The following is a 72,089-nucleotide window of genomic DNA, read 5'->3' on the forward strand; positions in this document are numbered from 1 at the left end:
AAAGCAAGTGCAAATACCTCCTGATCCTCGCTAGGTTGCGCATCGGGGGTATCGGGATGGACTGCGCTGCTCGATGCCGTTACCTTCTGCAGCGCTGAGGCGGAGCCCGCCACCTCCTTCTCCACATCCGCAGCGGTTGCGAGTATCCCCGCACCACCGTGGATGCCGCCGACATCTGCGGTCACCGCGCCCTGCAGCTCGACCACATCTCCGGCCGCTGCGCCGACATCGCCACGAGCTTCGGCCATCATACAGATGGAGGCGATGAAGGTGAGGAAGAGGATGCGGTGGGGGAGAGCGAGACGGTGCGGTGGAGGCAGTGGAGGAGAGCAAGACGATGCCGGTGGGGGAGAGAAAGACGATGCGGCAGGGAGTGGATTTGGGGGGAAACCCTGGGGGAAATGGTAGGGGCGATGCGCCACGAGGTGGTTCCCCCTCATTTATACGATGGGACGTTTCGGGCATGTCCCATGGGCACATGCTACCCCATGACCGCGGTCAGTTGCATGCACCCACGTATACGAATACCACTGTACGATCATCATATGAAACAACAATACAGGTAACGGACAAAGGTGTACTCGGCCCTACGCAGCCCCACTCATCGGAGTTAACGGTCAAAGGCATTGACCCTACGACAACGTCCCTTGTAACCTGTTTTGAGGGTTTCGGGCAAGGTAGTGGGGAAAAGTGAGCAAACGTTAACAGAGTAGGGATGAATGAGTACAACTAACGAACTAGGGGCACAGAAATAAAAATCCCTAAAGAAAATTACAAGTGGTAAAATTTGAATAGCATCGGTCAATGATGCAATTCATGAAAGAATTAATAAGGGAAGAGAAGATTCACATGCGAATACACTATCTTGGACATATTTTATGATTGTGAGCCCCCATCAAAATATTATATGCCAAAATTGTTGATGTTGGACAAGGAAGACAACGTAATGATTTATGTTTGTTCATATCCACATAGAAGTTATATTGTCATAGATCCTTTAACATGTGGTGCTTGCCCCATATCATTGCCAGCCAAAAATTCCGCACTAAGTAGAGATACTATTTGTGCATCCAAAAACTCTTAAACCCAAAATCTTATTTTGAGAGTCCACCATACCTACCTATAGATAGAGTAAGATCCTTCATGTAAGTTGTCATCGGTGCAATAAGGCAATAAAAATTGCTTCTAAATGTGTTGGACCATTTAATGTAAGAGAAAATCAAGCGTTGTACGAACTTGTGATGTCAAAGTAATAAAGGAGACAAACTGCATAACAGAGGTTGCTACCATAAGGGGCAATATAACGTGACGTTCTTTTGCACTAAGAGATCGAGCATACAAACCAAAAAGTGCATGGCAACCTCTGCTTCCCTCTGCGAAGGGCCTATCTTTTATTTTTATGCAAGAGTCAAAGTATTTTTCTCTATTCCTTTTTATTTTCTCTTTTTGCAAGCATCATGTGGTGAGGAAAGATCTAGGCACATATATCCAGTTGGATATGAGCGAGCATGAATTATTATTGTTGACATCACCCTTGAGGTGAATACGTTGGGAGGCGAAACTATAAGCCCCTATCTTTCTATGTGTCCAGTTGAAACTTTTTGCTCATGTGTATGCGGTGAGTGTTAGCAATCATAGAAGATTATATGATGGTTGAGTATGTGGACTTGCCAAAAGGCTACGATACAAGACCCTTCCTGAAAAGACGATGAATTGTACTTGCAAAGTTGACTGAGAACATAGTTTGTTGGTTTTCAATAGAGTTTATGCTTTTACTTCGATGATGTGATGAATTGTTCTATGATAAAGTTTGTTGCTGTTATAATAATAAGCATGATGCTTCGATGTCCGTATTTTGTTTTTATCGACACCTCTTTCTCTAAGCATGTGGGCATGTTTTTCGATATCAGTTTTTCGCTTGACGACAAGCGAGGTCTAAGCTTGGGGAGTTTATACGTCCATTTTACATCATGTTTTCCTACTGTTATTTATAATGTTTTTATGCATAATAATGCTTTATGGAGTAATTCTAATGCCTTTTCTCTCATAATATGCAAGGTTTACACAAAGAGGGAGAATGTTGGCAACTGAAATTCTAGACCTAAAAAAGCTATGTCAGAGTTACCTATACTACACATCTCGAAAATTTACGGAGAATTGTTTTGGAATATATAAAAAATACTGAAGAAAATAACTACCGGAGGGGGGGCACCTGGTGAGCACAAGACACCAGGGCGCGCCAGGGCTCCTAGGCGCACCCTGGTGGGTTGTGCTCAGCCCAGCCCACCTCCAATGCCCATCTTCTGGTATATAAGTCATTTTAACCTAGAAAAAAATAAGGGGAGGACTTTCGGGATGGAGCGCCACCGTCTCGAGGCGGAACTTGGGCAGGAGCACTTTTGCCCTCCGGCGGAGCGATTTCGCGGGGAGAACTTCCCTCCTTGAGGGGGGAATCGAAGCCATCGTCATCACCAACAACCCTCTCATCTTTGGGAGGCCAATCTCCATCAACATCTTCAACAGCACCATCTCCTCTCAAACCCTAGCTCATCCCTTGTGTTCAATCTTTGTACCGGAACCTCAGATTGGTACTATGGGTGACTAGTAGTTTTGATTACATCTTGTAGTTGATTACTATATGGTTTATTTTGTGGAAGATTATATGTTCAGATCCATTATGCTATTTAATACCCCTCTAATCTTGAGCATGATTATCATTTGTGAGTAGTTACTTTTGTTCTTGAGGTCACATGAGAAATCTTGTTGCAAGTAAACATGTGAACTTGATATGTGTTCGATATTTCAATGATATGTATGTTGTGATTCCCTTAGTGCTGTCATGTGAACGTCGACTACATGGCACTTCGCCATATTTGGTCCTAAGGGAATACATTGTGGAGTAGTTATTAGATGATGGGTTGCTAGAGTGATAGAAGCTTAAACCCTAGTTTATGCGCTACTTCGTAAGGGACCGATTAGGATCCAAATGTTTAATGCTATGGTTAGATTTTATCTTAATACTTTTCTCATAGTTGCGGATGCTTGCGAGGGGGTTAATCATAAGTGGGAGGTTTGTTCAAGTAAGAACAGCACCCAAGCACCGATTCACCCACATATCAAATTATCAAAGTAGCGAACACGAATCAAACCAACATGATGAAGGTGACTAGATGAAATTCCCGTGTACCCTCAAGAACGCTTTACTTATTATAAGAGACCGTTTTGGCCTGCCCTTTGCCACAAAAGGATTGGGCTACCTTGCTGCACTTTATTTACCGTTACCGTTACTTGCTTGTTACAAATTACCTTGCTATCAAACTACTCGTTACTGACAATTTCAGTGCCTGCATAAATTACCTTGTTGAAAACCACTTGTCATTTCCTTCTGCTCCTCATTGGGTTCGACACTCTTACTTATTGAAGGGACTACGATTGATCCCCTATACTTGTGGGTCATCAAGAAGCAACTTCACAGGCACCCTTAAAAGCAACAAATTCTTCAATTTGTTCGATATCATAGTAACTATAAAAACCTTTGGCATAAAAAGATAAGATTTCATTGTCATTAAACTCACATTGGTAGGGAAGGTGTTTTTAAGGTCCTTTGTAGAGCAACAAGTAAAATCATATATTTCGCATAGAGTCCAAGCATAGCATAGCAAACAATTTACTTGATCCCATAAGAGTCTCCCTTTTTGAGACAAACGGTGATGCACAAAATAAGCATGCTCATCTAATGATTTTCCCTCAACTAAGCAAGTCGGGTTTTCAGCATGAGCACAAATGGTTTGCAGATGATCCAAATAGAAAACTTTAGGTGGATCCATATGTCTTTACTTTTCCTTTTTATTTTTGTTTTGGTGTGATGACAATAAGGATAACATAACTAAGAAAATAAAAAGTAGAACAAGTAAATGCTAATGTGTATGTAGGAACCTGTAGGTATTTGATGATGTCTCCACGGCAACAGCGCCAGAAATTCTTTCTGTTACTTTGAGCTGCGTTGGGATTTTCCCCGAAGAGGAAGGGTGAAGCAATATAGTAGCGGTCAGTATTTTCCTCAGTGAGAACCAAGGTTATCGAACCAGTAGGAGAACCAAGCAAATTCTAGTGAGCAGTACCTACACACACAAGAGCAAATACTTGCACCCAACTAGGGCAAGAGGGTTGTCAATCCCTTTGAACTTGTTACTTGCAAGGATTGAGTCTAATAATGGTAGATAGATAAATCGAAAAGTAAAATAAAAGATAGTAAATTGCAGCAAGGTATTTTTGGTTTTTGTAATATGATAAAAGTAGACCTGGGGGCCATAGTTTTCACTAGAGGCTTTTCTCTCGAAAAGATAGCGTACGGTGGGTAGACTAATTATTGTTGAGCAATTGATAGAAAAGTGCAAAGTTATGATGTTATTCATGGCAATGATCATGGCATTGTGTCCGTGACAAGTAGACGGAAATGATTTTTGATATACTACTATTAATCCACCATCGACCTCTATCCATCTTGCATATAGGGTATTAAGTTCATAACAAACAGAGTAACGCTTTAAGCAAGATGACATAATGTAGATAGAATAAAACCAAACAATATGATTAAACCCCGTCGTTTCACCCTTAATGGAAACAATACAAATACGTGCCGCGCTACCCCTTCTGTCACCAGGTGAGGACACCGCAAGATTGGACCCACTACAAAGTACCTCTCCCGCTGAAGATAAATCAATATAGTTGGCCAAACCAAACAGATAGATCAGAGAGAAATACAAAGCTATCACAATAATGCATAATAAAGTCTAGGAAAGACTCAATTACTTTCAATGAATAATCTTATCATAAACCCACAATTCATCGGATCCCGACAAACACACTACGAAAGAAGATTACATCAAATAGAACTCCGAGGAGAACATTCTATTGAAGATCGGAGAGAGAGAGAGAGAGAGAGAGAGAGAGAGAGGAGCCACCTAGCTAATCACTATAGATCCGTAGGTTTGTGGTAAACTACTCATACATGATTAGTGGTGCAGCAAGGATGATGGAGAAGCCCTCCATGATCAATCCCCCGCCCGGCAGAGTGCCGAAAAGGCTTCCAGATGGGATCACAGAAGAACATAAGCTTGTGGCAGTGGAAAATTGTTTCAGGTGGCTCTCTGTTGGTTTGGGGATTTATGGGAATTTATGGAGTTGGAATTAGGTTAAACGGAGCTGGGTGGGACCCACAAGCTCAAGTGGCGCCCCCTAGGGGCACACCATGTGAGCTTGTCGCTCTCTCCTAGATCTTCTAGCCTCCTCCAGAACCTTGTAGGGTCCCTTCTGTTCCAGAAAAAATCACCATAAAATTTCATCGTGTTTGGACTTCGTTTGGTACTGATTTTCAAAAAAGCCAAAAAACAAGCAAAAACAACAACTGACATTGGGAACTAAGTTAATAGGTTAGTCACCAAAAATGATATAAAATTGCATATAGAGTATCTAAGATTGATAATATAATAGCATGAAACAATAAAAATTATAGATACATTGGAGACGTATCAGGCGTCATGTCTCCCCCCGAAGCTTCTAGGGTCCCTTCTGGTCCAGAAAAATCATCATATAGTTTCATCGTATTTGAACTTCATTTGGTACTGTTTTCTGCAAAACAATAAAATAGGCAAAAACAGGAACTGGCACTAGGAACTAGGTTAATAGGTTAGTTCCCAAAAATGATATACAATTGCATATAAAGCATACAACATTGACAATATAATAGCATGAACAATAAAAAATTATAGATAGATTGGAGACGTATCATACCCTGAGAGGAAATCAATTGTGATGGATTCTATCACAGAAAATGATCTTAGGTGGCATTTTTTGTGCCGTCACAAGGACTTTTGTCATAGAATAGCACACATTTTGTAGTGGTTGTCTAGCTCATTTTATCTAAGTAGCTATTCTTGTTATTAGAGATATCGTCAATGTGTCCTTCATCTTGGCGTTGGGTTCCCATATATAGGGGTATAGTCTGATGGCCCGTCCGTACATATCGATATGCATGCGTTGTACAACATGACCTCCATGTTTGGCAGATATTAGAACCCCTTTAAAGAAACTAGGGATGATACGTCTAGGTAAGTTTGTCCCTAGAGTTGGGCCTTATGGTCCGCACACACACAACAAATGCGACTGAATATATAGTTTGTGGGCCACAAATATACGAGGAGAGTACTTCCCCCCTCAACTCCCTTCCTAGCAGCGCCTCTCCCCACGGTCCGCCAATTACGCACGTGACACATGTTGTAGGACCGAGAGTATATTGGCTAGAGGGGGATGCATCGGAGATTAAATTTTCTTTCAAAACATTAATTCTCTTAGCACAACACAGCGGATAAAGAACTTAAGTAGGCATACTAAAATAGAACACAATTCGATAACCGAAGATAAGATAGGTGAACCGAGACAAACTATGCGAAACTTTCAATGAAAGCAATGATAATCTTTCTAGAGTAGTGACCCAAAACCTTCAGTAAGACTATGGTGAGACTGAATGGAAATATGACAAACAACATGGATGAAAATGAGAAAACAATACACTACACCAAAGATAAAGAAGCAAGTCACTAAGAGATATTCATTAAAGTAAGACTCGGTTGAATAACGAGATAGCACCACATGAACAATAAGCGAACATACATGAAAACTACCATAAGCACACCAACATGGATATACTAACCAACATGGTCACTTTAATGATAAGAAACAGAGGTACAAATATAATTAGAGAGCAATCTATCAGGGCAAAGAGCATAGATGATAAACAATTGAAAGAATTGCAGTAGAGTATATATAAATGACTAGTGGTGCTCGCTAGCGACATATGATTTGGTAGACCAGCTCACTCTTATGCAAAAGAGCTACGTATGGTTTGAGGGAATTGTGATTGAACACAGGAGCAGACCTCTCTCCATCCTATTCTCCTTCAACATAAAGCCGAATAGACTTCAGTTGATTTCACTTGAGGTAGATTCTTGTCTGCGATCTCCAAACCTTCAATGAACTTGCTTTGCGAACCAAAAGTACTCTTGGTTGTTCAAGACCGTGACTTGGTTAAGACAATTACTCTTCGACACTCAAGCCAATTGACACCTAACCATCTATAGATTTAGCAGCTCTCAAGTAATAGGCACAAGAACCCTCAACTTAGATCTACTGTGACGCTCAACCAATATCTAAGTTTTGGATCTTGATTTTCTCTCAATGGATTTTAAAATCAAATCTCTTAGAGGGGGTGCTCAAACAATCTTCTAAGAATCTCAAGCTGAGTAGCCAACAAAAAACTTTGGTGCAGGGTGGTTATTAATAGTCACGGCCATCTCAAAAAGGAAATGACCATTTAGGACATGCGGTCCAGTCAAGGGATAACCGACACATTTCCAACAATCAGATTTTGAGCACACAACAACTTTACTTGAGGAACAAGTAAAGTTGACTCCCCGATATGAAGCATGTCTCTCGCACCCCAAAAGATCAACGTCTCTGCCAGGCAAGTAATGCCAGGCAGGTTTTGGCTAAACATCACAACAGACATAAGTCTCGAAATGCTTACACCCCTCTTAATAGTACGGTGGCCCTGTGACTCAAATAAGAGAAAGAAGAAGAATAAAACAAATGCGACGTCTTCACTTTGCCTTGAATCTTCTTGACTGCAGTCATTTCTTCTCGGACACCTTGAGTACAAATAGCGTCACTTCAGCAATATTTTTGTAGATCCGTCTCGCAATCTTCTTGTTGGGGAACGATGCATGGAAAACAAAAAATTTGTACGCACACACAAGATCTATCCATGGAGATGCATAGCTACGAGAGGGGGAGAGCATCTTCATACCCTTGAAGATCGCTAAGCGGAAGCGTTTATCAATGCGGTTGATGTAGTTGTACACCTTCATGATCTGTCCCGATCAAGTACCGAACGTACGACACCTCCACGTTTAAACACGTTCATCTCAATGACTGAGGGAGTCCTGGACTAAGGGGTCCTCGAGCGTCCGGCCTGTTAACCATGGGCTGGACTGATGGGCTGTGAAGATATCAAGACCGAAGACTGCACCCGTGTCCGGATAGGACTCTCCTTGGCGTGGAAGGCAAGCTTGGCGATCGAACGTGTAGGTTTCTCCCTCCGTAACCGACCTCATGTAACCCTAGATCCTCCCGGTGTCTATATAAACCGGAGGACTTAGTCCGGAGAGATATACTCATTACTATAGTCATACATGCTAGACTTCTAGGGTTTAGCCATCTCAATCTCGTGGTAGATCAACTCTTGTAATACTCATATTCATCAAGATCAATCAAGCAGGAAGTAGGGTATTACCTCCATAGAGAGGGCCCGAACCTGGGTAAACATCGTGTCCCCTGTCTCCTGTTACCATCGACCTTAGACGCACAGTTCGGGACCCCCTACCTGAGATCTGCCGGTTTTGACACCGACATTGGTGCTTTCATTGAGAGTTCCACTGTGACGTCGATGACGATCGATGACTCGCCTCGTCCTTAAAGACAATATCACCGCCGGAGGAGGCCTGGCCCGAGGCCAAACCCATGAGCTGGGCGGCTTTACCATGACCGCCCGTTCGGCCGTTAAGCCGACGATGACCTCTCGGGCCATCGAAAATCCCCTTTGTATCAACTCCGAACACTCCAAGCAGATGGATCCGGCGGAGCTCTCATCTTTGAACAAACTCCTGGATCGCATCGCTGCCCTGGGAATTGCCACAGATTACGATCGGATCGGGCTTAAACCCGACCAAAGAGAAATTAAATCTCCACCGGTCACCCACCAGATAGTGGTAGTCGAGGAGCAAGACGGCGACTCTTTCCCTATACTGAAGACGGGCTATGTTCGGATCGCCGACCTTACAAAGCCGGATACCCACCAGCGAAAGGATGTGACCAGCCTTCCGAACATAGAATCGGATGGCGGGCCTAAGCAATCCGAAGATACTCCGGAGTCTGGACTGTTAAATCTGGAAAATCTTCAGACTCCGGATCATCGATCGGATCAGGGTCCGGATTCAAGTCCACCCACCCACCCAGATGTAAGCGCTCTTATGAGCATACAACAGCAATCTCAGGAAACGGTCCACCACTTCTGGGTCAGATTCCTCCTTGTCAGGGACAAGGTTAAAGATTGCCGCGACGAGGACGCGATATCAGCGTTCTGCAACAATTGCACGGACGAAGGAATACTCAACGCCATCAACCGCCGTCGCTTATTACACTTCGTAGACTTGGCAACTATCGTGCCTGGAAAACTCAGGCAGCCCGTTGGGAACCATCGGCCCTCACTCAACCCCTCATTCAGGCGAAAAGGGCACACCCTTGTAACACGCCCGGCCCAATAGTAAAGAAATATAAGTCCATCACGGGGCGCGGAACCGTTCTGGAAGGATGGCTCGATGGGCCATGCAAAATACACGCAACACTGGATAACATACCAACGCATAGCCTTAGAGCATGTTGGATACTCCGGCAAGTGGCCAAGAGCAGCGAGAATATCCTCACCAAGAATATCCCAAAACAACACCCCCCAGAAGACGACGACCCCAGAATATTGACGGTCTTCGAGACATTCGCTTCAAACAATAAGCGCAAAAGGGCACTCCGCGAACTCGCCGAAGTCTGTCAAATCGCCGCGACAAACCCTTGGAATGACACGACTATAACCTTCAACGCCGGTGACGAACCGAAATACAAGAATTCGAGCACCAGCCGCATTAGTCCTCAGTCCCATCGTGGACATCTTTAGACTCACCAAGGTCCTCATGGACGACGGCAGCAGACTAAACCTCATTTACGAGGATACACTCCACAAAGTGGAAATAGACATAAGCCACATCAAGCAAAGCAGCACAACCTTCAGAGGAATCATTCCCAGTCGGGAGCGGGTATCACGGCCTCTTGGGGCGAGAGGCATTTACACGCTTCCAAGTTGTACCTCATTACGGGTACATGAAGCTTAAGATGCCCGGGCCCAACGGCGTAATCACTCTCGCCAGTGATCCGGACACAACACTCCGCGCCAAAAATAAAACCGCATCCTTGTCCCTTGAGGCATTATCTGAAGCCCTCGCGGCCGAAGAGTTAACCGCACTCCACTCCACGGTGGACCGGGACGATGTGATCCTAGACAAATGCCCCAAATCCACCTCCTTCAAGCCAGCGGAAGAGATAGTCAAATTCCATGTCCATCCAACGGACCCCAAGAGGACAACATCTATTAGGGCGCAACTAAACCCAACGGTCGACGCCGCGCTACGGGATTTTCTTCACGAAAACTGGGATATATTCGCCTGGCACTCTTCTGATATGCTAGGAATCCCGCGCAACCTGGCCGAACACAACCTCAACATACTAAAGGGATATAAACCGGTCAAACAAACACTGCGGCGCTTTTCCGAGCCCAAACGCCAAGCCATGGGAGAGGAGCTAGCCAAGCTAATCGAGGCCGGATTCATTAGAGAAATAAAACATCCGGACTGGCTGGGAAACCTGGTGATGGTACCAAAGAAGGATAAATCCTGGCGCCTGTGCGTCGATTTCAAAGACCTCAATAAGGCTTGCCCTAAGGATCCCTTCCCCCTCCCCCGCATTGACCAAATCATTGACGCTACCGCAGGACACGACTCGCTGTGTCTTCTAGATGCATATTCCGGATACCATCAAATCAAAATGAAGGAGTCCGATCAAGCTGCAACAACATTCATTACCCCATACGGGCCATTCTGCTTCAACACCATGCCCTTTGGGCTCAAGAACGCCGGCGTCACATATCAACGCATGATTCAAACATGCCTGGAAAAATAGATCGGCAAGACAGTTGAAGCTTATGTGGACGACGTCGTCATCAAAACTAGGCACGTCGAAACACTAATAGACGATTTACGTCTCACATTCAACAACCTCCGCGCATATAACATTAAGCTCAATCCGGAAAAGTGTGTTTTCGGCGTCCCCGCTGGAAAATTGCTGGGCTTCATTGTTTCCAATAGAGGAATTGAAGCAAATCCAGCCAAAATCGGAGCTCTCTCACAGTTGGCTACGCCAACAGACCTTAAACAAGTCCAAAAACTCACGGGTTGCGTGGCAGCTCTAAGCCGCTTTATCTGGAGATTGGGAGAAAAAGCACTGCCACTCTATCGCCTTCTACGGCGAACCGACCACTTCGAGTGGACGGACGCGGCAACAACCGGACTGGAAGAAATAAAAACCCTTCTACCGAGCAACCCAGTCCTGGCCGCGCCAAACGTCGGCGAACCCATGTTACTATACATATCGGCAACACATCAGGTGGTGAGCGCCGTACTCGTCGTTGAATGAGAACAGGATGGACACAAATTCCCGCTTCAGAAGCCAGTATACTACGTATCCACTATCCTTACACCATGCAAATCCCGGTACCTCCATTATCAAAAGATAGCATACACGGTCTTCATGGCATCCCGAAAGCTACGACACTACTTCCAGGAGTGTTCGATCACGGTGGCTTCCAAAGTACCACTCAACGACATAATAAACAACCGCGATGCCACGGGCCGGATTGCCAAATGGGCCATTGAGATCCTTCCATTTGATATTACATACAAGCCACGTCGAGCTATTAAATCCCAAGTACTGGCTGACTTCGTCGCCGAATGGACAGAGGCCGAACTCCCTAAAGAGTACGACACATATTCCAATTGGGTTATGTATTTTGATGGCTCCAAAATGTTGGCAGGGCTAGGAGCGGGCGTCATTTTAATGTCCCCCACTGGAGATGTCGTTCAGTACGTACTCCAGATACTATACACAGACTCCAATAACGCAGCCGAATATGAAGCCTTATTGCATGGTCTCCGGATGGCTGTCTCCATGGGCATACAGCGCCTGGAAGTGCGCGGGGACTCAAACCTCGCAATATCTCAAATAAATGGGGACTTTGATGCCAAAGATCCGAAGATGGCAGCTTATCATAACACCGTCCTAAAAATGTCGGCTCGGTTCGAGGGGCTCGAGTTCCATCACGTGGCCCGAGAAAGTAATCAAGCGGCGGACGTTCTTGCTCGTATCGGCGCCAAGCGCGACCCCGTCCCACCTAATATCTTTCTGGAAAGGCTTTTTAAGCCATCCATGGTATGGCAGGGGAAAGCAGTAACACTAGTCTGGATCCGAACACAACCCCAGATCCCGAACACACAGATATCATCGGCGGCTCAGCCACCGAACTAACACCGTCGGCCCACCTCATTATGGCAGTCATCGCCCCATGGACCGAACCTTTCCTGGCCTGCCTTAATAGGAAGGAACTCCCCGAGGATCAGAATGAGGCCCGCCGCATTGTCTGGCGTTCGAAAGCCTACAAGGTCCATGACGGAGAGCTCTATAAAAAAAGTGCCATCGGAGTCCTTCAAAGGTGTATCTCCGAGGAGGAGGGGCGGCAGCTCCTGGTTGAGATTTATGCCAGTCTCGGCAGGCACCACGCCGCAGCTCGGGCCCTTAGTAGCAAGGCCTTCCGTACAGGATTCTATTGGCCGACGGCCCGAGCAGATGCACAGGACCTTGTCCAACGTTGCGTCAGATGCCAACTGTTCGCCAACCAAAGCCATATGCCTCCCACTGCCCTACAAACAATCCCCATCACTTGGCCTTTTGCGGTCTGGGGACTGGATATGGTTGGACCCCTCAAAGGAGGAAGCCATAAGAAAAAATATCTGCTGGTCATGGTGGATAAATTCACTAAGTGGATAGAGGCCAAACCAGTTAAAATGGCCGAGTCCGGGCCGGTGATAGAATTCATATCCGGCGTCGTACACCGTTATGGTGTTCCGCACAGTCTCATCATCGATAACGGCTCCAACTTCACAGCGGACGAAGTGAAAGCCTGGTGCGCTAATCTGGGCATTAAGCTCGATTACGCCTCTGTATATCATCCACAAACAAATGGTCAAGTCGAAAGAGCCAACTGTCTTATTATGAGCGGCATTAAGCCCAGACTAGTTCTTTGAAAGAATCAGACAAGCACTGGGTTGAGGAGCTCGACTCCATACTCTGGGGGCTGCGGACCACGCCCAATGGCACTATCGGATACACACCTTTCTTCATGGTGTACGGTGCAGAGGCAGTACTACCCTGCGACATTATTCATGACTCGCCTCGAGTGCGCATGTACGAAGAGAGAGAGGCCGAGCTCGATCGGCAGGACAGCTTAGACGCCCTGGAGGAGGAGCGCGACGTCGCAAAAGCCCGTTCCGCATTTTATCAACAACAGGCTCGCAGGTATCAAAGCAGAGAAGTACGGGCCAAGACTTATAATGTTGGCGAACTAGTTCTACGCTTGCCGGAGAAGAAAAAGGACAAACTCAAGCCCAAGTGGGAGGGTCCCTTCATCATCGACGAAGTTCTCACCAGAGGAGCATACCGCCTGCGCGATGCCTCAGACAATCGCTTGGAGCCGAACCCATGGAACGCGGCCAGACTCCGAAGATTCTACGCCTAGTGTCGAACTCTTTGTTCATCTCCTTCTCCCTCTGGTTTCCATTATTTTGTCTCTCTTCTTTTGCTTTTGTTTTCTTTTGTAGCCTTAAAGCTCTCGTGCGGCTCAACCGTGCACTTGCGACGTATACATCTTCAAACACGTACGCCCATTATACCTGGGGGCTTCTTGAGCAGAAGCTTGCTATTATTATTTCGAGCATCAAGCTCATCACATATGCGTTGTTCTTTCCATATGTACCTTTTCTTCGCCATTATATGCATCGATATGACTTAAGTTTTGGCCAAGCTAGGTTGCATGGCTCCTCTGCTTATGCCCTACATTCCCGTTAGTTCGGCTAGGGCATAAAGGGAGCACCTCTGCGATTGTTACTGCCGGGTCATCCGGATGTGTACCTCAGACTGGGTGAAGCCGAAAGCTAGCGTTCTTAAGGGAATATTCGGTCGGTGAACTAAAGATGTTCTTGCACTCACTCCATCGTGAACCCCCAGAAGTTATATACACTACGATTTTTCAATCACAGTTCAGACATGCACGTTAACGCATGTACACCCAGGGAAAGGAACCCTTAACAGAACTATTCTCTTTGGAAGATGTTTCTTACAACTTTAAATGTAATATAACATAACTAGCCGGATACTTGTCTGTTCAAGCAACTATGACCCCTACGCCTGGTTTCCACGCATACCCCGGTCTACTCGGCCACTCTGGTATTCAGAAACACTCCGCACCCTCGGGTCCAGAGGTTGAAGCGAAAAGGTCTGCCATGACAAGCGTTGTACAATTCAGCTAGAGTTACACAGGCCAAGGAAAGTACATAGTCATTTAAGACTCAAAAACTTCCTGTTCTATGCCGTCCAGCAGGTTGTCCAATTTGCAATCCTGTTGGGAGTACTTGGCGGCTACTTCTACTTGGTTATATACCAAACTCACGGGAATTTCCTTCCCATCTGACCCTAGAGGCCCAACCCGGGCCATATGATTCGGATCAAGCTTGGTGTACCATGTTTTCACCATGGCCCAGGCTTCTCTTGCACCTTCCCGGCAGGCTGATATCTTCCATAACCGGAAACGTCACCGCGCTCCCTTGAATAGCTGTATAAGCTCTCCCATACTTCCTAGAGGGGAGGTGGATGGCCATAAGGCCTTGGCCACACTTCGCATCGCCTGCCGTGCTTGCTCGTGCATTTGCGACAGCTCTTGTAGCAGATCGCCCGAAGATCCGGACATCTTCTCCTCGGGGAGGCCAGTCAGTATACCTACAGACATAACTCTGTCAGCTCCTTTCCTCGCCGAATTACACGGTGGTAAGTTTGAACACATACTTAATATGCCGCCTCGCAGCCTCTTATTTTCATTCACGGAGTCGGCTAGCTGGGCCCGCACATCCTTCAGCTCTTTGCCCAGCTGGGTCTTGGAATCCTGGAGTTGGTTTTTCTCATCAATAACCTATTTCAGCACACGTTCGCCTGCAGCATGTATCCTTTTGGCTTCTTGTTCATTCGCTTGCGCGACTTCTAGTGCCTCCTCGAATTCCCCTGACAATCATGTCATGGTATATACAACACTGTTAGCATTACTAACATATAATTATATTTTCTCAATGAAGGGGGATATTACCAGGTGGCGCCTTCTTGGATTTCTCCAGTTCGGCGATAACAGCAGTTAGCTGTGTCCGACACCTTTCTAGCTCTTGGGCTAGTAGGATATTCTTCTCCGTAAGAACCTGGTTATGCAACGATCGTCAAATCAGTTGTACAACTACTTTAAGTCTCGGGGGCTACTAGCTTACGGTTATCATATTTTTGAGACAGTAAATTTACGTGCACATCTTTTAAATGTTGCTCTGTGGCTCTGCCAAGCCCATTTCGAGCAGCTCGGATGTATGCATTAGCCGAGCTGAAGGCATTGAACGCCTCTTCCGAGAAGCGGGGGTCGCGTAAAATGGCCCTCCGACGCCGGTGATCCATGGCACTCTCCACTTCTGAGTTGGTAACGGACATATCTTCTGAGCCCTCAGCTGAAGGACAGTCCGGCGCCACTCCCATATAGGGCCTCGCCTCCTCGGCTTAAACTGGGTCCCGGCTGTTGGAAGTATGTCTGGCCGGATCCCTGGACATAGTCTGGCGAACTCTTTTCCTGATACAGGACGAACATGCAAGTCTCAGTTGGATGCGACTGCTAAAAACATATTTGCAAAACCCGTACCTCTTTGACGAGGGCCCGACCGTGCCGTCATTTGCCTTCCTCTTCGAAGGCTTGCCCGGTGTAGGAGCTGCTCTCTTCGGCATCCCTCCTGGGGTAACGCGGCACGTTGAATGCCTCCCCTTTGGAGCATAAGACGGTGCGGTGGGTGAGGCGGAACGGGGGAACCCTTTTGGGGAAGATGTCTCCTGATTACTTACATGGGAGGCGGCGATGATGGCCACTTCCCTATCGTCGTAGCTCGCCTGGTAAAATATCCCGTCCGTGAGCGTCACGACTATTTCCGGATCCTCCTCGAATCCAGGGTCAAGGGCCCGGTTGTGGTCCTCTGGCTGAGGGGCGGGGCTGTAAAGCCCCTCGGCGACCTTTCTCCAGTGCTATAATAAACAGACGGATTACAAATTCATTAAAGATAACTTGAGGAAGGGACTAAGTAGCGCAGAGGGGTTGAGACCTACCCAGCTAGGTGGATTGTACATGGAATATCCATCTCTGCGCTTGATATGAAGGAATTCCTCCTCCTCCCCCTTGTACAATTCGGCCAATATTTTGGCCAAATCGGCGGGGGTGTCCGGACCCTTCCGGCAGCAGCGGGAGGCGTCATCTTCCCCATTATAGTTCCACATGGGAAGCCCTCGATATTGAAGTGGTTGAACTCCCCGCACTATTGAAATCGCCATTACCTCGGCTATTGATATTCCGGACTGAGCAAGCGTCTTTATCTTGCTCATGAGTTGACGAACTTCCGCACTATCGTCTTCCTCGAGACATCGAGGGCGCCAGTTGTGGCGTTTCTTCAATGGAACACTTGTGAACTCGGGAAGGCCCCTCCGAACTGGGTCTGGAAGTGCGACGTCCTCAATATAGAACCATTCGGACGGCCACTCTTCGGATGCCTTCCTTGGTGTGCCGGATAGGTATCCGGTCTCGGCGATGCGCCATATTTCGGCTCCGCCAACTTCGAATATCGATCCCTCGTGGTTGCGCGGGACGAGACAGAATAATTTTCTCCACAATTCAAAATGGGCCTCACAACCCAGGAATAGCTCGCAAAGGGCGACGTAACCCGCGATGTGTAGGATGGAGGCCGGCGTAAAGCTGTGGAGTTGGAGGCCATAATACTCCAGAAGCCCGTGAAGGAATGGATGAATTGGAAAACCGACACCTCTCAGCAGATAGGGGACGAAGCACACTCGTTCCCCCCGGATGGATTGGGGAAATCTTCGGCCTGAGCCCCGCCATCGAAGATGGTCAATCCTGCTCGAACAGGGACCAAACCCACGGGAGGAAGAAATCCCTGCGTTTGCAGCTTCTCCAGCTGACTATGGGATACGGAGCACCTCTCCCACTCGCCTTTTTCTGGGCCGCAGGGACGGGAAGAGGAGCTAGGAGTGCCGGCCATGTTGGAATGGTCTTTCCTGGCGATCTCTGAGGATTTTTCTGTGTGGTGCCTAATGGATCTGAGATCCAATCCCTTAAATAGACTCTCCTTTTCATGGCCAGGGTGTTATGTGCAAAAATGCCCTAACCTCTCGTATTCGCCTGACACGTAGAAGCCGAAGTTGTGGATGCATAGAAGACGAGAAGGGAAACATTAAATGGAACGCCGAATACATCTCGCTGAAGTCATCGGAGGAGGAACCCGCCTTGCAATGCCGAAGACAATCTATGAGCCGAACACCTCGTCATTGAAGACTAGTTCGAGGGCTACTGAGGGACTCCTGTTAACCATGGGCCGGACTGATGGGCTGTGAAGATATCAAGACCGAAGACTGCACCCGTGTCCGGATGGGACTCTCCTTGGTGTGGAAGGCAAGCTTGGCGATCGAACGTGTAGGTTTCTCCCTCTGTAACCGACCTCATGTAACCCTAGATCCTCCCGGTGTCTATATAAACCGGAGGACTTAGTCCGAAGAGATATACTCATTACCATAGTCATACAGGCTAGACTTCTAGGGTTTAGCCATCTCGATCTCGTGGTAGATCAACTCTTGTAATACTCATATTCATCAAGATCAATCAAGCAGGAAGTAGGGTATTACCTCCATAGAGAGGGCCCGAACCTGGGTAAACATCGTGTCCCCTGTCTCCTGTTACCATCGACCTTAGACGCACAGTTCGGGACCCCCTACCCGAGATCCGCCGGTTTTGACACCGACAATGACGTCCTCGCCTTGTCGATCCAGCAAGAGGGGCGAAGTAGTAGATGAGTTCCGGCAGCACGACGATGTGGTGATGGTGGTGGTGAAGAATAATCTCCGTAGGGCTTCGCCAAGCACAACAGAAACTAGACGGAGGATAAACTAGAGGGGACGAGGTTGCCGGCACACGGCTTGGTGAATCTTGATGTGTTCCGGGTGCTAGCCCTGCCCCTCTATTTATATGTTGAGCCCTAGGGTCGTTTCTTGGAGAAAGAGCCTCCTCAAAGTTGGTTTAACCCGCAAGGCAAGAGTCCTTATCGGACTCCAGGACCAGACGCCAGGGTCCTTGGCGTCTGGTCCTAGACGGCAGGGTCCGTGGCGTCTGGCCCCTAGCCTCCGCAAAACTTCCTTTTGCACCTTCCTAAAGCCCCGTGGGCTTTACCCTTGGCCCAAATAAAGTGTTCTCATACCCGAACATTTCGGGAAACATCCGAAACCCCTTCCGAAGACCAAACACTATTATCCCATATATCAATCTTTACCTCCGGACCATTCCGAAGCTCCTTGTCATGTCCGTGATCTCATCTTGGACTCCGAACAACATTCAGTCACCAACATACATAACTCATATAATACTATATCGTCAACAAATGTTAAGCGTGCGGACCCTACGGGTTCAAGAATGATGTAGACATGATCGAGACGCTTCTCTAATCAATAAACAATAGCGGGACCTGGATTCCCATATTGGTTCCTATATATTCCACGAAGATATTTATTGCTCGAACCTTTATGACAACATACGTAGTTCCCTTTGTCCGTCGGTATGTTACTTGCCCGAGATTTGATCGTCGGTATCTCCATACCTAGTTCAATCTTGTTATTGGCAAGTCTCTTTACTCATTCCGTAATACATCATCCCGTAACTAACTCCTTAGTCACTTTGCTTGCAAGCTTCTTGTGATGCTGTATTACTGAGAGGGCCCAGAGATACCTCTCTGTCATACGGAATGACAAATCCCAATCTCGATTCATGACAACTCAACAGACACCTTTGAAGATACCTGTAGAGCACCTTCATGATCGCCGAGTTACGTTGTGGCGTTTGATGGCACACAAGACATTCCTCCGGAGTCCGGGAGTTGCATGATCTCATGGTCGAGGAAACATGTATTTGACATTAAGAAAGCAGTAGCAATAAACTGAACGATCATATGCTATGCTAACGGTTGGGTCTTGTCCGTCACATAATTCTCCTAATGATGTGATCCTGTTATGAAGTGACAACACATGTCCATGGTTAGGAAATCTTAACCATCTTTGATCAATGAGCTAGTCTAGTAGAGGCTCACTAGGGACACGGTATTTGTTTATGTATCCACACATGTATTTAAGTTTCCGATCAATACAATTATAGCATGAATAATAAACCTTTATCATAAATAAGGAAATATAATAATAACAACTTTATTATTGCCTCTAGGGCATATTTCCATCACTTCTTGGTATAGTTTCTTCTCGAAACATATATATTTTCTATGCTACGCAGATACTTGTCGGTGAAGTTTATGTCAAACTTCTCGTTAGAATATAGCATTCTCCTCGATACGTCTAGGACTATTTCTCTATGTGTGCACTAGCAAACAAATCAGCCCCATACTATTTCATACAACAATCTCCAAAACCCAAGGGGGGCAAGACATTGCACCAACAATCTCCCCCTTTTTGGACAACTGTTGATAAACCAATAAACACCAAAGAGTAGATAAAATGTAGGCGGTAACATGCAGAAAGTAAATACTATGAATAACTTCGAAGATAAAGTATGTTCACCCTAAATGTATGCAGCTCTAGAAGAAATTGAATTCTGAAACCTTGCATATGTAATAATGAAAACAATAGAGGGATATTTATATCTTCGGATGATGGGTTGCTTTCATAAAGAAAATAAAAAAATCATTTCAATGCACTCAGTGAACTCTGATGAAATGATTCGTGCAAAACAAGGTTTTGAGAGAATATGGCAGGAGTTCACAATAGTTTTGTCACGACCCGAATTTGGTAGAATCCAAGTATCTGTGCTTATTGTGTTATCCCTGGATCATAGCTAGCACACACAGTAACAAGAATAATATCAGTAAGACATACATCATTCTACTACAACGGTAGATCCAGATATATATAAATCATACCTTAGGCACAACTCAAGATAGCACATAATACAACGGAATTATACGTAGTCGCTAAGTTAGGGCTCCATCAACGCCACTGGGCTCGTTGAGTGTAGACCATAACCCTATCGTCTCTTAATCTGTCGAGATCTGCACATAATAGGTGCAGATGAGTACGTGGAATGTACTGGCAAGATGCAAAGATAAGTATAACAGAATATAAATATACATACATACATACATATATATATATATATATATATATATAAGCATTGTTGGAGGTTTCCTTTGCATAAAACCAATTTTCTTCTATGCTAATTTTTTATAGACTTTCCTTCAAATACTTTTTGGTATAAAAGGTTGGATTGAGACTTTGGATATACGCACCAAAGCTCATTCTCCGATTTTGGTAAAACATACATATATGGTTGAAGTGAAACACATTCACTGTGCTCAATCCTCAACCTAACCCTTAAAACAGATGTTTAGAAATGAGAGGGGATATTCTTCTTCAGTCCAAGTCTTCAGTTGCTCAAATTTGCCCATAACCGGAGGCGCGGCTAAGCGATTAGGTTTAACCCTCTGCAGAGGTCGTACACGTTCCCTACATGACACAACCAACTTTGTTTATCGTTACACACTTGCAACTGCAACTTGCCTGAGTTCTCCAAGAGCAAATATTCTACTCTGGGTCGTCTCTCCTTCTCTATATGGTATATCTAACGGTAAAAGAAAAAAATACTTCAACACCCAACAAAATCCAAATGAGGATCCAATAAAAACACAAATTATTTGATTGCCACTACGATAATTTCTAGGGCATGGTTAGGGTTGATATAGGATCAAGTTTGGTCTTGAGGGAAACATGACATAGTCATATCCTAGAGTTGGATCTAGTTGATACTAGGTGAAGATCATGGTTTGATAGAAGTAGATTTGTGAGGCAAGGTTCTGTGACAATTTCATAATGGGTTTGTTCGGAATATTTGACTTGCTTAAACGAAAATGGGTATGACATAGGTTTCAAGACAAAGAATTAAATTCTTAATCTTGTAACTCCAATTTTTTTGTGGTGATATCAAATGACCAGAGAGGTTCCCTAGGGTTGAACCTAAGAGATTTATCTGAGGATTAAATTTTAGTTCAACGAAGTTATTTAACGATGATAAAAAGGTCAAATTAAGGTGTTGATGATAAAACATTGGCTAAAATATGTTGGAAAATTAATCCATCAGTTCCAAAAGAAAGGTTAGGTCCTAAGGTCCAACTTTCATATATAAAACATCTTTATACGATTTACAGAATAAAAGATATAGCCGAAATACTCAAATTCTTGTTTAAATCAATACTAAATTTTAGTTTGCTCAAAAGTGAAATTACATATTTTTATAAAAAAACTGGTTCCAACGAATCCGAGGACATCTTATTTGTTAAAATCGGACATACGGTTTAGGAGATATGAATTTCCAAAGTTATGGTGTTTTTCTGAAAATCAATACGAGATTAAGAAATAGTCTGCACGTGCCCAATTCTGAATGGCTGATATCTCTTTTGAGAGAATAGGGCTTGCTGCTTACGGGGATAGATGGCCGACGACGTAAGGCAACATCGGCGGCTCTGGTTTGTGGGATTCCGACAGTCTCCGGTGACGAAGGCAAGGTGGACGGCGGAGAGGAGGCGAAGGAGGACTTGAGGGACGTGGAGGTGGGCTCGGCCTCGTCCTCGGGCGCGGTACAGAAGACGCCGGAGTTGCGTGGAACTCCGGTGGGTCGTGTTCTTCACGGAGGTGGTGCTCCGGCTAGATGTTTGAGGGAAAGAACTTGTTAGGGAATTCGCACAGAAATAACTCGCCCAGGGAAGAAGTTTGAGCGTGAGGGCTTACTGGAGAGGTCCCGAGCTTCAACGCAAGAAGACAGCAGTGCTCGGCTCCGGCGAGCAATTGCTCGGGAATCGAAGGGCGTTGGAGAGGGTTTCGTTGACTGGGAGATGTGGAGGAGAAGAGAGGTTCCTCGGGAACCCTTTTATAGCATAGGGGAGAGCTGGAACGGGGCGGGGCATCGTCAATGTTAAGGGCATCAATGGCAGCCATTTCCTGTGTGGTAATGGCCATTAGGGCGTGCATTAAGGCGCACTACTACAGGTGAGGGGTCGTGGGAGACGAGGGGAACCGATTCAGGAGGTCAACGGGTGCGGGGGAAAGGAAGCGTTGGGCGCAGCCGCTGTATGCCATAGCGGCTCCTGTGGTGAACGTGAGGAGGAAGAAGACCTCCTGTACGTGTACGTGAGGAGCTGGGCTGTTGGAGTTGGTTGGGACTAGCCCAATTAGTTTTAGGACTAATAAACTATTTATTTTTTGTGTGCGCGCAAAAAGTTTAATTATAGCAGGAATTAAAATATTCGTGTTTACCTATTTATTATTTCAATTCCACGCACATTAAGTTTAGAATTCAATAATCTTATTTTCATGCACAAACTTGTTTTAATAATGCCTTATGGGCTTCATAATTTCCCCAACATATGTCTGAGGGTTTTATGCATACCCAAATGACTAACAAGAAATATTGAATATTTCCCAATAATAGTTTTGGAGAAGTCATATTATCTCCTCTCATATTTTTATTAAATGGTTCATTGAAAATATTTACAAATAAGTTCCAACTTCAAAAGAGAAGCTCCAAACAAAATCCTTTATGAAATATTTTCACACCACAATTGAGGAAGTCATTTTATTCTCACTCATCCATTTGAATGTGGTTTCAAAATATTTCGAAAAGTTCAAAAGTAAATTGAATAAACTTTCCAATCATAGCTTTCTTCATTGGATAAAAATGTTATCCAACTTTTTATAACATGGTTTGAAAAGTTCAAACAAGGTCTCAAAAAACGTTTTAATTTCCCCTGAAGACCATAGCGGTTCAATCAATATTATCTTATTATTAACATTCCAAAATTTGGAAAATTTTAGGATGTTACAAGTTTTATCATAGATGTTCACATCGAGTTTCAAAGTGATCTCTGATAAAATTTCCCTAAAAACTAGGTTTTCGAGAAACATCGTAGCAGAGAATTATGAATGAGTTATTTAGAGATTCCCAGACTCTAATAAAGTTTCCTCCTGCAAAACAAACACGATAGCGATAATATTGCAGGGGGTATTAACATTACATCTAGAGTTGTTTACGAGTACCACATGCGTTACTTTAAGGTTCACACGACCACAAACTTAAATTATTTCATGGCACAACGGAAAAAGAAATGTTTCAATGAAAAGCCAAATGCAAATGACCCAACCCTGACAAATAGACCCGCACATCTATCTCTCAATGTCATCTCCTTCTTTTTGTCAACAAGTGTCAAAAAGGAATGAGAAGAAGATGAGCCTAAGATGGATCTTTTCACACTTGGAGGGGGAAAAGGGATGAACACCAAGAACACAAAGAGGAATTCACTCCAACAGTACCCAATCACACATCCACTAGAATAGCAAACACATAGATCCACAAGATTACAAGAACAATCAAAGGAAACGAGCACTAGGCAGAGGTCTTCCCACTCCTAACAGATGAGGTCTTGATGATGGTAGTCTTCTCCAAGAGGAGGTCTTGAAATCCAGAAGTGGATCGTCTCTTAAGAGGCCTTGATCTCCAATGGAGGGGTAGAAGGAGCAAAGCTCTCAAATATCTCACATAAACCTTTGCTAACCCTAAACATAACCCTAGGTACGGAATATATAGGCTTGGGGCGAGGTGGATGTAGTGGAGGCCCAAAACCCGAAGTCAGCCGACCATCCTGTAGGGCCCTTGCGCACATGGTAAGTTGGGCCCGTGCGCACGGTGTGCTACAAACGTAGCTCCCTGTGTAGCCCATGGGCACGGGGTCTCGGGGGCCCGTGCGCACGGGGTCGCCTGGGACTTCTTGTCCAGCTCCTATTTGGTTCCTTCTTGTTCCGTGCGGACTTGGGGTACTTCTCCTACTCCTAGGTGATGCTCCTTAGCTGCTTGGGAGTGTTCCTCTTCGTACCTAATGACACACAGAGCATTTTGGTGAGGTAGCAACCAAGTTCCACTTGTATCCACATGCATGTCAAGTAGGAAGGAGTTCACCTCGGTTTCCATTGCGTGTGCTCTAACTCTTGTCATGGGTCCACGTGGTGCTTGATGTGTTGGTGTAGAGTCCATGGGGATGATGGAAGGATGCTCCGCATCATTTCCCCCCTTGGGAGAGATCCATCTGCGGATCGTGATCTTCATCACCATCGTACTTGGCCAAGTCCTTGACATTGAAGATGTCGCTTGCGTTGTACTTGTCGTGTGGGATGTTGATCTTGTAGGCATTGTCATTGTAGCGTGCTAGCACCTTGAAGGGTACGCTGGCTGATGGTAGTAGCTTTGACTTGCGCTCGTTGGGGAAGCGAACCTTGCGAAGATGAAGCCATACGAGATCTCCCAATTGGAACACCATTGGTGTCTTGTTGATGTTGAGCTTAGTGGCGATGCGATGTACTTGACGCTCGATCGTGCCCTTGTATCTTCTTGAGAAAGCTTGCCCTTGCACTAGCATCCATGTTTGCGTGTTGTTGGAGTGGAAGAGGTAGAATGTCCAATGGGGACAATGGGTTGAATCCGTAGACAACCTCGAAGGGGGACTTGCCGGTAGTAGAGTGTCGAGCTCGATTGTAGGCGTACACAGCGATGGGTAAGCACTCCTCCTACTCCTTGATGTTCTTCTTTATCAACACGTGTAGGAGGAGTAGATAGCGTACGGTTGGTTTCTTCCGTTTGGCCATCGGTTTGGGGGTGATAGCCCGTCGAGAATAGTAGCTTGATGTTGAGCTTGGCGCATATTATCTTCCAATAGTAGCTCAGGAACTTGACATCGCGGTTCGACACAATGGTCCTTGGGCACTCCATGCAACCTCAAGATTTCCCTACAAAAGAGATTTGCAACATGTGAAGCATCGTCTATCTTATTACATGGGATGAAATGTGCCATTTTTGAGAATCGGTCCACAACAAAAAATATGGAATCCTTTCCATTTTGAGTCCTAGGAAAACCAAGCATGAAATCCATACTAATATTCCCATGGTTGATATGGAATTGGAAGTGACATATGTAAACCATGAGATTGGGCTTTTGACTTAGCTTTGCGGCATGTAGAGCATTTGTTGGTGAAGTGTGCCACGTCGTGGAACATCTTTGGCCAAAAGTACTTGAAGGAGAGTGTGGCAAAGGTCTTGTCGCACCCGAAATGTCCCATAAGTCCGCCACCGTGAGCCTCTTGCAAAAGTAACAAACGAAGCGAAGACTCGGGTATACAAAGTTTGTTAGCACGCATAAGGTAACCATTCTTGAGATAATAGTTCTCCCAACAAGTGTTAGCAAGACATTTGGCATAAGGAATTGCAAATGTAGGATCATGTGCATAAAGATCTTTAACATGCTCAAAGCCAATAACATTCAACTCAAGTTGAGTAACTAGCATGCATATGCGGGAAAGAGCATCCGCCACAACATTTTCTTTGCCCTTAATGTACTTTATCACATAAGTAAAAGATTCAATAAATTCACTCCCTTTAGCATGCCGTTTATTCAACTTGGTTTGACCTTTAAGGTACTCTAGTGTCTCATGATCGGTATGTATGACAAATTCATGTCGGCGAAGATAATGCTCCCAAACATGTAATACTCGCAGTAAAGCATACAATTCTTTGTCATAAATGGGATGGTTAAGTTGAGCACCGGAATTTTTTTCACTAAAGTATGCAATGGGTCGCTTTTCTTGCATCGAAACTCCACCAATTCCATTACCGTTAGCATCATAATGAACCTCATAATTTTTGTTGAAATTAGGTAATGCAAGAATTGGGGCATGTGTAAGCAAAGATTTGAGCTCATCAAATGCGGTAGATTGAGATGGACCCCAAACAAAGGGTGCATTCGTCTTACTCAAAGCATGCTAAAGTCTTTCACAAAGCGACGATAAAAAACCCGCTAGACCAAGGAAACTACGCACTTGTTGCAAATAGTGGGTTGGGGCCAAGTTTTAATTGCTTCAATTTTAGACTCATCAACATGAACACCCTTGGAAGACACAACAAAGCCCAAGAAAACAATCTTGTCAACACCAAAAGTGCATTTTTCCATATTGGCATAAAGACGCTCGTTTCTAAGAGTTTGCAAAACGCCCTAAGATGATTTACACGCTCTTTGAGGGATTTGCTAAACACAAGAATGTCGTCAAAGTAGACCACACAAACACTCAAATGTAAGGACAGATCACATAATGCATAACACGCATGAAAGTATCGAGTGCTTCCGATAAACCCATAGGCATAACTAACCACTCATACGAACCAAATTTTGTTTTGAAAGCGGTTTTCCATTCATCACCTTCTTGTATGCAGATTTGATAATAACCACTTTTAAGATCAATTTTGAGAAAATAGTGGCACCACTAAGCTCATCTAGCATATCATCAAGGTGTGGAATGGGATGCCTATATCGAACAGTGATAGCATTGATGGGTCTACAATCGGAACACATGCGAAAACTACCGTCTCTTTTTGGCACAAGAATGACTGGTACAACACAAGGACTCAAACTTTCACGCACATGTCCATGGTCTATGAGATGTTGGACTTGCCTTTGTATTTATTTGGTTTCTTCGGGGTTGACGCGGTATGGAGCCTTGTTAGGAAGAGGTGCCCCAGGGATAAGGTCGATCCGATGTTCAATGCCACGTATAGGAGGAAGACCGGGAGGTAGCTCATCGGGGAAGACATCGTCGAATTCCTGCAACAAATCAGACAACACTAGAGGAAGAGGATTAGGAGTGTTAGTCTTTTCCACCTCATCTTTGCACACTAGGACATAGTGGATGACTCGATGGGTTCTCACACACTTCTCTCACCTCTCTTTTTGTGGCTAGGAGGATTAAGTTTTTCTCTCTTGGCGAAGGGTCACTCAATTTGGGCTTGTGGCACCCACTCTCTTTGTGGTGGTTCACTCTCTCACTAGTCTCTCCATGATGGGTGGATGCTTGCTTGTTGGCGATCACTTGGCTTGGTGACATAGGTCGTAACACGTACTCCGTTCCCTTCATCTTGAAGCTATAGTGGTTTGTTCTCCCGTTGTGGATGACGTCGCGGTCGAATTTCCAAGGTCTTCCCAAGAGAAGATGGCTCACGGACATAGGAACCACATCACACTCCAAGGTGTCCTCATAGGCGTCGATCTTGAATGAAACTTGCACGGTGTGCTCCACTTGTATGGTGCCGGAGTCGCTGGGCCATTGGACCTTGTAGGGGTGATGATGCTTATTCTTGACCAATTGTAGCTTGGAACATAGCTCTTCACTTTCCAAGTTGTGGCAACTTCCTCCGTCAATGATGACTTTCATGGAGCGCTCGTTGATGCCAGCCTTGGTGTGGAAGATGTGACACCTTTGTTCTTCGTCTTGTTGGTGTTGAAGTGTCAAGACCTTGGAGACCATGAGAGCGGGACTTGAATCATTGTCACAATGGGCTTGAGCATATTTTTCTTTGTTCGCTTGATGGTGCATGGCGACGTGCTCGAGAGCTTCCATCTCGTCTTCACTCATGGAGTCGTACGTGCCATCATCATTTGCAATCATGGTGTGTCGGTTGTTGCATTGGAAAGACTTCTGTCCACAGCCACCACATGTAAAGCACTTGAGATAACTTGTCTTGACGGGATCGTCCGGTGGTGCCGATGAAGAAGAAGTCTTGTTCTTGTAGGTGCTTGCCGGAGGATGAGTTGAGGAAGGCGACACTTGCTTGGAACTTGACTTGTCGCCGGTACTTGGTGATGCTCTAGTCGAGGCAGGAGGTGACGAAGTCATAGTAGAGGTAGCTTGAGTGTATGAGCCATAGGTCTTGGATGAGTACTTGGCGTATTTGAAGTCTTCTTGTACTTGCCGCTCCGCCTTGGTCGCTTGATAAACTATCCCGAGAAGGTTGGAGTAGGGTTGGAAATCGGCGATCTTCCTTATTGGATGGTTGAGGCCGTTTAAGAAGCATGCCATTGTTTGCTCATCATCTTCTTCGACATTAGCTCGTATCATGGCGATCTCCATTTCTTGATAGTATTCTTCCACCGTCTTCGTGCCTTGCTTGAGGAGTTTCAACTTCTTGAAGAGATCTCATGTATAGTATGTAGGCACGAAGCAAGCACGCATGATGTCCTTCATTTGTGTCCAAGTCATGATGGGTGGCTCATGATGTCGCTTGAAGCTACGTCGGTATTTCCCCAAAGAGGAAGGGATGATGCAGCACAGCAGCGGTAGGTATTTCCCTCAGATATGAAACCAAGGTTATCGAACCAGTAGGAGAACCAAGCAACACTATGTAAACGGTACCTGCACACAAAGAACAAATACTTTCAACCCGATGTAAAAGAGGGGTTGTCAATCCCTCTCGGGTAAAAAGATAGATAAAATTGTAGTAGATTGGATAAATAGATCTCGCGAGAACGCGAGATAAAATAAATAACAAAACTATTGCAGCAAGGTATTTTTGGGTTTTTGGATTAATAGATCTGAAAATAAAAGCGAATAAAAATAGATCTTGAAGGCAAATATGATAAAGAAAAGACCCGGGGGCCGTAGATTTCACTAGTGGCTTCTCTCGAGAAAAATAGCATACAGTGGGTAAACAAATTACTGTTGGGCAATTGATAGAGCTTCAAATAATCATGACGATATCCAGACAATAATCATTATATAGGCATCACGTCCAAGATTAGTAGACCGACTCCTGCCTGCATCTACTACTATTACTCCACACATCGACCGCTATCCAGTATGCATCTAGTGTATTAAGTTCATGGAAAAACGGAGTAATGCAATAAGAACGATGACATGATGTAGACAAGATCTATCTATGTAGAGATAGACCCCATCGTTTTATCCTTGGTAGCAATGATACATACGTGTCGGTTCCCCTTCTGTCACTAGGATCAAGCACCGTAAGATCGAACCCACTACAAAGCACCTCTTCCCATTGCAAGATAAATAGATCAAGTTGGACAAACAAAACACAAATATCAGAGAAGAAATACGAGGCTATAAGGAATCATGCATATAAGAGATCAAAGAAACTCAAATAACTTTCATGGATATAAAAAGATAGATCTGATCATAAACTCAAAGGTCATCGATCCCAACAAACACACCGCAAAAGAGTTACATCATACGGATCTCCAAGAGACCATTGTATTGAGAATTCAGCAAGAGAGAGGAAGCCATCTAGCTACCAACTACGTACCCAAAGGTCTACAAAGAACTACTCACGCATCATCGGAGAGGCACCAATGGAGGTGGTGAACCCCATCCGAGATGGTGTCTAGATTGGATCTGGTGGTTCTGGACTCTGTGGCGGCTAGATCAATATTTCGTCGACTCCCCTAGGGTTTTGGGAATATTGGGGTATTTATAGAGCAAAGAGGCGGTCCAGGGGGCATCCGAGGTGGGCACAACCCACCAGGGCACGCCTGGGCCTCCTGGCGCGCCCTGGTGGGTTGTGCTCTCCTCGGAGCACCCCCAGGCGCAGCCAGGGCCCATTATGTACCTTCTGGTCAAAAAAATCTCCGTGGAGTTTTGTTGCGTTTGGACTCCGTCTGATATTGATTTCATACGATATAAAAAACATGCAGAAAACAACAACTGGCACTTGGCACTATGTCAATAGGTTAGTACCAAAAAATGATATAAAATGACTATAAAATGATTATAAAACATCCAAGATTGATAATATAATTGCATGGAACAATAAAAATTATAGATATGTTGGAGACGTATCAGCATCCCCAAGCTTAACTCCTACTCGTCCTCGAGTAGGTAAGTGATAAAAACAGAATTTTTGATGTGGAATGCTGCCTAACATGTCATATCATAATCTTTTCTTTATAGCATGGACATTTGGACTTTTATGTGATTCAAAGCAATAGTCTAGTTTTGACATGATAATTTAATACTCAAGCATATCAACAAGCAACCATGTCTTTCAAAATATCAACGCTAAAATAAGTTATCCTTAGCCCATCATGCTCAACCATTGATCCATTCATGAAACACACTCGCATATTAGCTATACCCAATACTTAAGTATGATCATATTGCCTCCTAGTTGGTGCTTTTGTAAGAGAAGATGGAGACTCAAATTCAAAATAAAAATTGCATAAAGTAAAAGAAATGCCCTTCGCGGAGGGAAGTAGGGATTTGTAGAGGTGCCAGAGCTCAAAGCGAAAAACTTAGAGATAAAAACATTTTGGGAGGTGTATCCATCCCACCAACGAAAACGACTTAAGAGTTCCCAACACTTTCCATGCTAGATATATCATAGGCGGTTCCAAAATAGAAAATAAAGTTTATTCCTTTTTCAACCATACTTTGACTTTCCATGGCTAGCTGTATCCACGGTTGCCCTCCATACCAACACTTTCCAAGGAATTTATTATTTGACAACATAAAGTAAATTCATTTTTCATTTCGGGACTGGGCATCCCTAATACCTTTGCCTTACTCTCGTGCAATGACAAGTGAATAAAACACTCATCGTGAGAATAACACATCTAGCATGGAAAATATCAGCCACCCCTCACCGCTCCGCGAGCGAAACGAACACACAAAAGAGAAGTTTATTTTGAAAAGTAGAGATGGCACATAAAAATTTGCTTAGAACGGCAAAAGAATACCGCATATAGGTAGATATAGTTGACTCATGAGGCAAAACTGGTTTAAAGGATTTTGGATGCACAAGTAGAGATCATACTTAGTGCAAAGTGAAGGCTAGCAAAAGATTGAGAAGCCACCAACCAAGAAACGGATAATCTCATAAGCAAGCATTAAGCATAATTAACACCGAATAATGCACCACAAGTAGGATATAATCTCATGACTATTGATTTCGTGCTTGCATAGGGAATCACAAACCTTAACACCAATATTCTTACTAAAGCATAATTACTCACCAACATAACTCACATATCACATCATCATATCTCAAAACTATTACTAAGAATCAAGTTTATTTTGTCCAATGATCTTCATGAAAGTTTTTATTATATCCTTCTTGGATATCTATCACTTTGGGACTAATTTTCATGTGTTGCTTTTCGTAAGTTCAAACAAATATAAGCGGATATCATGAGCATAATTTTTTTCTTTCTCTCAAATTAATTTAAGTGAAGCAAGAGAGAATTTCTTCAAATTTTTACTAACTCTCAAACAAATCTAAGTGAAGCAAGAGAGCATTTCTTCAAAAATACTAAGCACACCGTGCTCAAAAAGATATAAGTGAAGCACTAGAGCAAGTCCATAGCTCATAATTTTTTTAAGTGAAGCATAGAGAGCAATTCTAACAAGTCATGAAATAATTTTGGCTCTCCCAAATAAGTGTCTCCAGAAAGGGATCAAGACTTAAAACATAAAATAAAACAAGCAAAGATTCAAATCATACAAGACGCTCCAAACAAAACACATATCAGGTGACGAATAAAAATATAGCTTCGAGTAAAATACCGATGGTCGTTAGAAGAAAGAGGGGATGCCACTCGGGGGCATCCCGAAGCTTAGTTGGTTGCTCATTTTTGGATAATAGCTTGAGATGCCGGGGCATCCCCAAGCTTAGGCTCTTCTACTCTTATTCCTTCATCCATCTAAGATAACCCAAAACTTGAAATTTTCAATCACACAAAACTCAACAAAAACTTCGTGAGATCCGTTAGTGTAAGAAAGTAAACCACTACTATAAGTATTGTAACAAACCAATTCATATTTTGTTTTTGCATTATATCTACTGTATTCCAACTTTTCTATGGAAAAACCCCATCAAAGAAAACCAGAGAGCCATCAAAATAAGCACACAACGCAAAGAAAACAGAATCTGTCAAAACAGGACGGTCTGTAGCAATCTGACTATTTCGAATACTTTTGTAACTCCAAAAATTCTGAAAAACTAGGAAGACTTGGGTAACTTGTATATTAATCTTCTTCAAAACGAATTGGCATTTTATCACGCTCTGATAAAAAAATAAGAATTGTTTTCGTGAGCGTTAAAGTTTCTATTTTTTTCAGCAAGATCAAACAACTATCACCCAAGAAGATCCTATTGGTTCTACTTGGCACAAAAACTAATTAAAGCACAAAAAACACAATAATAATAGTAGCATAATTGTGCTAAAACTCAAGAACAGAAAGCAAAAAGCAAAAATAAATTTTATTCATTGGGTTGCCTCCCAACAAGCGCTATAGTTTTACGCCCTTAACTTGGCATAAAGCAAGGATCTAAGTTTTGTCATCTTTCTTCTTAACTTTCTTAGAGGTGTTTTCATCATGGGGTTTTGTAAACACAACATAAAACATATTATCTATAGAAACCTTAGCATTCCTGAGTTGGTGTTCATCATAACCCTTTTGATTTCCCGCAACAATCCAAGAGTAATGTTGATTAACATTATCGAAAACTTGTTGGATTATATCTAAAGTGGGGACTTCCTTTTTAAGATTCTCATCAAAGATTTTATTGTCCCCAAGCAAATGTCTTAATGCATAGTCACTATTGTAAAGAATTTCATCTATCACAGGTTTTTCACAATTCATACCATAAAAATCAAAGCTTTCCCTAGCTTCCGTATTATGTAATCAAATTCATTCATAAGAACAAGGGTGGCCAACTTTTTAGCCCTAGGATTCTTTATAACGGGAAGCTCAAAAAACAATCTTTGCAAAGTAGAATGGGTACGAATAAATTTCCTTTCAAGTTTCAGAACTAGTGCTGAAATAGCATGCGCATAAGATCTAGTAGTTTTAAGTATAGGAGCATCATCAAGACTCAAATTTCCCATACAATTGAAAAATTCTTGGATACGTTCTTTTCCCATAACATTCCCTTGCCCCAAGAGAAAAGTTTTAGCATCCAGATTGCCCGTACGTCCAATCTTAGGTGTTAGTCCATCATCTGTTGGTGCCATACCGAAATCACTCATGATTGCAAGAAAAGAATAGATCTGAGAAGAAAAAGGCGAACGGAGAAAGAGAGGCGAATAAAACGACAATTTTTTGTGAAGTGGGAGAGAGGAAAATGAGAGGCAAATGGCAAATAATGTAAATTGCGAGGAGATGCGATTTGTGATTAGGAACCTGGTATATGTTGAAGATCCTCCCCGGCAACGGTGCCAGAAATTCCTTTTGATGTCGCTTGAAGCTACATCGGTATTTCCCCAAAGAGGAAGGGATGATGCGGCATAGCGGCGGTAGGTATTTCCCTCAGATATGAAACCAAGGTTATCGAACCAGTAGGAGAACCAAGCAACACAACATAAACAGCCCCTGCACACAGATAACAAATCCTCGCAACCCGACATGTTAAAGGGGTTGTCAATCCCTTCCGGGTTACGGCGCCTCAAGATAGGCAAACAGACGTGAGATAAATTGTAGTAGATTGATAAATCGAACGCCAAATAAAATAAATAGAAATAAAACGCAGCAAGGTATTTTTGTATTTTTGGATTAATAGATCTGGAAATAAATGCAAAGGAAAAGTAGATCGCAAAGGCAAATATATGAGAAAGAGACCCGGGGGCCGTAGGTTTCACTAGTGGCTTGTCTCGAGAAAAATAGCAAACGATGGGTGAAAAAATTACTGTTGGGCAATTGATAGTACTTCAAATAATCATGACGATATCCAGGCAATGATCATTACATAGGCATCACGTCCACGATTAGTAGACCGTCTCCTGCCTGCATCTACTACTATTACTCCACACATCGACCGCTATCCAGCATGCATCTAGTGTATTAAGTTCATGAAAAAACGGAGTAATGCAATAAGAAGGATGAAATGATGTAGACAAGATCTATCTATGTAGAGATAGACCCCATCATTTTATCCTTAGTAGCAACGATACATACGTGTCGGTTCCCCGTCTGTCACTGGGATCAAGCACCGTAAGATCGAACCCACTACAAAGCACCTCTTCCCATTACAAGATAAATAGATCAAGTTGGCCAAACGAAACCCAAATATTGGAGAAGAAATATGAGGCTATAAGCAATCATGCATATAAGAGATCAAAGAAACTCAAATAACTTTCATGGATATAAAACGATAGATCTGATCATAAACTCAAAGTTCATCGATCCCAACAAACACACAACAAAAGAGTTACATCATATGGATCTCCAGACCATTGTATTGAGAATTCAGCGAGAGAGAGGAAGCCATCTAGCTACTAACTACGGACTCGAAGGTCTACAAAGAACTACTCACGCATCATCGGAGAGGCACCAATGGAGGTGGAGAACCCCATCCAAGATGGTGTCTAGATTGGATCTGGTGGTTCTGGACTCTGTGGCGGCTGGATCAATATTTCGTCGACTCCCCTAGGGTTTTGGGAATGTTGGGGTATTTATAGAGCAAAGAGGCGGTCTGGGGGGCACCCGAGGTGGGCACAACCCACCAGGGCGCGCCTGGGCCTCCTGGCGCGCCCTGGTGGGTTGTGCTCTCCTCGAAGCACCCCCGCAGGCGCAACCAGGGCCCATTATGTTCCTTCCGGTCCAAAAAAATCTCCGTGGACTTCCGTTGCGTTTGGACTCCGTCAACTGGCACTTGGCACTATGTCAATCAGGGCCCATTGATTTCCTGCGATGTAAAAAACATGCAGAAAACAGTAACTGGCACTTGGCACTATGTCAATAGGTTAGTACCAAAAAATGATATAAAATGATTATAAAACACCCAAGATTGATAATATAACAGCATGGAACAATCAAGAATTATAGATACATTGGAGTCGTATCAGCTCATCCTTCTCGTGGCGTTGCTCGATCACTTGCTCCCACCAAATGAGGACATAGTCTTGAAACTCGAGGGATGCCATGGCGATATTATTTTCCTCACCGTAGTTGTGAAGACAGAATATGTTGTCGACTTTCAGTGCCCACGAGAGGTACTCCTCGGGATCATTGCATTCTGAGAACTTGGGCATGGTGAACTTGAGCTTGTCGTTGTAGAGTTCTTCATCATACTGATGATGTTTATGTCCCTGTTGGCATGGAGGAGGGTCTTTAAGCACTCTATCCGCTTGGTGCCTCTCTTGACGTGGAGGAGGGTCTTCGTCGTGGATGCGCTCTTGGCGTAGTGGAGGTCGAGGCATATGTACCCTGATTCGCCTTTCTTGTTGTTCTTCACGTCGAGCGGCTTCTTCTTGTCGTGCTTGACAAAGGGCTTCCTCTTGCTGACGTACTTGACGGTTGCGTTGGGCAACATCTCGAGTGGACTCTCGGAGTGCATCTCCAGCCGTCTGAGCTTGAGCTTCACGGCTTTGTTGCTCTTGCCGGATTGCACCGCCATCTTGAGATGCTTGATGTGGACGATGTGGCGGTAGTTGTTCCTGATCCATGGCTTCTCGTTCTTGGCGTCACACCTGCTCACGTGCTTGAACTCGGTCTTGTAGGCCATTGCCATGGAACGGATTTTCTTGCGCTTGGCGGTCTTGAGTGTCCTCGCGTCGAGGAGGACTCGCATTGGAAGAATAATATGGCGATGAGTGGCGACTTGAGTGGCGCCGTCTTGGTGAAGAGGTTGAGGAAGATGCGCGGCTCACGATCATGTTGCGGAATTCATCCATTTGTTTGGAGAGCTTAGCGTCCAAGTAGTCCAGTTGTCGTGCTTCCGATTGTCATAGGTCGGTGGCAAGTTGCTCGATGCGATCAGCCAAGGCTTCACTCTCTTGATGTAGAGCTTGTTGTGCGATGAAGAAGTGATTCTTGGTGATGTAGTCGCGTTCGCCATCTTGATCCTCGAAGAGCGGGTTTGCCGAAGTAGGCCTATCCATCATGTGGAAGTGGTGGTAAGTAGAAAAATGAGAGAACAAAACCAAAGTTACCTTTTCTGAAGATTGTGGATGTAACAAGTACGATCCCACATGATGCTATAATAGTAGAATTGGTACCGGGTATTGTTTCTCACACCTACAAGGAAAAGGCTTATGGAGGATCTCGGTTAGGAAGTGGCACAAATAAGTCAAGCAAATGTTAGTCAAGATGTTGAAAAAGTTGAAAAGATGCACAAATTGCAAGTAAGATAAATAGACCAAACCCAAGGATATCACTAGGAACACACACACGGAAGATAGATGGGATCAGCACCACCAAGGAATGAGCTCAAAGAGGTGGAACCACGGAAATGCTCTTGTTTTACGGATACTAGAGAGACGCTAGCTCGATTGCTCTAATGGGCTAGGTACGCTGGTGCACCCACCTAATAGAGAAACGGGCTGTGTACTATCCCATGTATGCTTATGTATGTATGAACCAAGATGATGAACTAGGCAAAGTGGCTCAATGCTATTGCTTACAAGCTCTTGCTTCTCTTTTCTTTTGCTTAAAAGCTTCCTTTTTTACTATGCCACATTACTTGATATGCGAGCCACAATGTGAGGTAACATGTAGTATATGCACGGGAGAGGCGTAACACTAAAGGTGCACTATAAGTGTGGCCCGGAACTTGCTAGCCTCGATGGGTAAGCTACGCAAAAGAGGCTCGAGGCTATCAAGGTAATGGCAATGGTAATACAATGGTGTCGTCAAGGTTACCGTCCTTGCTTATGATTGGTATGAAGACAAAGTGGTCGATGTCGAAGTGGAGTCCAACACGATGACGAGTGGTGGTGATGATGAAGTCAAATTTCTCCTAAGTAGTCGAAACACCTTAGGACACGAGAGAACCGCAATCCAAAATCTCAAACACCCATGAGAAGTAGTGCGGAAGAACAAAAGTGGTGGTGGAATGGCAACAAGATGAAAAATGGCAGCTGGCCGACAGGTTCTGGAAGGCTCGTGTGCAAGGGGTAAGTGATGCCCGTGTGCATTAGGGCCCGTGTGCACGGGATCCTGTGCACGGAGTGCTCTGCGAGTGGATGAACAGCTCCAGATCCGTGGGGATTTTGTGAAATTCGGCCAAAGGTGGTAGGGGTTAGATCCCCTTGTCAAACACCAAATTTGTGGATCAAATCAACCAAATCTCACAAGATCCAACACATTGCAAGAAATGTTTTGGGGCTATTTTTGTGGGGATTTTCGAATTAGGACGAAAAACAACAAAACCAAGCTAGCAAATAGGGGTAGGGACTCCAAGATGTGAATCAACCTTGCTCATGATACCAAGATGTTGTATGGTGAAACCCTAAGATGGATCTTTTCACACTTGGAGGGGGAAAAGGGATGAACACCAAGAACACAGAGAGGAATTCAATCCAACAATACCCAATCACACATCCACTAGAATAGCAAACACATAGATCCACAAGATTACAAGCACAATCAAAGGAAACAAGTACTAGGTAGAGTTCTTCTCACTCCTAAGAGATGAGGTCTGGATGATGGTAGTCTTCTCCAAGAGGAGGTATTGAAATCCACAAGTGGATCCTCTCCTAAGAGGCCTTGATCTCCAATGGAGGGGTAGAAGGAGCAAAGCTCTCAAATATCTCACATATGTTTTTGCTAACCCTAAACATAACCCTAGGTACAGAATATATAGGCTTGGGGGCGAGGTGGATGAAGTGGAGGCCCAAAACCCGAAGTCAGCCGACCATCCTATAGGGCCCGTGCGCATGGGGGTTCCGTGCACATGGTACATGCCCGTGCGCATGGGGTGCTACAACCGTAGCTCCCTATGTAGCCCGTGGGCACGGGGTCTCGTGGGCCTGTGCGCACGGGGTCGCCTGGGACTTCCTGTCCAGCTCCTGTTTGGTTTGTTCTTGTTCCGTGCGAACTTGGGGTACTTCTCCTACTCCTAGGTGATGCTCCTTAGCTGCTTGGGAGTGTTCCTCTTCATACCTAATGAAACATAGAGCATTTAGGTGAGGTAGCAACCAAGTTCCACTTGTATCCACATGCATGTCAAGTAGGAAGGAATTCACCTCGGTTTCCATTGCACATGCTCTAGCTCTTGTCATGGGTCCACGTGGTTCTTGATGTGTTGGTGTAGAGTCCATGGGGATCATGGAAGGATGCCCCGCACCACTTTCTTCTCTTCTTCTCCCGTGACAATGTCATCGGAACGAGGAGCTTGATCTATGTCAACATCCATCTAAGCATGTTCATCAGAGGCTGGGATAGGGGTTGATTCTTTGCGGGTAGCGCTAGGCTCACTCTCATCTTTTCATTTCTTTTTTGAAGTAGGCTTGGAGGGCATTTTTTCTGCAGCATTCCTCAGTGGGGACGGAATGACTTTCTCAGCACACTCAATTTCAACTCTTCTTCAGGAGCGTTTGATACGTCTCCATCGTATCTACTTTTCCAAACACTTTTGCCCTTGTTTTGGACTCTAACTTGCATGATTTGAATGGAACTAACCCGGACTGATGCTGCTTTCAGCAGAATTGCCATGGTGTTATTTTTGTGCAGAAATAAAAGTTCTCGGAATGACCTGAAACTTCCCGGAGAATATTTTTGGAATATATAAAAAATACTGGCAAAAGAATCAAGACCAGGGGCCCCACACCCTATCCACGAGGGTGGGGGGCGCGCCCCTTTCCTCGTGGGCCCCCTGGAGCTCCACCGACCTCAACTCCAACTCTATATATTCACGTTCGAAGAGAAAAAAAATCAGAGAGAAGGATTCATCACGTTTTACGATATGGAGCCGCCGCCAAGCCCTAATCTCTCTCGGGAGGGCTGATCTAGAGTTCGTTCGGGGCTCCGGAGAGGGGAATCCGTCACCGTCGTCATCATCAACCTTCCTCCATCACCAATTTCATGATGCTCACCGCCGTGCGTGAGTAATTCCATCATAGGCTTGCTGGACGCTGATGGGTTGGATGAGATTTACCATGTAATCGAGTTAGTTTTGTTAGGGTTTGATCCCTAGCACTACAGGAATCAGCTACTTTGCCGTCTGCCACGGCAGACGGCAAAGGCAAGGATGGCGGACGGCAAAGGCCTTTGCCGTCTGCCGCGGACGGCAAAAGGCTCCGGCAAAGTAGGCTACGGTAAAGAGCTTCTTTGCCGTCTGCTTTTTGAAGCGGACGGCAAAGGGGCCTTTGCCATCAGCAGCGGACGGCAAAGGTCATGGCTCTTTGCCATCTGCTGGCAGACGGCAATGACTGGCTCTTTGCCATCTGCTGGCAGATAGCAATGACTGGCTCTTTGCCGTCTGCCAGCTGATGGCAAAGAGCCTATACTGCCCCATTTAATTCTGTTTTTTCTTATATCAATTCATTTTCACAGAAAATCAAACACACACACACACAGAGAGAGAGATATATATATATGACCAATAGTCATGAACACATAGTAGCAAGTTTCATCCATACAGATACATAGTTTCATCAATATTACACGGTTTCATCCATAGGTAGCAAGTTTCACAAAGTCAAAACAGAAACTATAGACAAGCACTCCATATCTGAAATTACAAGAAATGACCTAAAACTAAATATCTATTTTCCTAAAAACTATCTTATTACTAAGATCTTCTCTGGATCTTCTTCTTTTCTTCCAACCTGCATAACAAAAACACTAAGAAAGAGAGAATGGGTTAGGAGTAGAAATGTAGCATTTCACTTGGTGAAATGCAATGTTCAGTTTTTATGTAAGTTTAACACACGGAAAGCTGGAGAGCATGCTGAGAGTTTTCTTGCCTGAGGACCAGGGTAGCCACCAACGGGCCAGCCAAGGGGCCAGTTCACATCCTTCTGGAGGAGAGTGTACTCCTGCTCAATTCCATACCTGTTTGGGTTCAGAGATAGGCCTAATCAGTGCTAATCTATATTGTACAACTTATTATGTTCTCACGTGTGTATGTGTGTTAAGACACAAGAGCGCTACTACAACTTTTATATGAAACACTGCAACAACAAAAAACTTGAAATATCGACGGAGGTATTCGTACCATCTCTCCTCAGCTGCAACCTTCGAGGTGTTGAAGATCTTGGCAGCATTGTGCCTCTTGTTGGTGGGGATTGGAACACCTTGTGGTGTGTAGCAGTCGCACATAACCTACAAGGAGTAATAAATAGGAAAAGATCAACAAACCAACGACTTTGCGCCAAATACAGTAGAAACTTGGCCTCTGATTTAGCTGAAGCTTTTTTTCTCAGTTCAAGTATTTAAGATTTGTGTTAGCCAAGTAGGTCAACTAGTGGAATTTGCAGCCTTTCCTTGTATTCAGCTGGAAGTAGAATATTTGCAGCCTTTCCTTGTATTCAGCTGGAAGTTCTTCATAAATCCCCCTCAAGATTGTCATTCCAGGATTGTTATCATCAGATTATAAAGTGGTGTGTACGTACAAGATGCAGAACGGACCCTCTGGCAACTCGGTGCGGAGCTTGTGAAACACATACCTCTTCAGACGTCCACCATCTATAACAGGAGCTGGAATACAAAAATAAAATGCCATCTGAGTGTTACAGGGAGCGGTAGAAACTAATACTCCCTCCGTTCAAAAATAAGGGTCATGATTTTAGTTCAAATTTGAACTAAAACCACGACGCTTATTTTGGAACGGAGAGAGTATCATATTAGCGGCAAAGCTTGTAGCATCAGAACATCAAGTGCCTGTAGAAGTTGTGAACCTCCCTTGTGTCAAATGGTGATCGTGTCTGTGAGGTGATTTTGAGAAATAATGCAAGGTTATCTAACAGGATGTTAAGCCAATATGACATGGAAAGGAACCATCCACTACTAGCAAAGAAACTACATATAAATTGGCATGTAAGTTCCCTTATAAAATGGTATGATCGAGTCTGCCATCCTGGAGGACGGGAAGTAACGGGAGGGGTTTGGCGCACCGGGGAAGAACTTGCCGACGACCCGGACGACGGGCCGGCCGGATCTGTCCGCGCCCTGCACGCGGACCACCTGGAGCTCCGGCGAGGAGGAGGCCCGTGCGGTGAGGGGGAGGCCGAATCCGGAGTGGCCGGACCTCCCGAGGCCGGATCCGGGCGCGAGGCAGCGTGGGGCGCCGGCGGCAACGCGGGGACGTGGGCGGGGCGCAGAGGAGCTCGGTGCTCGGCTCCCATGGCGGCAGCGGATCTCGAGGTTGGGGCGACGGGCGACGAGGCTTCCGCGGCGGGGCCGCGAGCTTGTGGGGAGGTGGCGGCGCACAACGCGGCGCGAGGTGGCGGGGCTCCTAGGTTCTGGTGAGGTGGCGGCGCGCACCGGCGGGCGGAGGCAAGGTGGCGCAGCGGCACGGGGTCGAGGGAGGCGGGGTCGGGCGGCGCTCGGCTGTGGGGCAGGGGCGGAGAGAGAGGGGATAGAGATAGAGGAGGTGGGGGAAACGATTTTCCTTTTAGCCGGAAGAAAGATAGCCACCCTCTTTGCCGTCCGCCAGCAGATGGCAAAGAATCTTTGCCGTCTGCTGGCACCTCTTTGCCGTCCGCTGGCAGATGGCAAAGATTCTTTGCCATCCGCCAGCAGACGGCAAAGAAATGACAGATGGCAAAGACCTTCTTTGTCGTCTGCCTGTTCTTTGCCGTCTGTTGTTTGGTAGCTGATGGCAAAGACCTTCTTTGCCGTCCGCAAGCAGACGGCAAAGAACTGGCAGACGGCAAAATCCCTGATTCCAGTAGTGTAGTATCCACTATGTTCTGAGATTGATGTTGCTATGACTTTGCTATGCTTAATGCTTGTCACTAGGGCCCGAGTGCCATGATTTCAGATCAAAACCTATTATGTTTTCATGAATATGTATGAGTTCTTGATCCTATCTTGCAAGTCAATAGTCACCTACTATGTGTTATGATCTGGTAACCCCGAAGTGACAATAATCGGGACCACTCCCGGTGATGACCGTAGTTTGAGGAGTTCATGTATTCACCAAGTGTTAATGCTTTGGTCCGGTACTCTATTAAAACGAGGCCTTAATATCCCTTAGTTTCCAATAGGACCCCGCTGCCATGGGAGGGTAGGACAAAAGATGTCATGCAAGTTCTTTTCCATAAGCACGTATGACTATATTCGAAATACATGCCTACATTACATTGATGAATTGGAGCTAGTTCTGTGTCACCCTATGTTATAACTGTTGCATGAGGAACCGCATCTGACATAATTATCCATCACTGATCCAATGCCTACGAGCTTTTCACATATTGATCTTTGCTTAGTTACTTTACCGTTGCCACTGTTACAATACTACAAAACTGCTACTGTTACTTTTGCCACCGTTACGGTTACTTCCATACTACTTTGCTACTAAATACTTTGCTGCAGATATTAAGTTTTCCAGGTGCGGTTGAATTGACAAGTCAACTGCTAATATTTGAGAATATTCTTTGGCTCCCCTTGTGTCGAATCAATAAATTTGGGTTGAATACTCTACCCTCGAAAACTGTTGCGATCCCCTATACTTATGGGTTATCAAGACTATTTTCTGGCGCCGTTGCCGGGGAGCATAGCTCTATTCTTTGAGTCACCTGGGATTTATATCTGCTGATCACTATGAGGAACTTGAAAGATGAAAAAACCAAGATTTATCCCTCAACTACGAGGGGAGGTACGGAACTGCCATCTAGCTCTGCACTTGATTCACCTTCTGTTTTGAGTAAGCTTGCGACACCTAAACCTGCTTCTGCTATTAATTCTGATATGTCGCATGTTAATTAAGATGCCACTTCTGCTATGCATGATACTTATGATGAAACTACTTCTATGCTTGATACTACTGTGCCATTAAGAGAATTTCTTGATGAAAAACTTGCTAGGGTTAGAGAGAATGAAATTATTGAAACTGATAATATTGATGAAAGTCATGATGAAGATTCTCCCCCTAGGTATGAATTGCATGTTGTGCCTGAGGGTTATGTTATGGATGAAGAAGCTGCTAGAGATTTTCTTGCTTGCAATGATACATATGATCTTAAGAAATTATTAGCTAAGCTGAAAGAAAAATCTTTGAATGCTAGAATGAAATATGACCCTGCTTTTGCTACTTCACCTATCTGTATTTCCGATAAGGATTATGATTTCTCTGTCGATCCTGAGATAATTACTTTGGTTGAATCTGATCCTTTTATGGCTATGAATCTAAAACTGTTGTGGCACATCTTACTAATTAAATGATATAGCCACCCTATTCACTCATGAGGAGAAAATACGTTACTACTATATCCTTAAATTATTTCTGTTCTCATTAAAGGGTGATGCTAAAACATGGTTTAATTCTCTTGATCTTGGTTGTGTGCGTAGTCCCCAGGATATGATTTATTACATCTCTGCTAAATATTTCCCCGCTCATAAGAAACAAGCTGCCTTAAGGGAAATATATAATTTTGTGCAAATTGAAGAAGAGAGTCTCCCACAAGCTTGGGGGAGGCTTCTCCAATTACTTACTGCTTTGCCTGATCATCCTCTCAAGAAAAATGAAATACCTGATATCTTTTATAATAGACTAACCGATGCTTCCAGAGACCACCTAGATAGTTGTGCTGGTTATGTTTTCAGGGAAAGAACTGTTGATCAAGCTGAATTGCTATTGAATAATATGTTGAGTAATGAAAATGATTGGACACTTCCTAAAAAAATTCCTAAGCCAACTCCGAAGAAAAGGGGTATTCTATTTCTCAGTCCTGAAGATATGCAAGAGGCAAAGAAATCTATGAAACAAAAAGGTATTAAAGCTAAAGATGTTAAGAATTTATCACCTATTAAAGAAATACATGGTCTTGATAACCCGACACAGGTAGTAAAGGTAAATTCTCTCTATAGATTTGATGAAGGTGATATTCCTCGTAATAAGTCTGCTAGCCAATGCTTAGATGAGTTTGATAATTTTATTGTTAAACAAGAAAACTTCAATGCTTATGTTGGTAGACAATTGAAACGTAATGCTTATATGATTGAACACTTGAGTGATTATATGTCTAGCGTTAAAGGTGAACTTAAACTTATTAGTAAACATGCTTCTATGGTTACCACTCAAGTATAACAAGTGCTTAAAGCTCAGAATGATTTGCTCAATGAATTAAATAATAAGAAAAATGATAATACTGTTAGAGTTATGACTAGAGGGGGTAAAATGACTCATTTACCTTTGTATCCTGAGGGCCACCCTAAGAGAATTGAGCAAGATTCTCAGAGAACTAATGTTGAGGCACCTAGTTCTTCTAAGAAGAAGAAAAAGAAATATGTTAGGACTTTGCATGCTGCTAGTGAACCTGTTGTTGATATACCTGAGAATCCCAATGATATTTCTATTTCTGATGCTGAAACACTATCTGGTGATGAACATGAACCTAGCGATAATATTAATGATGATGTTCATGTTGATGCTCAACCTAGCAATGACAATGATGTAGAGATTGAACCTGCTGTTGATCTTGATAACCCACAATCAAAGAATCAACATTATGATAAGAGAGACTTCGTTGCTAGGAAGCACGGTAAAGAAAGGGAACCATGGGTTCCGAAACCCATGCCTTTTCCTCCTAAACCATCCAAAAAAGGATGATGAGGATTTTGAGCGCTTTGCTGAAATGATTAGAGCTATCTTTTTGCATATGTGTTTGACTGATATGCTTAAAATGAATCCTTATGCTAAGTATATGAACGATATAGTTACAAATAAGAGAAAGATACGAGAAGCTGAAATTTCCACCATGCTTGCTAATTATACTTTTAAGGGTGGAATACCTAAGAAACTAGGAGATCTAGGAGTACCAACTATACCATGCTCCATTAAAAGAAACTATGTTAAAACTGCTTTATGTGATCTTGGAGCCGGTGTTAGTGTTATGCCTCTCTCTTTATATCGTAGACTTGATTTGAATAAGTTGACACCTACTTAAATATCTTTGCAAATGGCCGATAAATCAACTGTTATACATGTCGGTATTTGTGAGGATGTGCCTGTTGTGGTTGCAAACGTTACTATTTTAATAGACTTTGTTATTCTTGATATTCCCAAGGACGATAGTATGTCGATTATCCTTGGTAGACCCTTTTTGAATACTGCAAGGGCTGTTATTGATTGCAACAAAGGCAATGTCACTTTTCATGTTAATGGTAATGAGCATACGGTACACTTTCCGAGGAAACAACCTCAAGTCCACAGTATCAATTCTATTGGAAAAATTCCAATGATTACTATTGGAGGTTTTGAATTCCCTCTTCCTACTGTCAAGAACAAATATGATATCCTTATTGTTGGGGACGTGCATATCCCCGTTGAGGTAATCAGTGTTATTCGAAATTCTCCGGTTTCATGCGATTCAGAATGAGTTCGTTAACAAGACTTGATCAACCTTGTTAGTGGATTCCTTTTGATGAGCATGAGATGGATGAAGTTAGAAAGCACAACTCTCTGTACCCTCCTTTTACTTTCTGTTATTTAGATTAAATAAAGCAAAAATAGTATTTTCTGTCTAATTTCTGAATTATCCTTGAAATAAAAAATACCCCAAAAATAAAAGTTCTCCAAATGTCCCGAAAATGAAATATGATTATTTGTAGAATATTTAAGAATATCTGGCACTGAGAACACACCAGAGGGGGCAACCACCTGGCCACGAGGGTGCAAGGCGCGCCCTACCCCCTGGGCGTGCCCCCTGCCTCGTGGGCCCCTCGTGGCCCCCTCCACTTATTCCAGCACCCATACACTCCTTCTTCCTCCAGAAAAAATCACCAACCAGCTCAAACCCGTGTTCTAGCTCGTTTTGCTGCCATTTTCGATCTCCTTGCTCAAAGCTCCATTCACATAACTGCTTTGGGGGATTGTTCTTCGGTATGTGACTCCTCCAATGGTCCAATTAGTTTTTGTTCTAGTGCTTTATTTATTGCAATTTTTTTGCTGCTTAGGTGACACTGTTCTTGAGCTTGCATGTCCAATTTGTATGGTCTCAAGTAGTTCTAATGCATGATATAGTCTCTAGGCACTTGTGGGAGTAGTTGCTATCAATCTTGTTGAGTTTGGTTCACTTTTATTTTGAGTCACTAAAAAATTCAGAAATTTTTCAGAGGAAGAAATATGTTTAGGAAAATGTACCAAGGTGGTTCCTCAAAGAAGCAAGGACCCAGGCTCGCGATACGTGAGCCGGACTATGAACTACCAAGAGAAGCTCAAGTGCGGCCTTGTGAATGGCCGTCAGAAGATTTTATGGTCCAAGCAGGCATTAAGGAGGAATTTGACGTGTATGTGCGTAATGCTGAACTTGAGGGCTTCGTGTCAGATAAGTGCCCCCAATATTACTACCTAACTTATTCCTTTGTGAGAAGGTTTAAATTTACATCATCACGCAATTCTCACACTGTCCTATTTGATCTTTATGATAAATCTTATACCATGGACTTAGAAGATTTTAATACTTCTTGTAAACTCCCACAGTGGGGTAATGTTAGTGAACCTCCCAAATCTGAATTTAAAGCTTTTCTTGCTAGTATCACTGTGGGGGAATCTAGAGAAATAACACAAGCTACCATAGGGAGCATTCACTTTCCTATCGTACATTATTTTGCTCTCTTTATAGGTAGATGCATTAACGGCAAGGATGAGGCATGTCACATGTGTGTTCCAGATCTTAGTGTTCTCAAGAGTGCTGTATTAGGAGATAAACAATATATCTTGGGGGCCATTGTTGCACGTAGGTTGCATCATAACAGTAGTAGTGGAGATTTTTTGGTGGAATTTATGCAACTCGTTTAGCTAATTATCTTGAGATACCCATACATGAAAACGATATGGAATTGCCTCCTGCTTATTTTGATTATAATGCTATGGTTCGTCATCAGTTTGTTGAGAGGAATGAACAGTTCCTCCAATACCGACTAATCTTTGACAGATGCCGCACTGTCCATGTTGCTCTCCCTGCTCCTGCTTTCTTTGACTTTCAGGCAAAAGGGAGATATGTCATAACCAGGGAGGAGGCGAACGAGTATGAGAGGAGGACGGAGGAAGCTCGCCTCCAAGCTGCAGCTCATCAGGCAATAGCCGCTGCAGCTCAGTACGACCCTAGTTAGAACTTCGGATATCCGTCAGGCCAGCCGTGGCCATAGACCAACTTAGGCCAAAAGCCTAAGCTGGGGGAGTACGTATTTCTCACCGACATTACATTCATGTTCACACACTCATTCTAGTTGTCGGTGCTCATACTTTTTCACTGTACTATCCGTGTTAGTTTATTTTCTTTTCTAAGTCTTCTTCTTGTGTGTTTGACAAACCTTAAGAAAAACAAAAAAAATAGCTATAGCTTTTAGCTAGTTTACTTTCCATGCCTGTAGTAGTAGTAATTAAAAAGAAAACCCAAAAAGATTTCTCGTTCTTCTTTTGTTTGTTGGGAGCTTTCCCGTGTAAATAGTTTATTTCTTTTCTTGTCCTTTGGGGGTCGAGAGGAGAAGACCGTGATGAAAATGTTGAAGTGGCTCTTATATGCATTATTGTTGATTTAACCAAAAGCCCATATTACCTTTGTCTTCTCCCTTGTATTGAATGCTTGCAGATTCCAGCTTAGTCCAATTGCACGTGCACTATTATTATTATCCACACCGTTCGGTTGTGCAAGTGAAAGGCAATAATGACGATATATGATGGACTGATTGAGATGAGAGAAGCTGGTATGAACTCGACCTCTCTTGTTTTTGTAAATATGATTAGTTCATCATTCCTGATTCAGCCTATTATGAATGAAACATATTTGCAATGAAAATTAGAGATTATAGTTTCTCATGCCATGCTTAATTAGCTAGGAGTTTATAATGCTTTACCTTGCGTGCCAACATGCTATTAAAATGGTTGTGATGTGGTATGATAGGGTGGTATCCTCCTTTGAATGATTCGTGTGGCTTGACTTGGAACATGTTCATGCATGTAGTTGAAACAAAATCAACATAGCATCCACGATATTTATGTTCATGGTGAATTATATCCTACTCAAGCTTGCACTCAATGTTTATTAATTTTAATGCATGTTCATGACTGTTGTCGCTCTCTAGTTGGTCGCTTCCCAGTCTTTTTCTACCCTTCACCTGTACTAAGCGGGAATACTGCTTGTGCATCCACTTCCATAAACCCCAAAGTTATTCCATATGAGTCCACCATACCTTCCTATATGCGGTATCTACCTGCCGTTCCAAGTAAATTTGTATGTGCCAAACTCTAAACCTTCAAATGAAATTCTGTTTTGTATGCTCGAATAGCTCATGTATGAACTAGGGTTGTCTGTATCTTCCATGCTACGTGGGTTATTCTCACGAGGAGTGGACTCCGCTCCTCACTCACGAGAAAATGGCTGGTCACCGGGATGCCCAGTCCCATGCTCAAATCAAAATAATTGCAAACAAAACTCCCCGAGGACTGTTGTTAGTTGGAGGCACCCATTGTTTTGGGCAAGCCATTGATTAATGCTTGTTGGTGGCGGGGGAGTATAAACTTTACCATTCTGTTTGGAAACCGCCTATAATGTGTGTGGCATGGAAGATATCGAGATCTCTCGGTTGTTATGTTTACAATGAAAGTATGCCGCTCAAAATATTATTTATCTCTATTTCAAAATCGAGCTATGGCACCTCTACAAATCCCTGCTTCCCTCTGCGAAGGGCCTATCTATTTACTTTTATGTTGAGTCATCACCCTCTTATTAAAAAGAACCACCTGGAGAGCACCGCTGTCATTTGCATGCATTATTATTAGTTTATATTGAGTATGACTATGACTGGATCTCTTTTACCATGAATTACAATCTTTAGTCAGTCCTTGATCTTCAGAGGTGCTCTGCATTTATGTTTTGCGGTCTCAGAAAGGGCTAGCGTGATACCATCTTGTTATATCATATTATGATTGTTTTGAGAAAGTGTTGTCATCTGAGATTTATTATTATTGCTCGCTAGTTGATCATGCCATTGATATGAGTAAACATGAGACCTAAGTGTTATTGTGAATATGGTTAGTTCATAATCTTTGCTGAAAACATGAATCTGGATTTACATATTTACAACAACAAGAGCAAACAGAGTTTGTAAAAGTTTTTCTTTATCACTTTTAGTTTGTCACTGAATTGCTTGAGGACAAGCAAAGGTTTAAGGTTGGGGGAGTTGATACGTCTCCATCATATCTACTTTTGCAAACACTTTTGCCCTTGTTTTGGACTCTAACTTGCATGATTTGAATGCAACTAACCCGGACTGACGCTGTTTTCAGCAGAATTGCCATGGTGTTATTTTTGTGCAGAAATAAAAGTTCTCGGAATGACCTGAAACTTCACGGATAATATTTTTGGAATATATAAAAATATTGGCGAAAGAATCAAGACCAGGGGCCCACACCCTGTCCATGAGGGTGGGGGCGCGCCTACCCCCTGGGCGCGCCCCTGCCTCGTGGGCCCCCTGGAGCTCCACCGACCTCAACTCCAACTCTATATATTCACGTTCGAAGAGAAAAAAATCAGAGAGTAGGATTCATCGCGTTTTACGATACGGAGCCGCCGCCAAGCCCTAAACTCTCTCGGGAGGGCTGATCTGGAGTCCGTTCGGGGCTCCGGAGAGGGGAATCCGTCGCCGTCGTCATCATCAACCTTCCTCCATCACCAATTTCATGATGCTCACCGTCGTGCGTGAGTAATTCCATCGTAGGCTTGGTGGACAGTGATGGGTTGGATGAGATTTACCATGTAATCGAGTTAGTTTTGTTAGGGTTTGATCCCTAGTATCCACTATGTTCTGAGATTGATGTTGCTATGACTTTGCTATGCTTAATGCTTGTCACTAGGGCCCGAGTGCCATGATTTCAGATCTGAACCTATTATGTTTTCATGAATATGTATGAGTTCTTGATCCTATATTGCAAGTCAATAGTCACCTACTATGTGTTATGATCCGGTAACCCCGAAGTGACAATAATCGGGACCACTCCCGGTGATGACCGTAGTTTGAGGAGTTCATATATTCACTAAGTGTTAATGCTTTGGTCCGGTACTCTATTAAAATGAGGCCTTAATATCCCTTAGTTTCCAATAGGACCCCGCTGCCAGGGGAGGGTAGGACAAAAGATGTCATGCAAGTTCTTTTCCATAAGGCCCGGGTGCTGGTAGACCATTAGTACCGGTTGGTAGCACCAACCGGTACTAAATGTTTGGGGGGGGGGTTTGGTTTTAATTTTTATTTTTCCATTAATTTTGTGTTTTCCATTTAATTCTTTTTTGTTTGCTGGTATTTTACGATACTACATATTGTACACATTATGCATATATATAAATAGATTTTCTCGTAGAACCGATCATATATATATATATATATATATATATATATATATATAATCGAATGTCTCACAACCACCATTAATTATTCACACATACACATGTATATATATACAATTTCTCCTACATGTTGCCTTGGTGCCTTCAGAGCATGATGACAAGTGGTTCATGGGGGCGGTAGCGGGTAATAGTATTCTCCTTTGGGATCTATGACCTGGTCGAGCAAAAATCCTGCTATTTCCTCTTGAAGTGCTTCGTATGCGCTCCTCTGGTAGGAGCTGGTCCCGCACCTCTTTGAACTGTTAAGAAGGAGATCAATATGCATGTGTATTAGTTGTGTGACTAGATATCGACAATCATGTAAGATTTGTGAATAGTGTTCTGGCAAACGTACCCAGTCCTGTCTATCAGATCTGCTCCTTTCGGACGCCATCATGCGAATGTTCTCGCAAACGTAGTATGCACACACTTCAGTCCCCGGCGCCTGCTTCAGGGCCTTTACGAGAATAGAATTTAATCAGATAATAATTAATCAAGCATGTTAATTAATTAATGGTATTGAAACAAGAATTAAAGAGATGGTAGCTAGGTAGCTAGTACTACTTAATTACTTACCTTGGGTCGATACCAACATAGCTTTTCTCGCCATTTTCCTGGAGTCACCTTGATGTACTTTGCCCAAGCCCTGCCCGCCGGCAAAGAAAATTAATAAAGGGGTTATTAAAATAGTTCATATCAGGAAATGACGAACTAAATAGGCCAAGATATAGTTAATAATGATTGAAATAACCTGTCGACTATCCCCTTCACGATGCTGTAGTCACTATCTTTTTTAAGTAGTGAGTCTAGTACTTCAACTTTTCCTTCGTCAACTTTAATGTCTAACAAGATCCAGTGGAAGCTGCATGCGCATACGTTTGCATGTATAAATTAAGCGGGCATGTGCATAACACTAATCAACTATAACCCTAAACCCTATACACTTATTAACATCTAGCTAGTAAGCAAAAAAAGAATTTGTAGTACAAGACAGTGTGACTCACTCGAAGTTGTAAGGAAGTAGTATATCTTCATTGCTATTGAGGCGCTTCAAGAACTCTACCATGTTTTTCTGTACATCTTGTCTACACCATTCCAATTTCCATGTGTATTCATTAACAGTATTTGGGTCAATGAACCCAATGCCATAGCGTCCAGCTTTTTCCATTTCATACATCTTCATCCTGCATAATACCACAGAAAAGAATATATAGTGAGGATATATAATTACAGGTAATTAATGATCAATCAATGAGCACTAGAGCTAGCTTGAGACTTAAATTACAGAAAGAAATCACTTACAGACAATAGCAACTGACGATAGATTTGTCGAGTGCATCTTGATTGAATAACTGAAATAGTTCTGAATACTAAACGGACAGAGCTTTCTTATTGAAGTAATGATCTTCCTCGACTTGCACCATGAGGGACTCTCGATTGGAAGTCTTGGTAATTTTCATGTACCAATCATGCAATTCATACATTCTCGTTGGGAGGTTCTTGACCTCCTCGGGCTCGACCAAAGGTTGGCCCCGGACATATTTCCGTTTTATTTCCTCCTCTCTAAGCGGAGACATGGGCTCGATATCGAGGAGTTGTCCAACAGTGATCTTGAGCATTTCAGCCTGCATTATATGCTCCTCGGTTATTACCACATCGCCCAGCTCGGGAACGTAAACGGTTTGCCCACAATAATATTGGGCGCACGTACTCTCATGTGTTGTTGGCACAACAAGCGTGGGGGGGGGGTCGATTGCGCCACCTGTTCTCCCAGCTGGGGAACGGTTTTCCCACATTTTTTGATAGCTGCTTGTTGGCTCGAGCTCGAGCTCGCTTCTTTCTGTAGTCGTGCTCGATGTGCCTTCCTGATTTGGCACTCATAGTCTGAGTCAACAGGTTGGGAGCTGGTGGTCTAGCCATACGAATGAAGTGGTCAATCTTTTCCTCAGGCACTTTCTCCCTCGACGGTGTTGCCGGTTTCGGTCCAAAATGAGCGTCCACTTCGGCCCGCACTATTGCATCGTTTTGCTCCTCGGTCATGTCGTAAGGCCTCTGAGGAAGAGGAGCGAGGCTGCTTGGACCATATTTATATCGCTTGTCTCCACCTGTACTTCCTGTACTACCTCGACTCGTACCGCTACGCACCATAGCTGCGGCGTGTCTCTTCTGCGATTGCTTAGGCGGCGGAGACGGCGGACGTGGCTTAGTTGGAGCAGGAGGAGTGACCTGACGCTGTGCCAGACTTGAAGCAGGAGGTGTGGCCTGACACAGTGTCGGACTTGAAGCAGGAGGTGTGGCCTGACATTGTGCCGGACTTCAAGCAGGAGGTGTGGCCTGACACGGTGTCGGACTTGAAATAGGAGGAGTGGCTTGACGCTGTGCCGGACTTGAAGTAGGAGTCTGCTCACGCGTTCGTGGACTTGGAGGAGCGGGAGTCTGCTGACACGGTGGCGGACTTCGAGGAGGAGTCGGCAGACGCGGTGTCGGTGGACTTCGAAAGATGATGCAATCCTTTCACCATAGGATGATACGATGTATGGCCTCTCCCAGTGTGTGCTCCTCGTCACCTCCAGGAATGTCAAGCTCTAGCCCCGAATATGGGTCTACCACCTCATCAACCAAGACACGAGCATAGCCCGCTGGAATCGGGGCGCAATGGAAGGTTGCTTCGGGGGTAATTGTAAAAGCAACAACGTCCGCCACCTTCATGGATATGTTCTTCATTTTGAAGTGTAGCTCACAGTTAGTGTTCTCTATGATGTCATCCACAGGGTATGTATCCAGCAGTGCGTCGCCCGGGGCGGAACCAATGCTGCTTCTCGGCATGGATGGGACGGTGCTATCCTGTGACGCCCGGATAATTAGACTACAGTAATCCCACGTTAACGATGCCACGTCACCTTTGTTAGTGTTGCTAGCCTCCCGTTAGATCAAAACGTTTCAAAAGCAAATTTGAGTTTTTGACAAATAATGGAAGTTTTCAAATATCAAGTACTAAAATGTTCGGAATGTGACATAATTAAGTTTACTAAATTAGGTGCAACCTATGTATTTTTTTTAAACTAAAATGTTTAGGAAATGAGAGGAAATAGAAAAGAAGATAAAAAGAAAGGAAAAGAACAAAAACATAAAACACAACGAATAAAGAAAAGGGGCAAAGCCCCTCCCCCTCCCCTGGGCCGAATGGCCCAACTGGCCTCTGGGCCGCCCGGCCAGCCCACGGCCCACTCCACGCTCTCTGTCCTACAAGGCCACTCCCCCGACCCCAAACCCTAAATCGCCCCACTCCTCCCACGACCCCCCTCGCTCCTCCCACTCCCCCCGATCTGGATCGGGGATCCACCCCGACGACCGCGCCCTGCGCCACCCGACATCGGCGCCCGTCCTCGACAGGGCCCCGCCCTGTTACCGGACCTCCTTATCGCCCCTCCTGCCTCGCACGGCGCCCGCCCGTGGCCTCTGCCTCGCCGACACCGGAGCCCCGCGCCGCCACGACTCCGTCGCCGCCCGTCATCTCCGTCGTCCTCCTCGACCCCCACTGCCCCGTGCCCTGCAAACCCCTCGTGAGGCCCTCCCCCTCCTTCTCCTCTGTCGCGCTCCCGCCAGGCCCACCGATGCTCTGCTCCGGCCGCAACCACGCCTCACGCGCTCCGGCCCCGCGCTCACCGCGGTCGGGCCGCGCCCTGGCCACGCGCCCCACCGTGCCCGACCACCGCGCGCGCGCTCGCGCTGACTGCGCCCCGCATCGCTCCCTGCTCGCGCGCGTGGCCGCCCCGCTGTTGCTCTGCTACTGCCGCTGCTCTACCTCCCTCGCAGCCCCGCGTCCCCGCCACGGATCGCGCACGCCCCCGCCGGCGCCGTTCGCCTCCATCGCGCCGCGGCCAGCTCCGCCCTACCCCCTGCTCCCCGTGGCCACGCACCGCGTGCCGAGGCTGCCGCCGCACTTGCCGTCCCGCTCCGACGCGGCACTCGCCCTGCGCCGCTCCTGGCCCCGCCCCTCACCTCGCTGCCCCCACTCGGGCCGGCTACGGCCGCCCTGCCATGGCCGCCGGCCAGCCAGCACGCGGCCAGGGCCAGAGCCCCGTTCGGGCGCCCCGCCCGCTTCGCCCTTTTCCGCTCGGGTTCGCCCGCCCCGCTGCACGCTCGACCCGTTAGGGGCCCTGGCCCAATGACAGCCGGGGTACACCCCGCAGAACATTTTTATATAAAAAAAGAATTAAAAATATAATAACAATAATTAGAATAACCTAATCACTAGTTAACTTAATTAAACCCTGTTTCGCCTAATCTGTCAATGACACAGGGGCCCCACCCCCTGTTGACCAGTCAAACATTGACTAGTCAACTGGGTCCCCCTGGCCCACATGTCAGCGCCTGTGTAAACTGCTGTGTACACAGGGCTGGGTACATTTAGCAATTTCTCTTTTATTTTTGAATTAAAATAAATCCTGGAAATTTAGAAAATCATTTAAACTTATAAAAATCATATAAAATAATTCGTAACTCGGATGAAAATATTTTGTACATGAAAGTTGCTCAGAACGACGAGACGAATCCGAATACGCAACCTGTTCGCCAGCCACACGTCCCTAGCATAGCGAACCTGCAACATTTCACCTCCGGTTCATCTGTCCGAAAACGCGAAACATCGGGAATACTTTCCCGGATGTCCCTCCCCTTCGCCGGTACCACCTACTGCCGCGTTAGGACACACCTAGCACCGCTCATTGTCATGTCACGGATCGTCATGCTTATGTTTGCATTATATTTACTGTTTCTTCCCCCCCTTCTCTCCGGTAGACTACGAGACCGACGCTGCTGCTGCCCAGTTCGACTACGGAGTTGATGACCCCTCCTACTTGCCAGAGCAACCAGGCAAGCCCCCCCCCCTTGATCACCAGATATCGCCTATTCCTTCTCTATACTGCTTGCATTAGAGTAGTGTAGCATGTTACTGCTTTCGGTTAATCCTATACTGATGCATAGCCTGTCATTGTTGCTACAGTTGTTACCCTTACCTGCTATCCTACTGCTTAGTATAGGATGCTAGTGTTCCATCAGTGGCCCTACACTCTTGTCCGTCTGCCATGCTATACTACTGGGCCGTGATCACTTCGGGAGGTGATCACGGGTATATACTATATACAATTATACATGACACATGTGGTGACTAAAGCCGGGTCGGCTCGTTGAGTACCCGTAAGTGATTCTGATGAGGGGGCTGAAAGGACAGGTGGCTCCATCCCGGTAGAGGTGCGCCTGGGTTCCGGACGGCCCCCGACTGTTACTTTGTGGTGGAGCGACAGGGCAGGTTGAGACCACCTAGGAGAGAGGTGGGTCTGGCCCTGGTCGGCGTTCGCGGATACTTAACACGCTTAACGAGATCTTTGTATTTGATCTGAGTCTGGCCATTTGGTCTATACGCACTAACCAGCTACGTGGGAACAATTATGGGCACTCGACGTCGTGGTATCAGCCGAAGCTCTTCTTGACGTCAGCGACGGAGCGGCGCGTGCCGGATTGGACTGGAACGCCTGCTAGGCTAGGTCTGCTTCCGGCCGCCCTCGCAACGTGCAGGTGTGCAATGGGCGATGGGCCCAGACCCCTGCACGCATAGGATTTAGACCGGCGTGTTAACCTCTCTGTTGAGCCTAGGTGGGGTTGCGACGCATTGATCTTACGAGGCCGGGCATGACCCAGAAAAGTGTGTCCGGCCAAATGGGATCGAGCGTGTTGGGTTATGTGGTGCACCCCTGCAGGGAAGTTTATCTATTCGAATAGCCGTGTCCCTCGGTAAAAGGACGACCCGGAGTTGTACCTTGGCCTTATGACAACTAGAACTGGATACTTAATAAAACACACCCTTCCAAGTGCCAGATATAACCCGGTGATCGCTCTCTAACAGGGCGACGAGGAGGGGATCGCCGGGTAGGATTATGCTATACGATGCTACTTGGAGGACTTCAATCTACTCTCTTCTACATGCTTCAAGATGGAGGCTGCCAGAAGCGTAGTCTTCGACAGGATTAGCTATCCCCCTCTTATTTGGCATTCTGCAGTTCAGTCCACTGATATGGCCCTTTACACATATACCCATGCATATGTAGTGTAGCTCCTTGCTTGCGAGTACTTTGGATGAGTACTCACGGTTGCTTTCTCCCTCTTTTCCCCTTTCTATACCTGATTGTCGCAACCAGATGCTGGAGTCCAGGAGCTAGAGATCCCGAGGATGATTCTACATGGAGTTCGGCTTCAAGGAGTAGTTAGGAGGTCCCAGGCAGGAGGCCTTGCCTTTTCGATCGTTGCTACTTTTGTGCTAGCCTTCTTAAGGCAAACTTGTTTAACTTATGTCTGTACTTAGATATTGTTGCTTCCGCTGACTCGTCTATGATCGAGCACTTGTATTCGAGCCCTCGAGGCCCCTGGCTTGTATTATGATGCTTGTATGACTTATTTATGTTTTAGAGTTGTGTTGTGATATCTTCCCGTGAGTCCCTGATCTTGATCGTACACATTTGCATGCATGATTAGTGTACGGTCAAATCGGGGGCGTCACATATCCAATGCTGGATGATCATCCGCTTGCTGCTGCCGCTGCTGAGACCCCCTTTCCTAGCTAAGTGAGCCGATCTGCTGCTGCTGGAATTTGAGTGCCAAGTCCGCGTGCCTTGCTTCTAGGCCTTGAAGGCGTTCCGCGTCCTGCTTCCTCTGCTCCTCCTCCAGCTTCCTCTTCTTCTCCTCCTCCATCTTCTTTCTTGCACGGGTCTTGTAGTCGTCGTTCCATTCCAAAAAGCCCTCATACAAGGGAATAACGCCCTTGCCTCGTGTTCTTCCCGGGTGTTCAGGATTTCCCAGGGCGCGTAAGCTCGTCGTTCTCTCTGTTGGGCGTGAACAGCCCCTTTCGAGCATCTTCTATTGCGTCAAGTAACTTTTGTTCTGCTCCTTTTAGACTTGCCTTCTTCGAAACCAGGCATGTCTTCGGGTCCAACGCCCCCCCCCATGCGCATAGAACCAAGTTCTGGACCTGGGGGGCCAACTCCTAGTAACCGGAGTGACCCCTGCATCCTCCATCTTTTGCTCAGACTTATCCCACTTAGGCATTGCCACCGCGTAGCCACCTGGACCCAGCCTATGGAACTGCGTCTTTTTTGCGGCATTGGCCTTGTTTTTTCTCGACCGTTCCTTAGATAATTCTGATTCCTTGAATTTCACGAAAGCGGGCCAGTGTCCTCTTTGCTTCTCCAGTGTTCCCTTGAATTCTGGAGTCTTCCTTTCTGCAGCGAGGTAGTTGGCCCATATAGTTTTCTTGTGGGTGTTGAATGCAATTGCCATCTTCTTAAGAGCAGCGTCCTTGACTTTCTGCACATCTGCATCAGTGAAATAATCTGGTAGGGTGAAATGTTCCATCAGAGATTCCCAAAGCTTTTGTTTTGCTCTGTCGTCGACCCAAGTAACATCTGGGCATTTAGTTTTTGGCTCTTTCCATTCTTGAATGGAGATCGGGAGTTGGTCCTTCACAAGAACTCCGCACTGACGAACGAACTTGTTCGCAATGTTCTTAGGCGTGAGGGGTTCGCCAATAGCTTTGATGGAATCGATGTTGTACTTTACACCCTCCTTCAACTTTTTGCCCGGGCCGCGCTTTGTCCTGCAGTCAGTAGAAGTAGATTTGCTCGATCCGAAGGGCTGAAAGAAGAAAGATCGATTCGTTAATATATCTTCAAATAAAAAAAACATGTGATGATCACTAGATGCCTGCTTATATAAATATACCTCGCCAGTAGTCTTTGTTATTTCAAGATCAACATTGTATTCGTCATCATAATCATTGTCTGCGTCATCATAATCATAATCATAGTTCATGACTTCATCAGCTCGGTCGTCGAGATCGAATATCTTATCATCACCCTCCCCGGTATTGTTCAGATATTGGGAGCCGTCATTTGCTTCATTCAGATCATCTGGCCTGTTAGGATTGCGTATGATCTCGAACAGGGCCTCTTCTCCCTCTCTGCCGGTATTGTCCGCCATAGCTTTTATTTAACTAATACAGAAGAAATATAAAACAATTTAGTATTCAAATTACAATGCATGGATGCAATCAATAAGGAAAAACTGAATCATATAGTACATAATATGCATCGTCTCGAATAATATATAATCTCGAATACATCGTCTCGAATAATATATAATCTCGAATACATCACTGGCTAGGTAGCTAATAAAGATCGAATACTATAGAAGAATCTAGGCCACTCGCGGTTCCTGGGGCGCGGGCGGTGGACACCCAAAGACAAGGAACCATCACAGGATCATATCTCCGGTCATCTGCCCAAAGAACCTGCCAGGTATTGGAGAACCTGACGTCCATAGCAGCCATGTGGTGATGGACGTGCTCATCCTCCTCCCTGACACGACGACGCACCACCTCCGGCGGGGCCGGCTCCCTCTGCATCGAATGTGGCCTACGCGAACGCCACCAAAGAAGATCAGGGTCGACGACGGGACCCGAGGCCGGGTTCCTCACCAAGCGGCGCGCCCCTCCAGGTAGCACCTCCCAGTGCCAGCCCAGCGGAGCCCAATCCCGGACATGGGTCAGCCAGACGTCGTCGCGAACGGGTTGACGGCGAGGATGCGGGCCGGGCATCGTCGAGAACAAATACTATATGTGTTGGAAATATGCCCTAGAGGCAATAATAAATGGTTATTATTATATTTCTTTGTTCATGGTAATTGTCTATTATTCATGCTATAATTGTATTGTCCGGAAATCGTAATACATGTGTGAATACATAGACCACAACGTGTCCCTAGTAAGCCTCTAGTTGACTAGCTCGTTGATCAACAGATAGTCATGGTTTCCTGACTATGGACATTGGATGTCATTGATAACGGGATCACAATATTAGGAGAATGATGTGATGGAAAAGACCCAATCCTAAGCATAGCATAAAAGATCGTGTAGTTTCGTGTGCTAGAGCTTTTCCAATGTCAAGTATCTTTTCCTTAGACCATGAGATCGTGCAACTCCCGGATACCATAGGAGTGCTTTGGGTGTGCCAAACGTCACAACGTAACTGGGTGACTATAAAGGTGCACTACGGGTATCTCCGAAAGTGTCTGTTGGGTTGGCACGGATCGAGACTGGGATTTGTCACTCCGTGTGACGGAGACGTATCTCTGGGCCCACTCGGTAATGCATCATCATAATGAGCTCAATGTGACTAAGGCGTTAGTCACGGGATCATGCATTGCGGTACGAGTAAAGAAACTTGCCGGTAACGAGATTGAACAAGGTATTGGGATACCGACGATCGAATCTCGGGCAAGTAACATACCGATTGACAAAGGGAATTGCATACGGGATTGATTGAATCCTCGACACCGTGGTTCATCCGATGAGATCATCGTGGAACATGTGGGAGCCAACATGGGTATCCAGATCCCGCTGTTGGTTATTGACCGGAGAGGCGTCTCGGTCATGTCTGCATGTCTCCCGAACCCGTAGGGTCTACACACTTAAGGTTCGGTGATGCTAGGGTTGTAGAGATATATGTATGCGGAAACCCGAAAGTTGTTCGGAGTCCCGGATGAGATCCCGGACGTCACGAGAGGTTCCGGAATGGTCCGGAGGTGAAGAATTATATATAGGAAGTCCAGTTTCGGCCACCGGGAAAGTTTCGGGGGTTACCGGTATTGTATCGGGACCACCGGAAGGGTCCCAGGGGTCCACCGGGTGGAGCCACCTATCCCGGAGGGCCCCTTGGGCTGAAAGTGGAAGGGAACCAGCCCTTAGTGGGCTCGGGCGCCCCCCTTGGGCCTCCCCCCATGCGCCTAGGGTTGGGAACCCTAGGGGGCGGAGTTCCCCCTTGCCTTGGGGGGCAAGGCAACCCCTTCCCCCCTTTGGCCGCCGCCCCCCCCTTTGGATCTCATCCCCAGGGCCAGCTCCCCCCCAGGGGGCCTATATAAAGGGGGGGGGGAGGGAGGGCAGCCGACTACAGCCTTGGGCGCCTCCCTCCTCCCCTGCAACACCTCTCTCTCTCGCAGAAGCTCGGCGAATCCCTGCCGGAGACCCGCTACATCCACCACCACGCCGTCGTGCTGCTGGATCTCCATCAACCTCTCCTTCCCCCTTGCTGGATCAAGAAGGAGGAGACGTCGCTGCACCGTACGTGTGTTGAACGCGGAGGTGCCGTCCGTTCGGCACTCGGTCATCGGTGATTTGGATCACGGCGAGTACGACTCCGTCAACCACGTTCATTGGAACGCTTCCGCTCGCGATCTACAAGGGTATGTAGATGCACTCCCTTCTCCTCGTTGCTAGTATACTCCATACATGCATCTTGGTGAAGGTAGGAAAATTTTCAAATTATGCTACGATTACCAACAGTGGTATCAGAGCCAGGCCTATGCGTATTTACTATGCACGAGTAGAACACAAAGAAGTTGTGGGCGTTGATGTTGCCAATTCTTCTTGCCGCTACTAGTCGTTTCTTGTTTCAGCGGCATTGTAGGATGAAGCGGCCCGGACCGACCTTACACGTACGCTTACGTGAGACAGGTTCCACCGATTGACATGCACTAGTTGCATAAGGTGGCTAGCGGGTGTCTGTCTCTCCTACTTTAGTCGGAACGGATTCGATGAAAAGGGTCCTTATGAAGGGTAAATAGAAATTGGCAAATCACGTTGTGGTCATACGTAGGTAAGAAACGTTCTAGCTAGAAACCTACAAACCACGTAAAAACATGCAACAACAATTAGAGGACGTCTAACTTGTTTTTGCAGCAAGTGCTATGTGATGTGATATGGCCAGAAGATGTGATGAATGATATATGTGATGTATGAGATTGATCATATTCTTGTAATAGGAATCACGACTTGCATGTCGATGAGTATGACAACCGGCAGGAGCCATACGAGTTGTCTTTATTATTTTGTATGACCTGCGTGTCATTGAATAACGCCATGTAATTTACTTTACTTTGTTGCTAAACGCGTTAGCCATAGAAGTAGAAGTAATCGTTGGCATGACGACTTCATGAAGGCACAATGATGGAGATCATGATGATGGAGATCATGGTGTCATGCCGGTGACGAAGATGATCATGGTGCCCCGAAGATGGAGATCAAAGGAGCATAATGATATTGGCCATATCATGTCACTATTTGATTGCATGTGATGTTTATCATGTTTTTGCATCTTATTTGCTTAGAACGACGGTAGTAAGTAAGATGATCCCTTATAATAATTTCAAGAACGTGTTCACCCTAACTGTGCACCGTTGCGAAGGTTCGTTGTTTCGAAGCACCACGTGATGATCGGGTGTGATAGATTCTAACGTTCGAATACAACGGGTGTTGACGAGCCTAGCATGTACAGACATGGCCTCGGAACACACGCAATACACTTAGGTTGACTTGACGAGCCTAGCATGTACAGACATGGCCTCGGAACACGAAGGACCGAAAGGTCGAGCATGAGTCGTATAGAAGATACGATCAACATGGAGATGTTCACCGATCTTGACTAGTCCGTCTCACGTGATGATCGGATATGGCCTAGTCAACTCGGATCATGTTTCACTTAGATGACTAGAGGGATGTCTATCTGAGTGGGAGTTCATTAAATAATTTGATTAGATGAACTTATTATCATGAACTTAGTCTAAAATCTTTACACTATGTATTGTAGATGAAATGGCCAACGTTGTCCTCAATTTCAACGCGTTCCTAGAGAAAACCAAGCTGAAAGATGATGGCAGCAACTATACGGACTGGGTCCGGAACCTGAGGATCATCCTCATAGCAGCCAAGAAAGATTATGTCTTAGAAGCACCGCTAGGTGAAGCACCAATCCCAGAGAACCAAGACGTTATGAACGCTTGGCAGCAGCGTGCTGATGATTACTCCCTCGTTCAGTGCGGCATGCTTTACAGCTTAGAACCGGGTCTCCAAAAGCGTTTTGAGAAACATGGAGCATATGAGATGTTCGAGGAGCTGAAAATGGTTTTCCAAGCTCATGCCCGGGTCGAGAGATATGAAGTCTCCGACAAGTTCTTCAGCTATAAAATGGAGGAGAATAGTTCTGTTAGTGAGCACATACTCAGAATGTCTGGGTTACACAACCGCTTATCCCAGCTGGGAGTCAATCTCCCGGATGACGCGGTCATTGACAGAATCCTCCAGTCGCTTCCACCAAGGTACAAGAGCTTTGTGATGAACTTCAATATGCAGGGGATGGAAAAGACCATTCCTGAGGTATATTCAATGCTGAAATCAGCTGAGGTAGAGATCAGAAAAGAACATCAAGTGTTGATGGTGAATAAAACCACTAAGTTCAAGAAGGGCAAGGGTAAGAAGAAATTCAAGAAGGACGGCAAGGGAGTTGCCGCGCCCGGTAAACCAGTTACCGGGGAGAAGTCAAAGAATGGACCCAAGCCCGAGACTGAGTGCTTTTATTGCAAGGGAAGTGGTCACTGGAAGCGGAACTGCCCCAAATATTTAGCGGACAAGAAGAAGGCCGGCAACACCCAAGGTATATGTGATATACAAGTAATTGATGTGTACCTTACCAGTACTCGTAGTAGCTCCTGGGTATTTGATACCGGTGCGGTTGCTCATATTTGTAACTCAAAACAGGAACTACGGAATAAACGGAGACTGGCAAAGGAAGGTGACGATGCGTGTCGGGAATGGTTCCAAGGTCGATGTGATCGCCGTCGGCACGCTACCTCTGCATCTACCCACGGGATTAGTTTTAAACCTCAATAATTGTTATTTAGTGCTAGCTTTGAGCATGAACATTGTATCTGGATCTCGTTTAATTCGAGATGGCTACTCATTTAAATCCGAGAATAATGGTTGTTCTATTTATTTGAGAGATATGTTTTATGGTCATGCCCCGCTGGTCAATGGTTTATTTTTGATGAATCTCGAACGTGATGTTACACATGTTCATAGTGTGAATACCAAAAGATGTAAAATTGATAACGATAGTCCCACATACTTGTGGCACTGCCGCCTTGGTCACATTGGTGTCAAGTGCATGAAGAAGCTCCATGCAGATGGACTTTTGGAGTCTCTTGATTACGAATCATTTGACACGTGCGAACCATGCCTCATGGGTAAGATGACCAAGACTCCGTTCTCCGGAACAATGGAGTGAGCAACCAACTTATTGGAAATCATACATACCGATGTGTGTGGTCCAATGAGTGTTGAGGCTCGCGGAGGATATCGTTATGTTCTCACTCTCACTGATGATTTAAGTAGATATGGGTATGTCTACCTAATGAAACACAAGTCTGAAACCTTTGAAAAGTTCAAGGAATTTCAGAGTGAAGTTGAGAATCAACGTGACAGAAAAATAAAATTCTTACGATCAGATCGTGGTGGAGAATATTTAAGTCACGAATTTGGTACACACTTAAGGAAATGTGGAATAGTTTCACAACTCACGCCGCCTGGAACACCTCAGAGAAATGGTGTGTCCGAACGTCGTATCGCACTCTATTGGATATGGTGCGATCTATGATGTCTCTTACCGATTTACCGCTCTCATTTTGGGGCTATGCTTTAGAGACTGCCGCATTCACTTTAAATAGGGCTCCGTCGAAATCCGTTGAGACGACACCGTATGAATTATGGTTTGGGAAGAAACCTAAGCTGTCGTTTCTAAAAGTTTGGGGATGCGATGCTTATGTCAAGAAACTTCAACCTGAAAAGCTCGAACCCAAATAGGAAAAATGCGTCTTCATAGGATACCCTAAGGAAACCATTGGGTATACCTTCTACCTCAGATCCGAAGGCAAGATCTTCGTTGCCAAGAACGGGTCCTTTCTGGAGAAGGAGTTTCTCTCGAAAGAATTGAGTGGGAGGAAAGTGGAACTTGATGAGGTGATAGTCACCCCTTCCGAACCGGAAAGTAGCGCAGCGCGGGAAAATGTTCCTGTGGTGCCTACACCGACTGGGGAGGAAGTTAATGATGATGATCATTTGTAACACCCCGAGAATCATGCTACTGTAATGCCCCCTAATGGTGGCCATGTCATCATGATTACTATGCACATTGCCACTTAATAAAAATCAAATTCAAATTCAAATTTAAATTTCAAGTCAAAATAATATTTCTTTAAACGGTAGAACAAAAAAAATGTTTGTTGGGTTGAAAATAATCACTATATAATTTACATGTAGAAACTAACATTATTTGAGTTGTTAAAGTGCCCCTAAAGTATTTAAAACACACCCAGCAACACGTGTTCAACACATTTAAATTCAAACCGAAAATCAAATAAATTGCGAATGCCCTCATTAGTTTTTGTGCAACCCTAGAATATTGCATATCATTTTTGTGCGAAGTTTCATATTTAAAAAAAATTCATTTGATCACTAAACTATTTAGAAAAACAATAGCTAAATTGGAAAACAGAAAAAGATAAAGATGAAGAAAAGAAAGGGAGAAATCCCCCTGTTCACTAAGCCCAGTACTAACACTGTACCAGGCCCAGCCCAGCTGGCCGGCCTTTTCCCCTACCTCTCGCAGGGGAGAGGCAGAGCCGTGCGTGCCGGCCATCCATGGCGCCAGGGCCACGTGCCGGCCATCCGCACCCTCCCTCGGCCTACTAAGGCGTCCCCCAGAAACCCTAGCTCGCCCTCATTCATTCCCCCTCGATCCCCATCGCCCCCCCTCTCCTCTGGCTCGATTTTGAGCTCGCAAGCTCACGCGGTCACCGCTGCCTCGCCGTCGTTGACGCGTCCACCGGCCTCTCCGGCGTACGGGAGCACATCCTGGAGGTTCGCCGCGCTCTACCGCATCCGTTCAGGGCATTGGAACGAGGCAGGGAGCTGCGTAGCAGGCGCAGTCTTCGTCTTCTTCGTTCGGCCGTCGCCATCTCGCCATCACCACCGCCTCTCCGGTCCACCCCGACCCTCCCCGAGCGTGTCAATGGACTCACGGTGAGCAACTCCTCCGGATCCCTTCTTCCCCCGCCTCGATCCGGTCGCCATTTGCCGTCCCCGAGCACATCCGAGCTCGCGTGTACGCGTACATATGTGTGTGCGTGAGCTGCTGCTGCTTAACTTCCATCTGCTGCTGCTCTTCGTACTGCTGCTGCCGCTAGGTGCCCCTGCTGCTCTCGTACTGCTGCTGCCACTAGGTGCCGCCGTTGCCCGCCGTTGCTAGCCGTGCGCCGCTGCCTGCTGCTGCTGGCCACGGCCATGGTCGTGTGCGCCAGTGTGTGTGCGTGATGTGTGCGTAGTCGAGTGTGTGTGAGCGCGTTGTGTGTGTGCGTACGTGTGTGGATGAGGCCGATCCTGGTTAGGTAGGTTAGCTAATTAGTAGTTAGGCTAAGTAGTGGTTAGGTATAGTGTAAATGACATGTGGGACCACCCTGGTTAATTACCATTTTATTAATCAAAAGACAAGGACACACGGGACCCACTTACACTATTCATATGTTGACCAGTCAACCTTTGACCGGGTCAACCCAACCCCACTGGCCCCATTGTCATACTCACATGCTAGGGTAGCACTAGGTGACAAAAGTATATTCTGTTTTTAATTTGAACTAATATAAAACCAGAAATTCTAGAAATTGTTTAAATCTTTAAAAATTAATATAAAATAATCCGTAACTCGGATGAAAATACTTTGTACATGAAAGTTGCTCAGAACGACGAGACGAATCCGGATACGCAGCTTGTTCGTCCGCCACACATCCCTAGCATAGCATACACGCAACTTTCCCCCTCCGGTTCATCTGTCCGAAAACGCGAAACACCGGGAATACTTTCCCGATGTTTCCCCCCTTCGCCGGTATCACCTCGCACTGCGTTAGGGCACACCTAGCACCGCGTATTGACATGTTATGCTTTGTGATGCTTTGATTGCTCTGTTATTTATTGTGTTCCCATCCGTTACTTCTTTCCGGTAGACCCCGAGACCGCTGCCGGTACCCCTGTGATCGACTACATCGACGACGAACCCTTCTTGCCAGAGCAACCAGGCAAGCCCCCCCCCCCTTGATCACCAGATATCGCCTATTCTTCTCTATACTGCTTGCATTAGAGTAGTGTAGCATGTTACTGCTTTCCGTTAATCCTATCCTGATGCATAGCCTGTCTTTGTTACTACAATTGTTACCCTTACCTGCTATCCTACTGTTTAGTATAGGATGCTAGTGTTCCATCAGTGGCCCTACACTCTTGTCCGTCTGCCATGCTATACTACTGGGCCGTGATCACTTCGGGAGGTGATCACGGGTATATACTATATACATTATATACATGACACATGTGGTGACTAAAGTCGGGTCGGCTCGAGGAGTACCCGCAAGTGATTCTGATGAGGGGGCTGAAAGGACAGGTGGCTCCACCCCGGTAGAGGTGGGCCTGGGTTCCTGACGGCCCCGACTGTTACTTTATGGCGGAGCGACAGGGCAGGTTGAGACCACCTAGGAGAGAGGTGGGCCTGGCCCTGGTCGGCGTTCGCGGATAAATAACACGCTTAACGAGTTCTGGGTATTTGATCTGAGTCTGGCCATTTGGTCTATACGCACTAACCATCTACGCGGGAGTAGTTATGGGTATCCCGACGTCGTGGTATCAGCCGAAGCCTTCGTGACGTCAGCGACTGAGTGGCGCGCGCCGGATTGGACTGGAACGCCACTAGGCCAGGTCTGCTTCCGGCCGCGTACGCAACGTGCAGGTGTGCATAGGGCGATGGGCCCAGACCCCTGCGCGCATAGGGTTAGACCGGCGTGCTGACCTCTCTGTTGTGCTTAGGTGGGGCTGCGACGTGTTGATCTTACGAGGCCGGGCATGACCCAGGAAAGTGTGTCCGGCCAAATGGGACCGAGCGTGTTGGGTTATGTGGTGCACCCCTGCAGGGAAGTTTATCTATTCGAATAGCCGTGTCCCTCGGTAAAAGGACGACCCGGAGTTGTACCTTGACCTTATGACAACTAGAACCGGATACTGAATAAAATACACCCTTCCAAGTGCCAGATACAACCCGGTGATCGCTCTCTAACAGGGCGACGAGGAGGGGATCGCCGGGTAGGATTATGCTATGCGATGCTACTTGGAGGACTTCAGTCTACTCTCTTCTACATGCTGCAAGATGGAGATGGCCAGAAGCGTAGTCTTCGACAAGATTAGCTATCCCCCTCTTATTCTGGCATTCTGCAGTTCAGTCCACTGATATGCCCCTTTACACATATACCCATGCATATGTAGTGTAGCTCCTTGCTTGCGAGTACTTTGGATGAGTACTCACGGTTGCCTTTCTCCCTCTTTTTCCCCCTTTCCTTTCTACCTGGTTGTCGCAACCAGATGCTGGAGCCTAGGAGCCAGACGTCACCGTCGACGATGACTCCTACGACACTGGAGGTGCCTACTACTACGTGCAGGCCCCTGACGACGACCAGGAGTAGTTAGGAGGATCCCAGGCAGGAGGCCTGCGCCTCGTTCGATCTGTATCCCAGTTTGTGCTAGCCTTCTTAAGGCAAACTTGTTTAACTTATGTCTGTACTCAGGTATTGTTGCTTCCGCTGACTCGTCTGTGATCGAGCACTTGTATTCGAGCCCTCGAGGCCCATGGCTTGTATTATGATGCTTGTATGACTTATTTATGTTTTAGAGTTGTGTTGTGATATCTTCCCGTGAGTCCCTGATCTTGATCGTACACATTTGCGTGCATGATTAGTGTACGGTCAAATCAGGGGCGTCACAAGTTGGTATCAGAGCCGACTGCATGTAGGAATCCCCCTTTCCAACTCCTTGGCCGAAGTTGAGTCTAGTCAGTGAAAACGGTTTTACTAACATGGCTGTGTGGCTTACGGGCCCACGTCGCCATTGGGTGGTATTAGGATCTTTTACTCCTTGTCTATACTCTGGGACTCTGATCTCTCTTCTATTCGGGTTAAGTGAATTTTACTAAATCTAACATTAGGATCTCGTTATCACTTTCACCCGGAGAGCCCCTTATTACTGATGATCGTCTGCTGCACGTGAAGACCCTGAAGATACTCTCCGCTGATAACCCGAGAACTTGTGTTCATCGCTTTTGCAATTCCCTTTCATCGATAAACTCCTATGGGTAACCGCGTATACTCGCCCTTCTTACAATGTTTCCCAGTTGATCTTGTTATTACAAGATACCCCGAAGTTATCTCTGTTGTTCCGAGAATCCTTGAGCTTACTGCCTTGCTGTTCTTTGTCACCTGAGTACCCCTACGGATAATTTTTCGCCCTTATCGAGTATCCGCTCAGCCCCAGTTGATTCAAGTATTTCACAAAAGTTTTCAAAATACCATTCGATCTACCAAAAATCCTGAGCAGCCTATTGCTCTTGAAATTCTTGCTTGCTTGCATTATGGATAATCCCATAAGTCTCGTAATCTTATAGTCATTCCTTGTCATTATCATTTTGAGTCTGTTGATTCAAAATAATTGCGAATGCTCACAATCCTCAATCAGATCCTAGAATTCTTCCTTCTGGCTCAAACGTCATTTTTAACATGAGCTGGATCTCGACCTATCAAATTGCCATTGATTGTACCCCTAAGCCTACTCACTTATCCTTCCTTGATCAGAGCGTTGCTTCTGGCCCCCTGATTTGGAAATCATAATTCTTTTGCATTCGAACTTTGAGTTAGTCAGTTGTTTCTATAATCAGATCTCCTTGCTTTCTTCTTCCTCTGGTTGAGTACCGATGCTCACATAAGATCCCTTGTGGACCATCGGTTCCTTTGTTGGATTTTATCCGACAGTGTCCTTCCTATTGAATAACCTTGTGAGCCTTTCCATGGGTATATAATGCCTTTGGTAAATTGTATCATCTGATTTTGAACAATGCTCTTCTTTCGAGCTTGTAATATTTAATCTGAAGTTTGTGGTATATGTTCCTAAGATGCCTTGATGGGTTGAACCTATGCCTTTCATAATACGTGTGAACTCGAAAGATTTCATGAGTCATACTCTTCTGGTATTTTGCCAGATAAAAATTTTCCACACTGCAACTTCATCAAACGCGAGAAGTAAATGAAAGGTTATGCATTGAAGAAGTGGGAGTCGACCTTGAACTTTGTGTTCATGCCCATGGACACGATGTATACCTTATCATGGAAGCTTCTCTTAAAATAATTGTCCCCTTGTAATAAGTTCATCTGGTATCCGTGGACGTCGTTCCGACCATGTTCTCCTTTAAATACCATTTCTCGTACAAGTTTTAGCACTTGTCTTCTGTAAGAGCAATACCCCACTCCAACCTCTACTTTGATCTGTCGTCGAGTATTACCCCCTGGTATCTCGAGATTATCACGGAACTGCATAACTTCTTATGAATTCTCCATCAAGTATTACATTCTCACTGATTCCAAATTTTCACGGGCTCCGAGTTATTAAACACTCAAGGACATCGATAACTTAATCGAGTCTGCATCACGATTAAACAACTCTTAGTAATCTCCTTTGTTTACGAGTTCGTACTCGATCACGTCATCCCTAGCCTGCTCGGCTATGTCATTATCTTGACGATTTTAACTGTGCTACGTGGTGTTTATTCCCGGAGAGCCACTTTCGACGATGAGCTAAGCTTACGTCGATTTTCCTCGTCATATCATTTCGCCTTGAACAACAAGCTTGATTTCGAGTTTGTGTCGTACCCCTGGTTCCAATAACTTTTCGCTTCATCATTCCTTTGACTTGATGTCATCGCCGATCGATTACCTCTTCATAAATTCTCGCTACAAATGTGACGTGAACATCATCAACATTCTGAGCTCTTCCAAGATATCTATCGAATTCTGGATGAGAAATACCATCCTTGCCCGCGATGATTTGTTTTATCATCGACCATTTTATTGCCTTCCATTCAACACAAATTTGTTCGTGTTTTGTGTTGTACCTTGATTTCCTTGCTATCTAGCTTATGATCTGTTCTACCTTGGAGTATTACCATCTTTTATGTCAAGAATGTCGTAAGAATTTCACCACCTCGTATGACATCTTGGTATAGTGATACTTCTCCCCATCACCATTCTTTCTTGATCCCCGTGTTGTTTCTAAAAGGAATACCGACAAATGGTCTGTGATGTGTAAATTCTAAATTTCTAGCAACCCTATTGCTTTGAAGTTATTGGTCTATAGTCTCATTCTACGTCTATGGCTTAATAAATCATCACTCGAACATTGATTGTGCTACCTAGCCCATATTTCGGGTGCACATTTCAACCAATGTTTAACTGTGTATATTTTCCTCGAGCATACATCATTAAGTCATTCGATCTAGCTAATGTTATCTCCTTGTTCACATAGTGGTGGAAATCCATCTTTTGGAAATCTCAATGGATTGTCGCTGAGTCAATCAGTCACCTCCTCACCTCTCCTTGATGTAATGATGAACCCTTGTTCGGAACTCGCTTCCATAGTTCATCTCCCGAGAATCTTCGATGTCGTTTCGACAATTTGTGTTGCACCTTTCTTCTCAGGCATCCTGAGTCGGAGTTATCCTGACACCAATCAGATCTGAATCTCGGTCAGGTATGATGGTTGGAACATATTTCCAAGAGTTATAACATTGGCCTATTTATGACCCGGTAAGGTGATGACATGCCAAACACACCTGGCCGGAGGACCTATTGTTATAAGTTTTCCTTTTTTTAGCAAGGTTAGCTATTCTTCCATGAGGAGATTGTAAGACTTACTCTATAAGTTGTTCCTGATGGATCCTTTTTGTTTCCAAAGTCTGATCTTCACCTGTTGACCATGTCAATGCTATCTCGAAGCATGTCTATGGTACTCCGATTTTCAACAGGAACATTTGAAACCCAATGCTAAATGTTTCCTGCTCAATTATCCAAACACCGTTGTATGGGTAATGTCCTGAAATTTCTCTCCCCTACCTAAAGAGTTCTCTACATTATATCCTGTCATGAATATCATGCTCAGCTTGTCCTTGGGAAGGATATACCCTTGAAATATGTGTTTAAACACATTTTCCTTTCCATTCTTCTGTTTAATCTGATAATCATATTTTCCTTTCCATTGTTTGGTTTAACCTTTCTGGTGATCTATATGATCTAAGCAGTAATATTCTCCTGCTTATGTAAACACCTCGGTGTACAACTCTGTCAGTAAGACCCTGTTACTATTGTTGGTGACATTTCGGTAACCACCGATGGACGAGAATTTTTACTAATGGTCCGCCCCGTTTCAACGAGCAGGAAAATGGTTCTCTTCGTCCCTCGCCCTTGGTACCGACGATGATGCTGACATATAACTGACAGGCTACCCTCTGACATGCCTTGCTATCATGATCGTGCAAGATGTCACCGCCCTTCCTACTTTTAACCCACATGGTGGGCCCATAACCCACAGTTCCACAGGATCGAAACCTGACTCTCTTGTACACCCCTGTTCCCAAGGTTATTCCTCACGCTTGGCTTCGTATGTAATTCACGTGCCACCTTTCGTGAGATCATCAATTTTGGTATCATACACGATACTTATTCCCGTTGCTCTGAACCCTTCAGGCATCGAACGATTGCCTGCCCGCTCGAAACTTCCCCACGATACCTCCTTACTTTGCTCTCGATATTGTCTTAAATTTCCATTCGAGAGTTATTTCCGCCACCTTCCCCGATGTTATCAACCAGATAGTCAACCCTTCGGAGGTCTGTTATTCCGAAGTTACCCCTTGTCCTTCGTAAGTACGATGGAGTTCCCGAAGAAAGGATGCCAGCTTCATCATGATGACCTTGAGCAGGAAAAATGAAGACATCCACGTAACGGATCAACTTCTTCGAGAAGAGCAACCA

At 45.2% G+C, this 72,089-nt stretch overlaps 1 long non-coding RNA gene across 1 annotated transcript; it reads right to left on the reverse strand.

Moving 5' to 3' along the window:
- Positions 1 to 19,130: 19,130 nt before the first annotated feature.
- LOC109732576 (uncharacterized) lies at positions 19,131 to 22,305 on the reverse strand. The gene is made up of 3 exons (XR_002225423.4): positions 21,907 to 22,305; positions 21,602 to 21,822; positions 19,131 to 20,174 (listed from the first exon to the last, which is right to left on the reverse strand). It is a non-coding gene; the product is annotated as an uncharacterized lncRNA (long non-coding RNA).
- Between the last annotated feature and the right edge of the window lie 49,784 nt (positions 22,306 to 72,089).

Source organism: Aegilops tauschii, chromosome 5, assembly GCF_002575655.3.
Source record: "Aegilops tauschii subsp. strangulata cultivar AL8/78 chromosome 5, Aet v6.0, whole genome shotgun sequence".
NCBI lineage: Eukaryota > Viridiplantae > Streptophyta > Magnoliopsida > Poales > Poaceae > Aegilops > Aegilops tauschii.